This window comes from Mustela erminea, chromosome 5 (genome assembly GCF_009829155.1).
Source record: "Mustela erminea isolate mMusErm1 chromosome 5, mMusErm1.Pri, whole genome shotgun sequence".
Lineage (NCBI taxonomy): Eukaryota > Metazoa > Chordata > Mammalia > Carnivora > Mustelidae > Mustela > Mustela erminea.
Window position 1 is genome coordinate 41,153,912 of NC_045618.1, and position 53,444 is coordinate 41,207,355.

Genomic DNA, 53,444 nt, shown 5'->3' on the forward strand with positions numbered 1-53,444 from the left:
CTTTGTCTTTTCTTATTCTATGTCTATAGTTCCCAAAACCACAGTGAGAAACCTGGTTCCCAAGAATATCAACATATTTTTCACATTGCTCATTTCCTCAGACCTATAATTTGCATAAAATAATTTTACATTTCCATACTTAACCACTGTGAAAAACAAAATTACTAAAAACAATTAAAAATTTGTTTGCAGCTCTTTTGTCTTCAGCCTACAGATACCTAGTCCAAGTGCTACATTCAGTCACTTGGGTTAGTTCTTCCCACCACCACTTTCGTGTGGCATTGTTAGTCTGTTGAAATATGTGGTGGGTGCACCTAGGTGGCTCAGTGGGTTAAGCCTCTGCCTTCGGCTCAGGTCATGATCTCAGGGTCCTGGGATCGAGTCCCGCATCGGGCTCTCTGCTCAGCAGGGAGCCTGCTTCCCTTCCTCTCTCTCTGCCTGCCTCTCTGCCTGCTTGTGATCTCTCTGTCAAATAAATAAATAAAATCTTAAAAAAAAAAAAAAGAAATATGTGGTGGTTTATTTGTTTTTATTTGTGTTTAGTTTTATTCCCCCACTATATAATTTTATTTTTTGGCATATGGAACATCATCATATTTCTAATAATCAAAACTGTCCAAAAAGATATACTCAGAGATATGTCCCTTCCGTATCATTACCATCTTTTTCCTTCTTCCATTCCTTTCTAACTTAACTACTTTATTTTTTGGTTTGTCTTTTCCGCATTTCTAGGCAAAAAAGAAAAGGTAGATACATGTATATTTTCTTATCTTCCTTAGCTTTTTTTAACTGAACTCTACCTGATCTATATTAGTTTTAAGTGTAAAATACTGTGATTAAACCATTATGAACATTATAAAATGTTCACCCTAAGTATAGTTACTGCTTGTCACAGTACACAGTTACCACAATATTACTGATTATATTCCCTGCACTGTAATTGTCATTCCCATGACTTATTTATATTGTAACTGGAAGTTTGCACCTTGTAATCCCTTTTACTTATTTCATCCATCTCCTGATGCTTATCCTCTGACAGCTACCAACTTTATTCTCCGTAATTATGAGTCTGTTTCTATTTTATTTTATTTTTGTTTGTTTAGATTCCACATACAAATGAAATGATACGGTATTTGTTTCTCTTTGTGTGACTTACTTCCCTTAGCATAATACCCTCTAGGTCCATCCATGTTGTTATAAATGGCAGGATTTCATTGTTTTCTATGGCTAATATTCCATTCATCTACTTCTCGGCCCTGTAAATAATGCTGCAGTAAACATAGGGGTGCATATATCTTTTTGAATTAGTGTTTTCCAATTTTAAGTATATGTGCTTCCAAAGCGAGCACATGAATTAGTATTTTCATTTTCTTTGTAAATTACTCAAAGTGGAATTACTAAATCCTGTGGTACTTCTGTTTTTAGTTTTTTTGAGGAAACTACTGTTTTTCAGAGTGGCTGCACCAATTTACATTCCCACCAATAAAGCCCAAGGGTTCATTTTTCTCCACATTCTCAAACACTTATTATTTCTTTTTTTTTTTTTTTAAAGATTTTATTTATTTATCAGAGAGAGAGCACGAGCACAGGCAGACAGAGGCAGAGGGAGAAGCAGGCTCCCTGCCCGGCAAGGAGCCGATGCGGGACTCGATCCCTGGATGCTGGGATCATGACCTGAGCCGAAGGCAGCTGCTTAACCAACTGAGCCACCCAGGTGTCCCAAACACTTATTATTTCTTATCCTTTTGATTTTAACCATTCTGAAATGTGTAAGATCATACCTCATTGTGTTTTTGATTTGCATTTCCCTGGGGATTAGTGATGTTGAACATGTTTTCATGTGTCTGTTGGCCATCTGTATGTTGTTTTGGCAAAGTGTCTATTTAATTCCTCTGCCCATATTTTACTTGGCTTGTTTGCTTGGCATTGAGTTGTATAAGTTCATATACATACATACATATATATATGTATATGTATACATATACATATATATATGCTATTAACCCCTTATCAGATTAATCATTTTCAAATCTCTTCTCCCATTCAATAGGTTACCTTTTCCTTTTGTATGTTTTGTATGTTTTCCTTTGCTGTGCAAAAGCTTTTTAGTTTGGTGTAGTCCTAATTGTTTCTCTTGCTTGAGGAGACCTATCCAGAAAAATGTTGCTAAGGCCAATGTCAATGAGTTCACTACCAAGTTTTTTTTTTTTTTTAAGGAGTTTTGTGGTTTGAAGTCTTATACTTGGTCTTTAATCCATTTTGAGTTTATAGTGTAAGAAAATGGTCCAGTTTCATTCTTTTTCATATAGCTGTCCAGTTTCCCAGGACCGTATATTGAAGAGACAAGTCTTTTTCCTTATTATATATCCTTGCCTCCTTTGTTATAGATTAATTGGCCATGTAAGTGTGGGTTAATTTCTAGGCTCTCACTTCTGTTCCATTAATCTATGTGCCTATTTTAGTGCTCATTCCATAATGTTTTGATTGATAAAACTCTGTAATATAGTTAGAAATCTGGGATTGTGGATACATCTAGCTTTCATGATTGCTTTGGCTATTCAGGGTCTTTTATGGTTACTTGTAAATTTCAGGATTATTTGTTCTAGATCTGTGAAAAAAGGTATTTTAATAGGGATTATATTAAATCTGTAGATTGCTTTGGGTAGTATGGATACTTTAACAATATTCTTCCAATCCATGAGCACAGAATATCTTTTCATTTGTGTTGTCTTCAGTTTCTTTCATCAATGTCTTACAGTTTTGAGAGTATGGGTTTTCACCTCCTTAATTGAATTTATCTGTATTTTGTTCTTTTTCATGCAATTGTAAATAGAATCACTTTCTACGTTTCTCTTTCTGCTATTTTGTTATTACTGTACAAAAGTGCAACAGATTCCAATAAATTTTGTATTCTGTGACTTTAATGAATTCACTTATTCTTTTTTTAAAGATTTTATTTATTTATTTGAGAGAGAGAGAGAACATGAGTGGGGAGAAGGTCAGAGGGTGAAGAAGACCCCCCCGCCCCGTGGAGCTGGGAGCCCAATGTGGGACTTGATCCCAGGACTCCGGGATCATGACCTGAGCCGAAGGCAGTTGCTTAACCAACTGAGCCACCCAGGTGTGCGTATTCACTTATTCTGATAGTTTTTTTGGTAGAGTCTTTAGGGTTTTCCCTAGATAGTATCATGTCATTTGCAAACAGTGACAGTTTTACTTCTTACCATTTCAGATGCCTTTGTTTATTTTTCTTGTCTGATTGCTGTGGCTAGAACTTCTAGTACTATGTTGCATAATATTGGTGAGGGTGATATTCTTGTCCTTTTCCTGATCTTAGAGGAAAAAACATTCAAGTTTTCACCATTGAGTCTGATATTAGCTGTGTGTTGTTATATATGGCCTCTATTCTATACCCACATTTAATCATGAATGAATGTTGAGTATCATCATGCTTTTTCTGCATCTATTGAGATAATCAGATGATTTATATCCTTCATTTTACTAATGCAGTGTATCATGTCAATTGATTTGAATGCACTGAAACAAACTTGCATCCCTGAAATAAACCCCATTTGATCATGGTGAATGATCCTTTTTAATGTATTGTTGAATTTAGTTTGCTAATATTTTGTTAAGGAGTTTTGCATGTATGTTCATCTGGGATATTGGTCTATGGTTTTTTTGTTGTTGTTTGTTTGTTTTTGTTTTTTGTTTTTTTTGGTAGTATCTTTGTCTGGTTTTGGTATCAGGGTAATCCTGTGCTCAAATTAATTTAGAAACCTCTTTCTTTCTGTAATAATTTGAGGAGAATAGGTATTGACTCTTCTCTAAATGTTTGGTAGACTCTGTAATAATTTGAGGAGAATAGGTATTGACTCTTCTCTAAATGTTTGGTACCTGTGAAGCCACCTGTTCCTAGACATTGTTGTTGCTGTTCTTGGGAGTTTTTTGATTACCAATTGAAATTTGTTACTAGTAATGAATTAGTTGGTTCAGATTTTCTGTCTTCCTGATTCAGTGTAGAAGATTGTGTTTCTAGAATTTGCCTGGTTCTTCTAGCTTATCCAATTTTGTTGGCATATAGTTTTTCATTATGGTCTCTTATAGTCCTTTGTGTTTCTTTGATGTTGGTTATAGCCTCTTCTCCTTCATTCCTGATTTTATTTATTTGAATCCTCTCTTTTTTTCTTCATTAGTCTGACTAAAGGTTTATCAGTTTTGTGTAACACTCAAAGAACCAGCTCTTGGCTTCATTAAGCTCTTCATTAAGCTTTTCTTAAGTCTCTATTGCATGTAATCTTTATTATTTCCTTCCTTCTATGAATTTTGGGCTTTATTTGTTTTTTTTCTAGTTTCTTCAAGTAAGAGTTTTACTATTTCTTGAGGTAGGCCTGGTTCTATAAAATTTCCCCTTAGAACTGCTTTTGCTGCATCCCAAAGATTTTGAAATGTAGTGTTTCCATTTTCGTTTGTCTCCAGGTATTTTTTTATTTCATCTTTTATTTCTTCATTGACCCATCCACTGTTTAGTAGCATGTTGTTTAGCCTTCATGTGTTCATTTTTCTTCCAGTTCTTGTCTTCTAATCCATTTCTAATTTCAGACCATTCTCAGAAATGATGCTTGATATGATGTCCATTTTCTTAAACTTATTTAAACTTGTTTTGTGGCCTAATGTGATCTATCTTGGAAAATTTTCCATGTGTACTTGAAAAGATTTTGTTTTCTGCTGTTTTGGGATGGAACATTCTGTATATACCTGCTAAGTCCATTTGGTCTAATATGCCTCTCAAAGTCTCTGTTCATGGATTTGTCTGCCTGGATGGTCTATCCATTGAGGTAAATGGTATGTTAAAGTACCCTACTAATACTATGTTACTGTCAACTTCTCCATTTATGTCTTCATATTTATATATTTAGGTTTTCTTATGGGGGATACATAAATATTTACAATTGTTATGTACTCTTGTTGAATTGATCCCTTTATCATTATGTAATGCCCTTCTTTGTCACTTATACAGTCTTTGTTTTAAAGTCCATTATATCTGATAGAAGTATTTTTTCCTCAGCTTTTTTTTTCCTTCCATTTGTGTGGAGTATCTTTTCTTGTCCCTTCAGTTTCTATCTGTATGTGTCTTTAGGTCTGATATGAATCTCTTATATGCAGCATTTAGATAGGTTTTCAAAAAATTCATTCTGTCCCTCTGCATTTTTTTATTTGAGCAATTAGGCTATTTATATTTAAAGTAATTATTGATAGGTATGTACTTATTGCCATTTCATTAATTGTTTCCTGGCTGTTCTTGTAGTTCTCCTCTGTTTCTTCTTGATCTCTTCCCTTGTGGTGGACTTCCTTTAGTGTTTTGCTTGGCTTTCTTTCTCTACTTTTTGTGCATCTATTATAAGTCTTTGGTTTATGGTTGCCATGAGGTTCATATATTACATCTTCTATATGTGGCAGTCGATACTAAGTTGATGATCACTTCAGTTCAGACACATTCTAAAAGAACTACTTTTTAAACTCTCCACTCCACATTTGATGTATATGTCTTATTTTGTATCTTTTTATTTTTTACATCCTTTGACTAAGGATTACTAGATGTAATTGATTAAACTACTTTTATGTTTATCCTTCATACTAGCTCTCTGAGTAATCTACTACTTTTACTGAGTGTCTGCTTTTACTGATGTATTTTTTCATTTCATGATTTTCTTCTAGTTATGGCCTTTTCTTTCCACTTGAAGTTCCTTTAACATTTCTTATAAGGCTGTTTTAGTGGTGGTAAACTCCTCTAATTTTGGTTTGTCTGGGAAACCCTTGATCTCTTATCCAATTCTGAATGATAATCTTGATGAATAGAGTATTCTTGCTTTGGTTTTTTTCTTTCAACACTTTGAATGTGCCACCTTATTCTGGCCTGTGAGGTTTCTGCTGAAAAATCATGCTATAGCCTTATGAGATTTTCCTTGTATATAACTGTTTGCTTTTCTCTTGATGATTTTTAAGATTTAATCTTTATTTTATTTTATTTTACTTTTTTTTTTGCCATTATATCTTATTGTGGACTTTTTTGGAATTCATCTTGTTTGGCACTATCTATACTTCCTGGACTTTGAGGTCTCTTTCCTTTCCCCAACTAGGAAAGTTTTAAGCTATTATTTCTTCAAATAAGTTTTTGCCCCTTTCTCTCTCTTCTTCTTCTTCTGGGCTCATATTATGCAAATGTTAGCATGTTTGATGTCTCAAAGGTCACTTACCTATCCTCATTTTTTAATTTAATTTTTTAAAAAAGATTTATTTATTTGAGAGAGAGCAAGAGAATGAGAGTGAAAGCATGAGCAGAGAGCCTAACATGGGGCTCAATCCAGGATGATGGGATCATGACCTGAGCCAAATACAGATGCCCAACTGACTGAGCCACCCAGGCACCCCATACCCTATCCTCATTTTTTAAAACTCTTTTTCCTTTTTGCTGTTCAGCTTGGTTGTTTTCCATTACCGTGTCTTCCAGCTCATTGATTCATTCTTCTGCATCCTCTATGGATTCTTCTAGTGTATTTTTTCTGTCATTATATTCTTCAGTTCAGACTGGTAACTTTTTACATTTTCTATCTTCGTTGAAATTCTGAGTTTATTCAGGTGTTCTCTCAAGTCCACTGAGTATCTTTATTTCCATTACTTTGGACTCTTTATCAGATTGATTTCTTATCTCCATTTGGGTTAGCTATTTTTCTCTAGTTTTATTTTATTTCACCTAGAAAATACCTCTCTGTCTCCCCATTTTGTCTAATTTATCTCTGTGTATTAGGTCATCTACATCTCTGGGTCTTGAAAGTGGTAGCCTTGTGTAGAAGGCACCCTGTGGTGTCTGTAGTGAAATCTTCCCTGGTCACTAGAACCAAGCATTCTAGGCATGTCCCCTCTGTGGGCTGGATTTTTGTTGTGCCTTCCTCTTATGTGTGAGCCACAACTGCTGCTGACACTCCTGTGGACAGGACTCATCTCCTGTGTGGCTGGCTGGGAAGCCATACTGCAGCCACTGCAGCTGTGCTGGCGGATGGGGTTAGCCCTCAGCATGGCCGTGTGCAATGATTGGTCACAACTATTGCAGATGTACTGGTGGGAAGGGCCTGTCTCAGGCCTGGCTAGGTGAGAGGCCTGGCTGTAGCTACTGTGGGAATACCGGTGTGGGAGGGTAGCTTCCCACCTCCCTAGGGTAGGAGTTGCTTTTGGTGGGGGGATACCTGTCCTGGCCAGGGCTGCCCACGGGGTCTTGCGGGGCAGTAATCACTTTGCAGAGATGCTGGTCCCAAATGAGGTTACCCACTGGATGTGGCAGGATGGGAACCTACTGAGGTGGGGAGATCATTTAGGGTGGGTTTGTAGGGAATGCTGGGATACGGAAAGCAGTGCTAGAAGGGTAGATGGATGGAGAGTGTCAGAAGTAGCTTCTACAACCTTCTGGCAATCTAGGCTGAAGGAGGCCAAGAAAAACCTCACCTGTCAGTACTTCTATTCCTGTAGAAGTCTCCAGATCCTTGCCCTTCTGGTATACACACTGAAATTATCAATAAATCTCCTTCACATATATCCTTGGTGTTTTTCAAGATGCTACTTCTGTGCTGGGTCTCCTGCCATGTGATACAGGTGCTGGCTCTTCAAGAGCAGGGACTTGGGGACGCCTGGGTGGCTCAGTTGGTTAAGCAGCTGCCTTCGGCTCAGGTCATGATCCCAGTGTCCTGGGATCGAGTCCCACATCAGGCTCCGTGCTCTGCAGGGAGCCTGCTTCTTCCTCTGACTCTGCCTTCCACTCTCTCTGCCTGTGCTCGCTCTCGCTTGCTCTCTCTCTGAAAAATAAATAAATAAAATCTTTAAAAAAAAAAAAAAAAAAAGAGCAGGGACTTGGTTTCCCACAGCCCTCTGCCGCGAGGCGAGAGATGAGGGTGAAGGCAGTGTAGAGTGGATTGTAGATGGGACAAGGTGAGTACCAGGTCTATAGTGCAACCAAACAGTAATTCATCCCACCACCCTTCCTCTTCCGTTTTCCTTCAGGAAGAGAGGCCCCTGGGAAACTTGCGAGGCTGCTCCCTGAACAAGTTTGAGAAATGGTTACATACTGGCTGTGGAGCGCCCCACTCATGTCACCTGTTAAGAGGAGCTGCAGGAAGCATCTTTGACTGACAACCTTGTGAATGGTGAGGCTACCCTAGTCCGTGGCTGCTCCCAGCCAGCACGAGCAGAGAACGAGGCCTGCCCATTCCTGCCTAGGGCAGGACTCTTCCAATAGGCAACTTAGACTTGGGGACTTGCTACCATCCTAGCCTGAAGGTCTTGGGAACTGCACGGTAGACCAGTGCTCTTCCTATGTATACCTTCCCATTGACAAATAATGGACCTAATTTGTCATCTGAAAGCACCTGGTTACTTCCAGTCACATGGCCTCCATCTTTCACAGGCACTTTCCCCAGCCATGGCTTGGGTGCTCACTCCTATTTAGTGTCTGCAGCTCAGAGGCCCTGAACTGGCACTTGGAAGTTGCTGAAATTGAGCACCTGATTCTCTTCTGTATTTAAAATTGTCCCTTCTCAAGGGCCTGGAGGCTGTGTCCTTTTTTGCTCTGACTTTCTTTCCTAAGAATAATGTCCTTCTCTCCAACTTCCAGGAGGATAATTATCCTCCTTCCCCAGGCTCTTCAATGATTCATACAGACGCCTGACCTATCCTTAACACAGGTCTTCCAGACAAGCCCAGATGGGTCAGCCTCCCAGACCAAACACAGTACAAGCTCACACTGAGACCCCCAAATAAAGAAGCCATGTGCACCATTCATGGAAGTCTTTGCTCAGAGGTCTAAGTTACTCTGTGGAAGGCTCCCACTCTCTTATAGAATTTGCAGGAAAGCTTGAAGAACCTGCTATTTCCTAGAAATTAGGGTTCCTATGTTAGCTCACTTAAGGATCTGCCTCAGGCTAATATACTTGGAATTCAAAGGGCTTATATTCTTGAACAGCTATACAGTGCCATACACATGTATACTTGGACACAGCCACATACTTATATATACATGCAAATATGTATGTAATTGTTATGCACATAATTCATGTATGTATAATTTATATAATTATATAGAAGATACCCCATATACAATATAGAATGACATCTTTATAGAAATTTTACAAACATCCCTTTTCTTTTCTCTTCATATCCTGACAGAAGAGTATCAGAAACTTTTAAAAGGGCAATAATATGGTCTAACTATCCAATCTGTACCTAGAATGATAAAATTATTTCAACACTCCTCCCAAACACACCCTCAGAAAGTATAAAGACGATGTTGGACTAAAAAATGTCACATTTTTGTGTCACAAATTTGAAAACTTTCACTTCCAAATTTGCAAGACTTAGGGCATTATCCTAATCAGCTTATGCCCCTTTTGGAAAGCAGGGAACAAAGAGAAAGAACTATAGTTGCTTTGTGCACTATAGCTATTGGCTATATTGTGAGAGGGAGGTGCCTTGGAAAGCTTGAGACAACTGGGAGACATGTTTTCTCCCTCCTTTGAGATTTATACTGTATTGTCCCAGAACTGGCATTTCTCTGCTGTGTGTTGGACTATTCAGAGAAGAAAGTGGAGTGTCTGAAAATTACACCTTCAGGGTCTATTCTGAAGGGTTGAGGGTGAAAGACAGGTATCATCAAATATCCTGCTGAGCCACAAACCCCAGCATTTCGACCTCATACACTCCAAGGTATGAGTCCAGATGCAGGAATCATCTGTGGAAAATCTACAGCAAGCAGAAGGCAGGGGGATACTGGAGTAAAATCAATCCCTACAAGTACAAGGCCTTGGTATTTTGGATGGAAGGCAGAGGGGATATGAGGTAAGCAGGAAATCTAAATTAGGAGTTGCGGGGCGGGGGGCTTGTGAAGAATTTAATTTTCTGGACATAGTTTTAATTATACCCCTTCTACATGAAATTTCCCTGAGTTTCTTCCAAATATTTCGATGGAGTCTGACCTACCTGGACAATGTTGTGGGGTGGTTTCTTGGTGGACAACAAAGTCAAACTTCCCTTGGTACCTGAGGAGGAGGCATGCCATCTTCTCACAGAAGTGGAGCTGCAAGCGCTGGCTAGTAGATCAGGAGGGACTGCCCCCCAGAACCCCACCCCAGCACAGTTGTGAGCAGGGCTGAGGAACTATTCACCGGGAGGTGGGGGTGTGTGTGGGAGAAGGGGCCCAGTCATGAGAGAGACAAGATAGAAGCTCTGACTTCCTGATAATTACCAGGAAACAAGAGAACCCAGTCTGGAGGCCTTCAGTAATGGTCCCCACAGGGTGCGAAACACCCACACGAGCCTGTGTGAGAAGAATGGAGATACTGACTAGAATCCTCTACACAATTATTATATGACGAAAGGTAATTCTACCTGTGCTGTGTTTGCTGTGGGACAAAAAGACCACAGACTCAAAATGTTACAATACTCTGAGATGACTTATGAGAACGGCCTCGAGGAAGTTTGGAGAGGAGTAACTGGGTAGTTGAACAGCCCCCACAGACCAGTCTATTACCACATCAGAATGATAGAACTTACTTCCTCGATGATTATGACCTCAGATTCCTTCGGAGTGTCGGCTTGTATCTGTAGAGGAGAAATAGTGTTAAGGTAAGGCAAACAGACTTTGTGCTATGCCATAAGGAAAAGGTGGCCCCTATAATTCTAAGTTAGCAAACTTGAAGGGGCTCTTTGAAAAAGCAGTTAACATGCTATTGAAAAAGATTCCACTGTTAGTAAGTCACAAAGGGTCCATTATGTTTCTAGAAGTTTATCTCACTTTCTTGAACCACTCAACTCTTATCTGCTCAGACTTATGTGTTATTTTAGAAGGGCTGATTTCTTCCTCTCAGGGACCAACCATTTTCTATAGTTTCTACATAGACAAGCATGAGTGGCAGGGACACGATGACAAATTGTTTCTATTAATTTGAGGATATTTATGAAAAATAATAGAATGTACATTATCTATTATTAAGCAGCAGGTTAAAGGTAGAAACATGTTGCCTTTTAAAAAAAAATTAATAGGGGCGCCTGGGTGGCTCAGTGGGTTAAGCCGCTGCCTTCGGCTCGGGTCATGATCTCAGGGTCCTGGGATCGAGTCCCGCATCGGGCTCTCTGCTCAGCAGGGAACCTGCTTCCTTCTCTCTCTCTCTCTGCCTGCCTCTCAGTGCACTTGTAATTTCTCTCTGTCCAATAAATAAATAAAATCTTAAAAAAAATTAATATATAATGTATTTGTTTCAGGGTACAGGTTACACAATTCACAGTGCTCACTGGAGCACATACCCTCCCTAGTGTCTAACACCTCACCATGCCACCCCTCCCACCCACCTCCACTCTAGCAACTGTCAGTTTGTTTCCTGAGACCAAGAGTCTCTTAAGGTTTGTCTCCCTCTCTGATTTCTTCTTGTTTCATTTTCCCCTCCCTTTCCCTATAATCCTCTGTCTTGTTTCTCAAATTCCTCATATCAGTGAGATCATATGATAATTGTTTTTCTCTGATTGACTTATTTCACTTCACATAATACCCTCTAGTTCTATCCATGTCATTGCAAATGGCAAGATTTCATTTTTGATGGCTGCATAGTATTCCTCTCTCTCTCTCTCTCTCTCTCTCTCTCTGTGTGTGTGTGTGTGTATACACACACCCCACATCTTCTTTATCCATTCATCTGTTGATGGACATCTAGGTTATTTTCATAGTTTGGCTATTGTGGACATTGCTGCTATAAACATTCAGGTGCATGTGCCCCTTCGGATCACTACATTTGTATCTTTAGGGTCATACGGTAGCTCTATTTTCAACTTTTTGAGGAACCTCCAGACTATTTTCCAGAGTGGCTGTACCAGCTTGCATTCCCACCAACAGTGTAGGAGGGTTCCCCTTTCTCTGCATCCTCGCCAGCACCTGTCATTTCCTGACTGGTTAATTTTAACCATTCTGACTAGAGTGAGATGGTATCTCACTGTGGTTTTGATTTGTATTTCCCAGATGCTGAGTGATGTTGGACACTTTTTCATGTGTCTGTTGGCCATTTGGATGTCTTCCTTGCAGAAATGTCTGTTCATGTCTTCTGCCCATTTCTTGATTGGATTATTTGTTCCTTGGGTGTAGAGTTTGATAAGTTCTTTATAGATTTTGGATACTAGCCCTTTATCTGATATGTCATTTGTAAATATCTTGTCCCATTCTCTGGGTTGTCTTTTGATTTTGTCGACTGTTTCCTTTGCTGCAGAAGCTTTTGATCTTGATGAAGTCCCAATAGTTCATTTTTGCTCTTGCTTCCCTTGCCTTTGGTGATAGTTTCTAGGAAAAAGTTGCTGTGACTGAGGTGGAAGAGGTTGCTGCCTGTGTTCTCAAGGATTTTTGATGGATACCTGTTTCACATTAGGTCTTTCATTTGTTTTGAGTCTATTTTTGTGTGTGGTGTAAGGAAACATGTTGCCTTCTTTGCATGTCCAGAAGCTGTCAAGAACTATCTGTGGTACTGAATTGGGAAACTGATCAAAATTTTAAGTATTGTGTGTATATACCATGTTTTGTTTACCCATTCATCTGTCAGTGATTTACAATGTCTTTAAAAAAAACAGCTTGACTGAGATCTAATAGACATACAGTAAAGGAAACATATTCCAAGTATACATTTTCTACTCTTCTACACACACACACACACACACACACACATCCATAAATCCATCACCACTATATGGCATCACAAAAAGGTACAAGGGCATAGATTACATATCAGAGAAGCAAATGTTCATTGTTGGAGGAATGACCAAAGGCTTATATTTTCTTGCAAGACACCAACAAAGTATTTTATGAGAGATTAGAAAGAGGGTTAGCTATGAGACCATAAAAACTTTACTCGTACTTTCCCAGGCCAAGCACTGCACCTGGAAGCAGGAAGAATGGCCAGATTCTTCAGATTTCAAAGCGCTGACTTAGGTGACTTGAACTATCATTAAGGAGTTGGTCAATCATCTGTTAGAAACTTTCTATTGAGTTCGAACAGAAGTTGCTCAATTTCCAGACAAAAGTGATTCAGTTGAGCCTGAAATAAAACTACAAATGTAGCCCACTATGAAAAACCCACTAAACCCACTTGTTCTTCAACAGCCTCAAACTTACTGTCAGTGGTAACCGTCCCAGAGAGAAAGATTCTGAGCACAGGTTGTAGGCTATTTGGGCCTAAATAAGTCTGGAGGAGCTCTTTAAGCATAAAGTAAACATTCTAAATGAGCAGAAGGCTCTGTGTTTGGCTTTAGTGGCAGGCTTTGTTCTTTCTTGGTGGCTTGTCAAATAATGATATTATCCAATGATCAACAGCATCTTTGAAGAAATGTAGTATTAGGAAAAGACATGAAAAGTAGTCTCAAGCTTCTAAGTGAGACATTTCTGGTTGTCATCTCCTTCTTGAGATGCATTTGTCTCCTTCGCTCTGGGTCTCAGGAGACCATGGCCAGAGCCAGCACAGGATGAAGGGATCACAGCTGGCCGGAAGGTCCATCTGGTCAACCACACCTAGACAGTCCTATTTACATATTACTACTATTCTAAGCAGATCCATTTAAATGATCACTTCAGACTTTACTTAAATTTCCCTTTGTTTTAATCGCTTCCCTTTCATGGGACTTACTTGACTGCCTTATCTAGGCAGTGATTCACCAGAAATGACCCAGGGTGCTTGTGGTGGGGACTTCTATGTTTACTTGGCACCACTGCATTTCAGCATTGTCTGAGAAATGGCTTTCCCTTGAAGTTTTGTGGGTTTTCCCTTGAAGTGAGAAGAGCAAGATTAAACACCCACCCTTTCATGTCTTTCAACTACTGTGTTAGCTCAGTCTTTCTCCCAGCCCAATAAACGTTTACTGCTTCCCTGCTCATTGCTGGGTTTTATACACACAGCTTGAGAAAAAAGGTAGGTGTGTAGCTTCACTTAACTCCCCTCCATTTTCTGCGGCAGCTGTGCTGTACAGAGTGTTAAGTAGCAAATCGCCTATAGGAAGGTTGTCTTGGTAAGATCGATTCAGTGAAGGAAAAGGTTAATGTTTAATTGAACTGATCAGATTATAAATTTTGAAAATAGTCAACATTGCACTTTACGGATGGAGACTCTATGACTGGGAGGGCATTGGGTCTTATTAAATTCAAAACTCTGAAGTGCTTCTGTTTTACCCCTGCCCACCATCTCCTCCCCAACAAACACCACTCTGGAGACAGGAAACTGGGCCTTGGAGGAATAAGCAACTTTCTCATGATCTCATGGCTGTAAAGTTGGGGCTGGGTGGTGATAGTGGTTTTATTGTGATACAAACTGACACATAACATTATTAATTTCAGGTGTATAACATGATGATTGGGATTTGTATATATTGTGAAATTATCACAATGATAAGCCTAGTACACTTCTGTCCCCTCACAGAATTACAAATCTTTTCCACTCTGTGGTAAGAACTTTTAAGAACTCCTCTGTTGGCAGCTTTCAAATACACAATACAGTGTTATGAACGACAGTTTCCCATGCTCTCCATTATATCCCCAGGACTTGCAGCTGGAAGTTTGTACCTGTTGACCACCTTCACCTGTTTCTCCCACCCCATACATCTTGCCACTGGCAACCTCCAGTCTATTCTTGGAATCCCTGAGGTCGGTTGTTTTGTTTTGTTTGAATTCCACTAATAAGGGAGATCATACGGTATTTGTCTTTCTCTGGTTTATTTCACTTGACATAATGGCCTCAGGTTCCATTCATGTTTTTACAATTGGCAATATTTCCTTCTTTTTTATGGCCGAATGGTCTTATAGATATATAACATGTTTTTTCTTCTTTTTAAAATTGAAGTGTACGTGACACCCAATGTTAATTAATTTCAGGTGTATGACAGTGATTTGGTGATTCTGCACATTACATGGTGTTCACCATGAGAAGTGTAATTACTACCTGTCCATATACAAAGTTATTACAGTATTAATTGTATTCCCCATGCTGTACTTTACATCCCCGTGACTGACATTTTATAACTAGAACTTTGTACCTCTTAATCCCGTTTACTTATTTTGTCCATCCCCATATCTTCCTCCTTTCTGGAAACCACCACTTTGTTCTCTGTGACTGTTTTGTGTGTGTGTGTGTGTGTCTGTGTGTCTGTGTCTGTGTCTATGCGTTTGTTTTTTAGGCTCCACATATAAGTGAAATTATATGGTATTTGCCTTCTTCTGTCTGACTAATTTCACTCAGTATAATATCCTCTAGTCCATCCACGTTGCCCCAAATGACAAGAGCTCATTCTTTTTATGTCTGAGAAACATTCCATTGTGTGTATTGATACCACATCTTCCTCATTTATCTACTGATGGACATTTAGGTGGCTTCCGTATCTTGGCTATTGTAATTAATGCTACAATAAAATAGGGTTACATATATCTTTTTGAATTAATGTTTGTGTTTTCTTGGGTAAATATCCAGCAGTGGAATTATTGGATCATGTGACATTTCTATTTTGTTTTTTTTTGACAAATCTCCATACTGTTTTCCAGATTGGCTCTACCAGTCCCATCAAGAGTGCATGAAAATTTCCTCTTCACCACATCCTTGTTGGCACTCGTTATTTCTTAACTCTTTGATACTAGTCATTCTAACCAGGTATGTGTGAAGTGACACCTCATTGTGGTTTTGATTAACATTTCCGTGATGATTAGTGATGTTGAGCATCTTTTCTTGTGTCTGTTGGCCATCTATAAGTCTTCTATAGGAAAAAAAAAAATGTCTATTCAGGAGGCACCTGGATGGCTTAGTCTGTTAAGTATCTGACTCTTGGTTTTGGCTCTCAGATCACGATCTCACAGATCATGAGATCGAGCCCTGTGTTGGACTCTGTGCTTAAAGGGAGTCTGCTTGAAGACTCTCTTCCTCTGCCCACTTTCTCTCTCTCTCATGCTCTAAGAGAAATCTTAAAAAAAAAAAAAAAAAAAAGGAAAATGTCTATTCAGGTCCTCTGTCCATTTTTTATAAAAGATTTTATTTATTTTTATGCAAGTAGGGGGAGGGAGAGAGAGAATCTCAAGCAGACTCTGTGCTGAGTCTGGAGTCCATTGAGGGGCTTGATCCCACAACCCTGAGATCATCACCTGAGTCAAAATCAAGAATTGGACACCCAACGCACTGAACCACCCAGGTGCCCCTGTACATTTTTAAAATCAGGCTGTTTTTTGGTGTGGACTTGTATGACTTCCTTATATATTTTGGATATGAACCCCTTATCAGATATATCATTGGCAAAAATCTTCTCCTATTCAGTAGGTTGCCTTTTCATTTTGTTGCTGGTTTCTTTCACTGTGCAAAAGCTTTTTAGTTTGGTGTAGTCCCAATTCCTTTCTTTTGCTTTTGTTTTCCTTGCCTGACAAGAAAGACATAGCTAGAAAAATGTTGTGAGGCTGATGTCCAAGGGATTACTGCCTATGGTTTCTTTCTAAGAGTTACATGATTTCAGGTCTCACATTTAAGTCTTTAATCCATCTTCTGTTTATTTTTGTGTATAGCATGAGAAATTGGTCCAGTTCATTCTTTTGCATATAGCTCTCCAGTTTTCCCAGTGTCATTTTTTTTTTTTTTAAGAGGCTGTATATTCTTGCCTCCTTTGTCATAGATTAATTGACCGTATACGTGTGAGTTTATTTCTGGGCTCTCTCTTCTGTTCCATTGAACTCTGTGTCTATTTTTGTACTGATATTATACTGTTTTGATTAGTTAAGCTTTGTAGCATTGCTTGTAATCTGGGATTATAATCCTTCCAGCTTTGTTCTTTCTCAAGATTACTTTGGCTATATGGGTTCCATCAAACTATCATGGTTACATACAGATTTCAGGATTATTTTTTCTGTTAAAAATGTTACTGGTATTTTGATAGGGATTACATTAAATATGTAGGTTGCTTTGGATAGTATGTACATTTTAACAATCTCAATTTTTTTTTAAGATCTTATTTATTTATTTGACACAAAGAGAGAGATCACAAGTAGGCAGAAAGGCAGACAGAGAAAGAGGAAGAAACAGGCTCCCTGCCATGCAGAGAACCCGACATGGGGCTCGATCCCAGGACCCTGAGACCATGACCTGAGCTGAAGGCAGAGGCTTAATCCTCTGAGCCACCCAGAGGCTCCCCACTCTCAATTATTTCAATCTGTGAGCTTATATAATATAACTTTCCATTTATTTGTGTTGTTTTCAGTTTCTGTCATCAGAGTCTTGTAATTTTTAGAGTACAATTCTTTAACCTTCATTAAATTTATTCCTTTTTGATGGAAGTATAAATGGGATTTTTAAAAAAAATTTATCTTTCTGCTACTTTGTTATTAATATGTGGAAATGCAACATATTTCTATATATAAGTCTTGAAATTTACTGAATTCATTTATTAGTTTTAATGCTTTTTTGGTGGAAACTTTAGGATTTTCTGTATATAGTATCATGTCTTCTACAGAGTTTGGCTCCCTACCAATTTGGATGCCTTTTTTGTTTTCTTGCCTAATTTCTGTGGCCAAGGCCTTCTATACTATGTTGAATAAAAGTGGCAAGAGTGTGAATCCTTGTCTTATTCCTGATCTCAGAGAGGAAAAGTTTCAGCTTTTCACTGTGGAGTAAAATGTTAACTATGGGTTTGTCATATATGGCCTTTATTATGTTCAAGTATGTTCCCTTTAAATCTACTTTGTTGAGAGTTTTTATCAGAAAACATTGTTGAATATTATCAGGAATTTTTTTCTGTATCAAGATGATCATATATTTATCTTCCAGTTTTTAAATTTGGTGTGTCACAGTGATTGATTTGTGGATGTTGAACCATTTTTGAATCTGTGAAGTAAATCCCGCTTGATCATGATATATGACCCTCTTAAAGTATTGAATTTGGTTTGCTGATATTTTGTTGAGGGTTTTTGCATTTATGTTCATCAGGGATATTGGCCTGTAATTTTCTTTTCTTGTAGTGTCCTTGCCTGGTTTTGATGTCAGGGTAATGCTGGGCTCATAAATGAGTTTGGAAGTGTTCCCTCCTCTTCTAACTTTGGAATAGTGTGAGGAGAGTAAGTATTCTTCTTTAAATGTTTGGTAGAACTTATCAGGGAAGCCATTTGGTCCTGGACCTTTGTTTGTTGGGAAGCTTTTGAGTACTGATTCAATTTCCTTACTAGTAATTGGTCTGTTCAGATTTTCTATTTCTTCATAATTCAGTCTTAGTAGGTTTTATGTTTCTTGGAATTTATTCATTCCTTCTAGGTTGCCTAAATTATATATAATTATTCATAGGAGTTACCAGATACTAATTGAATTTGCTTACCAATGTAACCAAATGATTTGCCTCACAACTGCATGAAAATATGTAGTAATTTAAAGTATATATTGTTTTCCATTTTGTTCCATTTTATCCATTCTGTTCCAGGCACATTGTCAGGTTAAAATACAAGTCACAGCCATAGACAATAGATTGTGTAATCCCCCCCCCCCAAGAACTTATTACTTTAAATTTACGTTTTTTAAAACTATACCTTTAAATGTTTAGAAGTAGCAAAGTTTATTTTTAAAATGAAAAACCTACTAAAACTGTCTCATGAAGACATGCTGTAGATGATCATAATTTGTTTTCACACTAGGAATGTTTATTTTGGAGCCAGTAAACATTTATCTAGCATGACAGAGATATTGGTTGGTGCCTTATGATACCTACAGATGAAGGAGTTGTCAAAAATAAGCTGCCATCTGTCCTGGGAGCCATGAATGGTGCTTTACGAGGCAGTATATCAGAGCGAGGAAGCCTGGGAGTTAAGTGTGAAGAAGCCTGATTGCGGAGTGTAGGTGATTGCATTTTATACTCAGAGCGCACGCAGAGGGAAGTTCCTGCAGATTTGGTTTTAGCAGGCATCTGCGTGGGCAGAACTATGCTTCAGGGTGATGATCTGAAGGCAGGAGAAACTACTGGGGGCAGAAGAATAGAAGCCTGTGGCTTCAGAGCCTGAAGCAAGGAGAAAACAAGAAGAGGAGTGAGAGGTAAGGATGGAGAGCTAATCAAGGAGGAATCCAAGGGTCTTGGCAACCTGCTGATAGAGGAATTTGCCTACTCCTCTTTCTGTGCTCAGTGCCTACCAATAATTGCTCCATACATGCTTTATTGAGTGAGTGAATTCCTGCAGATGGGAAGGAAAGAGGAAGACCCCGAGATGTAATTGAAAGGTCTGGTCTTGGTGCTTGAGGGGACAGTGGTGTTGGCAGAGGTTTGGAACTCTCATGCTGGAGCAGGAATGGGAGGAAAGGTGATGTGTTTGTATTGGGTCTGCTGGCGTGCCATTGGCACAACTGTCTTCTTCCTGTTCTGTCCATCCTGTGACCTATATCTTTGTCACAGCTTCATCCACTTACATCAGAGCATGTTTTCGGTTTCTTGCTTTCTTTTCAGTTAAATATTCTTGTTTTAAAGAAATCTACAGGTACTTTCATGCTCCCTAAAAAAATCCCGTCTTTGAACAGCACCTGCTATACAAGCTTAATAAGACCAAATACCCAGTGAATAGGGAGGGGCATTCTGTTTAAGTGACTTTTTCTTTTGTCCTTCTGGTTAAGGGAAAACCTTTAAAAAAACTTGGGTGAAACATTTGTAAAAAGAAGTCTACTTTCAGGATGCCTGGGTGGCTCAGTTGGTTTTGACAGGGGTCATGATCTCGGGGTTGGGGATGGAGCCCCACCAGGGCCCCTGTGCTCAGTGGGGAGTCTGCTTGGGGATTCTCTCCCTTTGCCCCTCCTCGCCCCTGCTTGCTCGCTCATGCTATCTCTCTTTCTGTAAAAAAGAATAATATCTAAAACAAAACCAAACCCCAAAACCCTACTTTCCTTTGAAGGCAGATGGCTGATTGTTACTGTTAATAAAAAGTATTTAAAACTTATCAGGGCACCTGTATGGCACAGGGGGTTAAGCCTCTGCCTTTGGCTCAGGTCATGATCTCAGGGTCCTGGGATCGAGCCCCGCATCCAGCTCTAAGCTCGGCAGGGAGCCTGCTTCCCCCACTCTCTCTGTCTGCCTTTCTGCCTACTCGTGATCTGTCTGTCAGATAAATAAATAAATAAAATCTTTAAAAATATAAAATAAATCTTATAAATAAGAAGAAAAGTTGGGCAGCATATTCTCACAATGATGATGCATTCTTTTTTTTTTTTTTTTTTTTTTAAAGATTTTTATTTATTTATTTGAAAGAGAGACAGTGAGAGAGAGCATGAGAGGCGGGAAGGTCAGAGGGAGAAGCAGACTCCCCATGGAGCTGGGAGCCTGATGCGGGACTCGATCCTGGGACTCCAGGACCGTGACCTGAGCCGAAGGCGGTTGCTTAACCCACTGAGCCACCCAGGCGCCCCTGATGCATTCTTTAACTAGCCCTTCAGGGGTAAACATCTAGGGCAAGGCCTCTCACGCTTGACACTGTTGATCCTTGGGGCAGGATAATTTGTTGTTGTGGGGCCTGTCCTGTGCACTGTAGGGTGTTTACCAGCACCCCTGACCTTCACTCATGAGGTGCCAATCACCCTCGCCCCCACCCCGCCTGGGGCCTCCCCACCCCTGGCTACCAGCGTGCTGAGTTATGACCAAACATGCCTCCATATAATACCAAGTGTCCCCTGGAAGACAAACTCTATCCTGGTTGAAAACCACTAATTTAGAAGAATGAGTATGTATTTGGTTTTCCTATTTCCTATTAGTTAAGGCCTCAGACTCTGTGAACTTACCTGGTAATTTCCAGGTCTTGTTGTGTAGAGAGGCCATTCATTTTTGCTCAGTAGAAGGCAGATCCCCACTATTAGGATCTTCTATCCTCTCAGGGGCATTGACCGGTTCTGTATCTAAACTAGAAATTTTGTTCTAACATTTCCTTATAAATGTCTACACATAGTCAGCTTCTCGGGTTGTTCTTTGAGCCACATGGACCTTTTTCCTTCCCCTCTCTCGTTAGTGAGTGAGTCGAATAAGATTTTGGTGCATGTTCGGTGTATATGTGTGAAGAGTCAGTTTTGACATTTTGTGAAAATTATACTTCAGCATGACTGACTTTTCCCTTCTGGGCTGGTGTGACCTGGGGTCACCACAGTGAACTTTGGGTCAGAAGTCTCCAAGCTTCCAGGTTTGGTTTTTAAGTCTCCTCAGATCTATCCCTGCAGTGCTTTTTAATTCTTCCTCTATTCACTCTTCTTATCCCCATTGTCACTGACCTGGCTGGGGCCTCCTCATTTCCACATGGGCTTCCATTTCCAGAATCTTCCCAGCTGGCCCCTCACTTGTAGTTGTTTCCTCTTTCCTTCCTTCCTTGGTGAGCTCTGCTGCCAGTTAAGGATTCTTAAACCATGGCTGAGACATGCTGCTCCCAGGACAGAGAAGCCAGGCATCAGGATCAGAGAATTTCTGAATTGAAAGAGCTGGTCTTTCAGATTCAGGGTTTGTGGGTTTAGGGCTAAGGCTTAGGGTCAGAGTTTCAACACAGGGAGGAAACTGAGGCCTGGAGAAGCCAGGTAGCTAATTAAAATCACATGGTGAGGGAGAGGAATATTTTTGTAGGAGTCGGTGATCAGTTTGAATGTGCCCTGGACAGTCCCTGGAAATTGACTTTGTGCATAAATCCCGGATATCATCCTGTTCCCCATTTGCTTCCATTGCAGAGAACAGAAGAAAATGTTTTTGTGCATGGGTGTGGAGAATGGGATGCCAATTAATCTGAGCTTTTCGGGCCTCACTCAACACCTTCCAGAGGAGTGTTATGTTTGTATGTATGTCTTTCCTTTGGCATTAGGATCCCACCTGCTTTAACCCCACAAAGGCCAGGCTTTCTTATTCTGCCACTCATTTGATTGTGTAGCAGGTTTTTCCTGATTGTCCTACAATTAATGCTATTTGCTTGTCACTGTGTGTTTCTGCTTTCTACCTGCCCTCAGTCCTCCCAGTGGCACTTCTATCTCCCTTTGCAAGTACCACCTTCTAACCTCTCCTGGTTTTGGCTCTTTCACAGAACCAACAAGTGAATAAGTGCCTTAATTTAAAAAAATTTTCCCATAAGTATAATTAAATCAGCTTGGTGTTGGATGCCCTTTATCTTTTCAAGATTGCACTAATGACAATAAGTATGGCCGCATGAATGGGAAGTTGACTAGAACCCACGAGAGTACATGTTTCCTCCGACTGTGTGAAAGTAGAGTGTCCCCAGGAAAAACTCTCATAAGCCACATGGTGTAAAGGGAAGAGTATCCCCTGCTTTCTGAAAGTTTCTGTTAAGCCATTTTGCTTTTTTGAGAGATCTACAATAGTATAGTAGCAGTCTTTTTTGTAAAAGTAAAAATCTTCTTTGGATTTAACACACACATAGGTATGTCATAAAGTAAAGTAGGAATATAGTATGAGGAAAACAGGGGATACCCATCTCTTAATTTTTTTAAGATGTTATTTATTTGAGAGGAGGGGTCAAGATGGAGGAGAAGTAGCAGGCTGAGACTACTTCAGGTAGCAGGAGATCAGCTAGATAGCTTATCTAAAGATTGCAAACATCTACTAATCCAATGGGAGATCGAAGAGAAGAAGAACAGCAATTCTGGAAACAGAAAATCAACCACTTTCTGAAAGGTAGGACTGGTGGAGAGGTGAATCCAAAGCGACGGGAAGATAGACCATGGAGGGGAGGGACCAGGCCCCGGCAAGGGGCAGAGCAACGGAGCACAAAATTGGGACTTTTAAAAGTCTGTTCTGCTGAGGGACATCGCTCCAGAGGCTAAACCTGGGTGAAGCCCACGTGGGGTCAGCGTGGCCTCAGGTCCCACGGGGTCACAGAAGGATCGGGGGTGTCTGAGTGTTGCAGAGCTCGCAGGTATTAGAATGGGGAAGCCGGCTACAGAGACAGAGCCAACAGTAAGCTCACAGCTCGGGGCTACCTTGAACTGGTGGCAGGCTCGGTGAGCTCAGAATGCGGCCGGAGGCCAGGGAGACGGGAGTAATTGGGCGCTATTCTCTGAGGGCTCACTGAGGAGTGGGGCCCTGGGCTCTCAGCTCTGGGCCGGAGACTAGGAGGCCGCCATTTTCATTCCCGTCCTCCGGAACTCCTCAGAAAGCGCTCAGGGAACAAAAGCTCCTGAAAGCAAACCCACGCTGATTACTCAGCCTGGCCCCTGGTAAGGGCAGTACAATTCCGCGTGGGGCAAAGACACTTGAGAATCACTACACCAGGCCCCTCCCCCAGAAGATCAACAAGAAATCCAGCCAAGACCAAGTTCACCTACCAAGAAGTGCGGTTTCAATACCAAGGAGAGCAGCAGAATTCCAGAGGAGGAGAAAGCAAAGCATGGAACTCATGGCTTTCTCCCAATGATTCTTTAGTCTTGCAGTTAATTTAATTTTTTTTCTTTTTCAATTTTTTTTTCTCTTCTTCTGCTAATTTTTTTTAACTTTTACCCTTTTCTATTTTAACATTTTTTTAAAAGATTTTATTTTATTTATTTGTCATAGAGAGAGAAGCGAGAGCAAGCACAGGCAGACAGAGTGGCAGGCAGAGGCAGAGGGAGAAGCAGGCTCCCCACCAAGCAAGGAGCCCGATGTGGGACTCGATCCCAGGACGCTGGGATCATGACCTGAGCCGAAGGCAGCCGCTTAACCAACTGAGCCACCCAGGCGTCCCTATTTTAACATTTTTAAACTAGTTTATCTAATATATATATATATATTTTTATTTTTTATATTTTTTCTTTATTCGTTTTCTTTCTTTCTTTCTTTCTTTTTCCTGAACCTCTTTTTATCCCCTTTCTCCCCCCCACAATTTGGGATCTCTTCTGATTTGGTTAAAGCGTATTTTCCTGGGTCTTTGCCACCCTTTTAGTATTTTACTTGCTCCTTCATATACTCTTATCTGGACAAAATGACAAGGCGGAAAAATTCATCACAAAAAAAAAGAACAAGAGGCAGTACCATAGGCTAGGGACCTAATCAATACAGACATTGGTAATATGTCAGATCTAGAGTTCAGAATGACTATTCTTAAGGTTCTAGCTGGGCTCAAAAAAGGCATGGAAGATATTAGAGAACCATCTTGGGAGATATAAAAGCCCTTTCTGGAGAAATAAAAGAACTAAAATCTAACCAAGTTGAAATCAAAAAAGCTATTAATGGAGGCTCTCACTGCTAGGATAAATGAGGCAGAAGGAAGAATTGGTGATATAGAAGACCAAATGACAGAGAATAAAGAAGCTGAGCAAAAGAGGGACAAATAGCTACTGGACCATGAGGGGAGAATTCAAGAAATAAGTGACGCCATAAGATGAAACAACATTAGAATAATTGGGATTCCAGACAAAGAATAAAGAGAGAGGGGAGTAGAAGGTATATTGAAGAGAATTATTGTAAAGAATTTCCCTAATATGGCAAAGGGAATACGCATCAAAATCCAGGAGGTGCAGAGAACCCCCCTCAAAATCAACAAGAATAGGTTCACACCCCATCACCTAATAGTAAAATTTACAAGTCTTAGTGACAAGAGAAAATCCTGAAAGCAGTCCGGGAAGAAAAGTCTGTAACATACAATGGTAAAAATATTAGATTGGCAGTAGACTTATCCACAGAGACCTGGCAGGCCAGAAAGAGCTGGCATGATATATTCAGAGCACTAAACGAGAAAAACATGCAGCCAAGAATACTATATCCAGCTAGGCTACCATTGAAAATAGAAGGAGAGATAAAAAGCTTCCAGGACAAGCAAACACTGAAAGAATTTGCAAATACCAAACCAGCTCTACAGGAAATATTGAAAGGGGTCCTCCAAGCAAAGAGAGAGCCTAAAAGTGGTAGATCATAAAGGAACAGAGACAATATACAGTAACAGTCACCTTACAGGCAATACAATGGCACTAAATTCATATCTCTCAATAGTTACTCTGAATGTTAATGGGCTAAATGCCCCAATCAAAAGACACAGGGTATCAGAATGGATAAAAAAACAAAACCCATCTATATGTTGCCTACAAGAAACTCATTTTAGACCCGAAGACACCTCCAGATTTAAAGTGAGGGGGTGGAAAACAATTTACCATGCTAATGGACATCAGAAGAAAGCTGGGGTGGCAATCCTTATATCAGATCAATTAGATTTTAAGCCAAAGACTATAATAAGAGATGAGGAAGGACACTATATCATACTCAAAGGATCTGTCCAACAAGAAGATCTAAGAATTTTAAATGTCTATGCCCCTAACATGGGAGCAGCCAACTATATAAACCAATTAATAACGAAATCAAAAAAACACATCAACAATAATACAATAATAGTAGGGACTTTAACACTCCCCTCACAGATATGGACAGATCATCCAAGCAAAAGATCAACAAGGAAATAAAGGCCTTAAATGACACACTGGACCAGATGGACATCACAAATATATTCAGAACATTTCATCCCAAAGCAACAGAATACACATTCTTCTCCAGTGCACATGGAACATTCTCCAGAATAGATCACATCCTCGGTCCTAAATGAGGTCTCAACCGGTATCAAAAGATTGGGATCATTCCCTGCATATTTTCAGACCACAATGCTCTGAAACTAGAACTCAATCACAAGAGGAAATTTGGAAAGAATCCAAATACATGGAGACTAAACATCATCCTTCTAAAAAATGAATGGGTAAACCAGGAAATTAAAGAAGAATTGAAAAAATTAATGGAAACAAATGATAATGAAAACACAAAGGTTCAAAATCTGTGGGACACAACAAAGGCGGTCCTGAGAGGAAAATATATATAGGTACAAGTCTTTCTCAAGAAACAAGAAAGGTCTCAGGTACACAACCTAACCCTACACCTAAAGGAGCTGGAGAAAGAACAAGAAAGAAAGCCTAAACCCAGCAGGAGAAGAGAGATTAATAAATAAAGATCAGAGCAGAAATCAATGAAATAGAAACCAGAAAAACAACAGAACAAATTAACGAAACTAGGAGCTGGTTCTTTGAAAGAATTAATAAGATTGATAAACCCCTGGCCAGACTTATCAAAAAGAAAAGACAAAGGACCCAAATAAATAAAATCATGAATGAAAGAGGAGAGATCACAACTAACACCAAAGAAATACAGACAATTATAAGAACATACTATGAGCAACTCTACACCAACAAATTTGACAATCTGGAAGAAATGGATGCATTCCTAGAGACCTATAAACTACCACAACTGAACCAGGAAGAAATAGAAAACCTGAACAGACCCATATCCAGTAAGGAGACTGAAACAGTCATCAAAAATCTTCAAACAAACAAAAGCCCAGGGCAAGATGGCTTCCCGGGGGAATTCTACCAAACATTTAAAGAAGAATTAATTCCTGTTCTCCTGGAACTGTTCCAAAAAATAGAAATGGAAGGAAAACTTCCAAACTCACTTTATGAGGCCAGCATCACCTTGATCCCAAAACCAGACAAGGATCCCATCAAAAAAGAGAACTACAGACCAGTATCCTTGATGAACACAGATGCGAGAATTCTCACCAAAATACTAGCCAGTAGGATTCAACAGTGCATTAGAAGGATGATTCACCACGACCAAGTGGGATTTATTCCAGGGCTGCAAGGATGGTTCAACATCTGCAAATCAGTCAGTGTGATACAACACATTAATAAAAGAAAGAACAAGAACCATAGGATACTCTCAATAGATGCTGAAAAAGCATTTGACAAAGTACAGCATCCCTTCCTGATTAAAACTCTTCGAAGTGTAGGGATAGAGGGCACATACTTCAATATTATCAAAGCCATCTATGAAACACCCACCGCAAATATCATTCTCAATGGGGAAAAACTGGAAGCTTTTCCGCTAAGGTCAGGAACACGGCAGGGATGTCCATTATCACCACTGCTATTCAACATAGTACTAGAAGTCCTAGCCTCAGCAATCAGACAACAAAAGGAAATTAAAGGCATCCAAATCAGCAAAGAAGAAGTCAAACTATCACTCTTTGCAGATGATATGATAGTAAATGTGGAAAACCCAAAAGACTTCACTCTAAATCTGCTAGAACTTGTACAGGAATTCAGTAAAGTGTCAGGATATAAAATCAATGCACAGAAATCAGTTGCATTTCTCTACACCAACAAGGCAGAAGAAAGAGAAATTAAGGAGTCCATCCCATTTACAATTGCACCCAAAACTATAAGATACCTAGGAATAAACCTAACCAAAGAGGCAAAGAATCTATACTCAGAAAACTATAAAGTACTCATGAAAGAAATTGAGGAAGACACAAAGAAATGGAAAAATGTCCATGCTCCTGGATTGGAAGAATAAATATTGTGAAAATGTCTATGCTACCTAAAGCAATCTACACATTTAATGCAATTCCTATCAAAATACCATCCATTTTTTTCAAAGAAATGGAACAAATAATCCTAAAATTTATATAGAACCAGAAAAGGCCTCGAATAGCCAAAAGAATATTGAAGAAGAAAGCCAAAGTTGGTGGCATCACAATTCCGGACTTCAAGCTCTATTCCAAAGCTGTCATCATCAAGACAGCATGGTACTGGCACAAAAACAGACACATAGATCAATGGACCAGAATAGAGAGCCCAGAAATAGACCCTCAACTCTATGGTCAACTAATCTTTGACAAAGCAGGAAAGAATATCCAATGGAAAAAAGACAGCCTCGTCAATAAATGGTGTTGGGATAATTGGACAGCCACATGCAGAAAAATGAAATTGGACCATTTCCTTACACCACACATGAAAATAGACTCAAAATGGTTGAAGGACCTCAATGTGAGTAAGGAATACATCAAAATCCTTGAGGAGAACACAGGCAGCAACCTCTTCGATCTCAGCCTCAGCAACATCTTCCTAGTAACATCGCCAAAGGCAAGGGAAGCAAGAGCAAAAATGAGCTATTGGGATTTTATCAAGATCAAAAGCTTTTGCACAGCAAAGGAAACAGTTAACAAAACCAAAAGACAACTGACAGAATGGGAGAAGATATTTGCAAACGACTTATCAGATAAAGGGCTAGTGTCCAAAATCTATAAAGAACTTAGCAAACTCAACACCCAAAGAAGAAATAATCTGATCAAGAAATGGACAGAAGACACGAACAGACATTTCTGCAAAGAAGACATCCAGATGGCCAACAGACACATGAAAAAGTGCTCCATACCACTCGGCATCAGGGAAATACAAATCAAAACCACAATGAGATATCACCTCACACCAGTCAGAATTGCTAAAATTAACAAGTCAGGAAATGACAGATGCTGGCGAGGATGCAGAGAAAGGGGAATCCTCCTACACTGTTGGTGGGAATGCAAGCTGGTGCAACCACTCTGGAGAACTACCTTATGACCCAGCAATTGCCCTACTGGGTATTTACCTTAAAGATACAAACGTAGTGATCTGAAGGGGCACGTGCACCTGAGCGTTTATAGCAGCAATGTCCACAATAGCCAAACTATGGGAAAAACCTAGATGTCCATCAACAAATGAATGGATAAAGAAGATGTGGTATATATACACAATGGGCTACTGAAGCCATCAAAAGAAATGAAATCTTGCCATTTGCGATGACGTGGATGGAATTAGAGGGTATCATGCTTAGCGAAATAAGCGGAGAAAGACAACTATCATATGATCTCCCTGATATGAGGAAGTGGAGATGCAACATGGGGGGTTAAGGGGGTAGGAGGAGAATAAATGAAACAAGATGGGATTGGGAGGGAGACAAACTATAAGAGACTCTTAATCTCACAAAACAAACTGAGGGTTGCTGGGAGAAGGGGGGTTGGGAGAAGGGGGTGGGGTTATGGACATTGGGGAGGGTATGTGCTATGGTGAGTGCTGTGAAGTGTGTAAACCTGGCAATTCACAGACCTGTACCCCTGGGGATAAAAATATATGTTTATAAAAAATAAAAATTTGAAAAAAAAAGATGTTATTTATTTGAGAGAGAGTATGTGTGTGGGCATTCGAGTCAGGGCAGAGGCAGAGGGAGAAGCAGACTCCAACTGAGCAGGGAGCCCAACACAGGGCTTGATCCCATGACCCATGAGATCATGACCTGAGCCGAAATAAAGAGTCGGACACTTACCTGACTGAGCCAGCCAGGTGCCCCCTGAACTGTGTTGTTCCTAAGGAACAAGAGATGATGATGGTGGTGTGGAGATGAAGGAGGTGGCGGTAGAGAGAATGGGAATTAGAGCTCCTGTTCTGTACTCTGCAGGCTTCAGACCACCTTCTCCTTACTCCCCTGAAATATGTCCCTTTTTCATACCTATGGTTCTAAATGTCCCTGAATTAAGAAACAGCTTCTGTGGGTGCCTGGGTGGCTCAGTGGGTTAAGAAACAGCTTCTGTATGAGTTAGGAATTTGTGAATGACGGCTCATATCAGAGACATGAAAAAGTAGTGGCTACATGAGTTATCTCTCTCTCTTCTATAAATGAAACCTAGAAGTAGGTGGTTCAAAACTGGTGAAATGGTGCCATGCATTACTTTCAACTCATGGCTTCCATTTTCAGTGTTGCCTTTAAGTCTTCGATGGCTGCTGAAGCTCCAGCCATTGACGTCTGCATTCATGACTTCCCAAAGAAGGAAAAGAAGAAGGGCTCAGTCTCTCCTTTTTCTTTTTAAATTTATTTAAATTCAATTAGCCAACATATAGTACATCGTTAGTTTTTGATGTAGTGTTCAGTGATTCATCAGTTGCATAGAACTCCCAGTGCTCATCACATCATGTGCCCTCCTTAATACCTGTCACCTGGTTATTCCATTCCCTTGTCCATCTCCCTTTCTACAACCCTCAGTTTGTTTCTGAGTCAAGGGTCTGTCATTGTTTGTCTCTGTGATTTCTTCCCATTTAGTTTTCTTTCCCTTCCCCTATGATCCTCTGTGCTATTTATTATGTTCCACATATGAGAGAAACCGTATGATAATTGTCTTTCTCTGATTGACTTATTTTACTTAGCATAATCCCCCTCCAGTTCCATCCTAGTGGTTGCAAATGGTGGGTATTTATCCTTTCTGATATTAGCCTCTCCTTTAAAAAAAAAAATATTTATTTATTTATTTGACAGGGATCACAAGGAGGCAGAGGCTGGCAGAGAGAGAGGAAGAGAAGCAGGCTCCCCGCTGAGCAGAGAGCCCGATGTGAAGCTCCATCCCAGGACCCTGGGATCATGACCTGAGCCAAAGGCAGAGGCTTAACCCACTGAGCCACCCAGGTGCCCCTAGCCTCTCCTTTTTGAAGAACTTCCCCAGGAGTCCCATTTCTCACTTCCAGTGATATTTTTGTTTATGGTTTCCATATAGTCAGATCTGTCTTGGTTTTGTTTTTAATCTTATGGTCTTGGTATAATACTAAAAAGAACTTCCTCAACTAAAAAGAACTTCCTCACTTAGGTATCATAAAAATGTTAAAATCCCTTCTAAGCATTACAGGTGCTTATACTTTCCACTATGTTGATAGAAATGAGAAGAGGAAGGATTCTAAGCCAGAATATTCTTTCAGTGTTACTATGTATGTAGTGGGCAAATTTTAAATAAATCCTTACTTGAAACATCTAGTCTTCTGGATGTTTGAAAGTGAACCACATGTTAGGAGTAGAGTAGCAACACCCTTTCTTGTTAATTTACAGGAATGTTTGTATTTTGGGAATGGAGTTGTTAAACTTGATGTCTTGGAGCGTATGCTGACTGTTCACTGGGGTCACTAGGGGCTGGGGATGGGGGCAGGGAAGGAAGTGAGGAGAAAAGGGTTCTGTGCCCATGAGTCTTAAAGATCTGTATGTGCGTTTTAGTTAATGTTGCTGTGTGTCAAAGGATAAACAAGTCCTAATATTCAAAGTATATTAAAAGTAGAGGTAGTAAAATACTCCCTTTATGAATGCCTTTTTGTTAGTTTTTAGGAAGGACTGTTCTGGGACTGTCTGTCAATCACCTCTTAGAGCTAGATGTAGTCCTATGCTTGGTCATTAAAATGGTGGAGGGAGCAGAGGAGAGGTGAAAGGAAGGGCTTTTTGCTAGTTCTCTCCACAGATGGAAGACCATTTTAGGTTATAACCATAGGTCTGGATGTGCATTTTGATGAAGTCCCTGTGTTTGTTGTGGACAAGTGTCATCATTTTGTAACATCTAAGCTTTTTGGATGTCCTGAGGTGACAATGTATGATATAATGTACAGCTAGTGAGTCAACCAATTTATAAGTTTCTTTTTGTTATCATTGATAGGAAAGAAGCATCTTGGACATGGAACTGTTACGCTGTCTCAGAAATGTGAGGACTTACAAGGTTGGCAGCAGAGGGGCAGGAGGAAGTATAGAGGGAGAGCTGTATGCGGATGCGTTCATACTTACATTGTAATAACTGTTAATGTGTGTGTGTCTCTTTGGCTGTACTATAGGAATACATTAAGTGATTCAATGGAAACATACCCCGTTGCTAATATTTGAATAGTATAGATTGGATAATGAATTCTTTTAGAAGCATTATACATTGTGTACTCTTACTTATGTCTGTTTTAATTGAACATTAAGGGAATGCAGTATTTTAATGGTAACCCTGCCAGTATCTTTATCTAGAGGCCTATTGCCATTTTTGTCTTTTCTGAAATCTTTGTCATCAAGAAAGGCAGGATTACACTTTTTTCTTTCAGATGGAGTTGGGTGTAGTGTATTCTTGGTTATCGAATACTCATAGTTTGAGGACTTTGAAGTGATAAATATTCATGGTGTGTAAAAAAGCATGATACATAACTACAATCTTAATTACATTAAAATGCTTACTTTTGTAGATACACACATGGGACCTAGAAGTCAAACTGTAAACTGCTTGTGATTACGGATGACTTTGTTCTTTGTTTCTTATGTTTTTCAATTTCCTTTTATGCACATGTTAACTTTTAAAAAATAAATTTTTTAAAACCTTAAATTCTATATACTATCTGGAAATTTTGGAACTGTTTTTTTTTTCTTTTTTGAATTTTTAATTTTTTTTAAAAAGATTTTACTTATTTATCAGAGAGAGCACAAGCCAGGGCAGAGGTAGGGAGAGGCAGAGGGAGAAGCAGACTTCTTGCTGATCAGGGAGCCCAACGCGGGGCTTAATCCCAGGACCTTGGGGTCATGACCTGAGCCAAAGGCAGAGCACAAGAGCTGGGGGGAAAGGGGCATCTTTCTGGACCTTTTAACTTCTGGGAATCTGGTATACCCATTGCATACCTCCATTTGCACTCACACATGGCATTATTATCTATTTTCACATATTTCTTTCACATAAGACTATGAGCAGCTTGAAAATAGAGTCTTTTTTTTTTAAGATTTTATTTATTTATTTGAGAGAGAGAGAGTAAAAGCAGGGAGGGCGGCGGGAGAAGGAGAAGCAAGGTCCCTGCTGAGCAGGGATCCTGACTTGGGGCTCGATCCCAGGACCTCGGGATCATACCTTAGCCCTAAGGCAGATGCTTAGTCCACTGAGCCATCCAATGTGCCCCAAAAGTAGAGACTGTCTTAATCAACTCTGTATCTCTGGCATTTAATCTTAGCAACCTCCTCAGTCAACAGCTGTTAAGTGGGGTGAATGCGGGAAGCACTGCCATGTCATGTACCATTTATTGTTGGTTCCATTTAGGTTCCTTCTTAAGGACACAGTGGGAGGCACCTTGATCCCATCATTAACATGCTCCCGAATCTCTTTTGGCAGGTTATTTTTTTTTAAAGATTTTATTTATTTAATTGACAGAGATCACAAGTAGGCAGAGAGGCAGGCAGAGAGAGAGGGGGAAGCAGGCTCCCTGCTGAGCAGAGAGCCCGATGTGGGGCTCGATCCCAGCACCCTGAGATCATGACCTGAGCTGAAGGCAGAGGCTTAACCCACTGAGCCACCCAGGCACCCTTGGCAGGCTATTTTGGAGGACGTTTCCTAAGCAAAATTAATCCATTGACTCCTATTTGGATTTTGGTTCTCTTCAGCTTGCTGGATCCCATTTTCGTGCACAGCTTACATCCAAGAGTCTCGACCCAGTAGTTCCAGTAACTACAGGTGACCCTCACCAGCACTGGGGCTTAGAGTTGCTGCCCCTCCTCCCACCACACAGTCAAAACTCCACGTCTAACTTCCGACACCCCCAAAACTTAACTAAGAGCCTAGTGTGGACCAGAGCCTTACAGATAACATCAGCTGTAGCTGAACATGTATTCTGTATGTTGTGAGTATTGTATGCTGTATGCTTACTCTGGAGTAAGCTAGAGAAGAGAAAATGTTATGTGGAACCTCGTAAGGAAGAGAGAACAGGCATCCTGTTTTACTGAACTGTAAGAAATCCGCAGGTCCGTGGACCGCAGGACCTCCAAACTGTCCTGGTCAAGGGACAGCCTCGGAGCCGTAAGCCGTAGTTCCAAGGCTCTAGTACTTAGAGCACCCTCTCAGGGACACAGAGGCCGCTGTCCATTCAGGAAACATTTGGGGGAATCTACCATCTGCGGGGCGCCCCCCTAGGCTGGGTGGGAAGGCAGAGCTGAGTCAGGAGCTCAGGATGCCGCAGAGGTCAAGTGCCTTTTGACAGGTTTAGGACTGAGCCCATAGAACACGTGGCTGTGGCTCCCCGCTGGGTCTGTGTGCTGAGGGGTGGGCAGCCCCACCCAAAGTTGGGGGCCTGGGGACAGAGGGAGCACATACATCCTTCACAGTTCAGCAGACGGTCTGCCTTGGGACTGTGAGCAGGAAGGAGCCTGTGGGATTGTGTCCCCCTGAGGACATGGCTTTCTTTCCTACTCTGGAAAGTCTCTGCGTTTAATAAATAGGTACAGACTGAATTCTGTGGGGTGAGGGGGTGTCTTTTTTCTTTCTTGAATTGCTGTTCCCTTCTGCTCTGGGCTGTGGGGCGTGTGCAGGGGGAGGGCCTGGCGAGCAGGCTGCCAGCCCTGATGGAGACAGAGTTGGTCCTGTTGGGTCTTTTAACCACTTCTGTTTGGCCGGATAGCACAGCCCCATTTCCCCCAGGAACCCCCAGACCTAGAACCTGTGATAGAAGCTCAAAGCACCGCAACCTCGTCTTCCTCAGAACCTTTGGCTCCCTTCAAACCCCTGCTCCGGCCGATCGGTAACACATTAACTTGGCTTACTGCCTGCTTATCTGCTCTTCCGTCTGCCTCCCTGAGTCACATTCTCCTCTCCATCAGTCAGGGACGTGGCCCTTGCTGTCCGCGGGCCCCGGGTGGTGGTTCTCTCCTGGGAAGCCTTAGAGTTCTCATGTCGACCGTGCTGGGCGCGGAGCGAGAAAGGACGTGATTTCCGGGAGCTGCAGCCTAATGAGAAGACGAAGCCGATACCTCCCAGAGGTAAACACCATCCCGTAGAATAAGTGGAAGGGGAAATCTGCCAATTTGTGAATCCAGTGTAAAGTGGTTGGATTCTGGGACCCCTGGGTGGCTCTGTGGGTGAAGCAGCTGCCTTCGGCTCAGGTCACGGTCCCAGCGTCCTGGGCTGGGTCCCATCGGGCTCCTTGCTCCGAGGGGAGCCTGCTTCTCCCTCTGCCTCTGGCTGCCTCTCTGCCTGCCTGTACTCTCTGTGTCGCTCTGACAAATAAATAAAATCTTAAAAAAAAAAAAATACAGGGGTTGGATTCTGGCTACCCTGACCCTCCTCTGACCCTATTGTTAAGACAGTAGGGGCCCCCGACCCTCCATCTGCATTAATGCTAAACTCCTCTGGAGTCTTCCAGATTCACCCTGATGAGCCCGACTTAGTTTCTCCATTCCATTTCTCCATTCCATTCTTGGTAGAAGTCCCGGCCCTTCCCGCAGACATGTAAGGATTTATGATTCAGAGCTCAGGGGATGCGAACAAAGCTTTTTGCCCAGTGGGGAGTCTCAACTCCTGAGTCTTACTGTTTTCTGAAGTAGCAAAGATAGCTACGGTCGTCGTGGGAATTCAGACCTGTGTTGGACAATCTTATGATCTGGATTCATGTTGCTTTTATTTTTGATAGTCTAGAAAGGTGAGTGCTGTTATCATTTTCAGTGCTTGGGACTTCTAGCTATCTTCCTGTCATCCTGAACTCTCAGACACTTTTGCCTCCAGGATCCTCTCGCTCTGCTTTCTTATGTCAGCAGGGGTAAAAGAAGTCCTAATGACGGGGCTTCGGGTCCCGGGTCCGGGTTCCTGCCTTGAAAACAGCCTGGCTCCCAGGCATTCCGGAACTGAGCCCTCCCTCTTGCCTATGCTCTACCTTCTCCTCAAGGCCAGCATGGACTTAAAGTGTGGAAGCTGTGACCATGCCGAATATCTGTCCAAGGGATCTCTACAGGTAGCCTGGCTCATGACTCTCCTGTACCTCCAGCCATCCTGTCCCCTTTGCCTGCCCTTCCTGGTCTCAGCTGCAGCTCACCCCTCCTCTCTGCAGTGCTCCTGCCCACCACTTACAACACAGTTGTAACAGGGAGGGCATGGAGAAGGGGACGAGCTCAAGTCTTTTTGCTGGTCTACCCTTCTGGCCACATTACCAGCATCAATACTGTTGCTTGGTCCACAGTTCAAGAATGCTAATAGTACCCTTCTTGAGCTATTCTGTGAATATAAGAGGCCTTTGAGGGCTGGCTTGGGAGCCTCTGTGACCTTCCTCAATGGCCTGCTTGGTGCCAGATATTAAGCCATGTGTTATCATGTTTAATCCTCACAACCGTCCTATAAAATAGGTATTGGTATCTGTCCCAGTTACACAAAGGAAGTCAGTGAAGCATAGATGGATTACATCATTTGCCTGTGATCCTGCAGCTAGAAAGAGACAGAGCCAGGATTCAGACTTTGCTCTCTTGCCAAAACCCAGGTGTGCCTGTAACTACTACCCACTTGGTATTACTAATATGTAGAATATCTCAACAAGCTCTATCTACAGTTTAATTTTTTAATTTAAATTCATTTAACATGCAATGTATTATTAGTTTCAGGGGTAGAATTTAGCGATTCACCTGTTGCTTGGAACACCCAGTGCTCATTACATCACATGAGCTCCTTAATGTCCATCACCCAGTTACCCCCTCCCCCAACCCCGCTCCCTTCAGGAAGCCCTCAGTTTGTTTCCTAGAGTTAAGAGTCTCTCGTGGTTTGCCTCCCTCCGATTTTGTCTTATTTTACTATGTGTTAATATTATATTAGCATATATTTAACAAGAGTGGATACTTACTTTGGTTACCTTAATCAAATATTCAGAATGTTTTCTTTTTACTGAGAGATTCTGTGATATGATTTTTATGGGAAAGAAGGTGGGACTTTGAGGGGGCCCATTGAAGAAAAGTCACATAGAAAGAAATTGGAGAGATTTTTGTAGATTCTCTGATACCTGAACCAGCATTTGCCCTTTAACCATGTTTGCCTCAGAAATGTTACAGCTCAAAACCGAGAGCCACACAGACTCTGAATGATGGAAGCTGAGAGAAGACAGAGCCCAAGGAGCGGGGCCAGTAAAAGAGGGAGCACAGATGACCCTATATAGCTCCCCTGCCATTGGTCTGTCTCCATCTATAGTCAGAAGCAGGAAGAAGAGGCCTAAAAAAAGAAAAGACCTAAGTTCCCTAGGCTGTACTGGAAGCCGCATAAACAATTCCTGTAGGAATACGGTAACTGTGACTGATCTCCGTTCTTATGCTGTTGCCCTCATACGAAGCCCACATTTTGGAATCAGCTAGGATTTCTGTATTGCCGGCTCTGCCCCCTATTAGGCTCGGCCAACAGGGGGCGCTGGAGGGAGCCAGTAGGACTGAAGGCGCGATTTCCTGCTGGCTTCCTGTCCACTTCCTGCTTCTGTGAGCATCACCATGTCAACGCCTGTTTACCTCCCAGAGGCAGTTTCTTTATGTAACTGCACTGAATCCAGTTACAGTAACGGTGGGCAAAGACGTCAGCCGCCTCAGGAGAGGTTGGGATCTCAGCCTGGGAGCGGCCCTCTGAGGACAGAGACCCCAGTCCCCATTGAGTAGTTGGTGGCGTACTCATCTCAGAGGTCTTGCGTTTCAGCTTGTTGGCACCCATCTAACCAAATTTTAAATTAAAAAATTCCCAAATCTTGTCTTCATTCCTCCAGCCTGGGAGTGGTAACTACCTCCAGCAATTGCTACTTCCCTAATTTAGGGTGTCCTAACACGCCCTCCCTCTGCCCTGCAGTTCCCTACTTAACTTTATAGCTACTTAAGTTCTTTATATTAAATTTGCTCTCTCAAATATTTGGCGAGGAATGCTGCTTTGTTAGAGTGGGGGCTGGGTTCAGGAGAGAAACTGGCAAATCCCAGTGACAGCGGCTTTGAAGAAGGCGTTTCCCACCCCGTGGGGCTCTCACTGAAGGTCCATTTCTTCCACTGCCAAGACCCTAGACTCACAGGCATTAGTGAGTGAGAACTGGAAGCCTGTGGGTATTTCTACAGCTCACATTGAACAGTAATGAAGGGCAGGCAAATGGATTTTTTTTTTTTTTAAAAAAAGCAGTTGGCATTGGAGAAAAAACTGGTTTTTAAGGATTTTTTTAAGGTTTTAAAAAAAACTTTTTCATTTTTTTGGGTTTTGGGTTTTTTTTTTTTTTTTTTTTGTCTTGTTTTTTTATTGCTTCACTCTTGTAATGTACAGGGGGAAAAAGAGGAGTAACTTAATTTCCAGGCCAAAAGAAGGCAAGGGCATACCTGTGTTTCTATGGTTCCTGCTAAGCGGAAAAGGGGCAGGAAAGCTTTCAAGTTCTTGGGTGAGCACTGACAGGTGTTTATGAATAGTTTTGTGGCAGGAGAGCAGGTTACAAACTGGGCTGTTCTGGTTGAAATACCTGTTTGCGGGGCACCTGGGTGACTCTTGGTTTCAGCTCAGATCATGATCTCAGGGTCCTGGGGTTGAGCCCTGTGCGGGGCTCCCTGCTCAGCAGGGAGTCTGCTGCTCCTTCTCCTCCTGCTGCTCCCCCTGCTTGTGCTCGCTCTCTCTCTGTCAAATAATAAGTGAAATCTTAAAGAAAAAAAAAAACCTGCTTGTATATATACAGCCAGCATTTTCTTCCTGCCTTATTCGCCTCCCTGAATGACTAGTGCCTGAGAATGTGCTCCTGACTCTCCGTCAGCTTGTGCTCAAGTCTGAGAGCAGGAAGCTAGAAGGTGAGTGATAGAGCCACCTGCTGCTCTCTCCTTTGCAGAGACTGAGAAGGAGCCTGAGACGGGTCGTGGACATCCTGTGAATATCAGATACCATATTTTGGAGGGGTTAGAAGAAGGGGATATGGTGTTCACATTTGCTTCCACGGATTCCAATCAATCTTCCCTTGGAAACACACACACCCTGGCAAGTGATCTTTCCTAAGCAAGAGCAAAGCTATTTTAAAAAGGTGAGAATTTTCTTAATCTTTCATTTTTCCTTCTTCTTAGTTTCCTGTAAAAAGTTAGGAACAAGAAGGACACAACCTTATGCTTAGAAAGAGGACATGACAAGGGAAAACAGTCTTTGTCAGGAGGATTTGTCACATTTTGTTTCTTTCTAGTAAGGATTTTTTTTTTCTCTATAGCATCTGGTTTTCTTTGATGGGATCCAGAACCCTGTATTGTATTATTTAAAAGGTGACTGTGGTTTGGAGGAAGAAGTATTGGGCTTGCAGACAAAAAAAAATTGGGGAGAAGGGGTGTGGGGCTAAGTCCCCTAGTTGCGTCTTAAAATATACATGACCTTTGGTAAGTTAGTTAGCATTTGTTTTCCTATCTGTGAAAGAGGCCTAGGAATACTACACTTCAGGTACGTTGCAAAGATTAAATTGGACAATGTCAAGAAATATTTTTGGCCCGTACAAAGCAAACATTAACTACTATATATGCATAGCTCTGTGTGTCTCTGACTGTAGATATATTTTGAATTTGGATAGACTGGGTTATCTATATGAATGATTACAATGCATTTGTTGGATCATATCCAGTTTTTTTGTACTTTTTCAAGAAAAATTTTTTTGTTGTTGTTAAAGAAGGGTGGGCTAGATACCACATCTACCCAGTGAATTCTGTGGGGTGCAAACAGCCCAATGCACGAATTGCCAAACAAGAGCAAGAAATGTACTTTTATCTTATTTATTTATTTTTTAAGAGTTTATTTATTTTTAAATAATCTCCACGTGGGACTCAAACTTATGACCCTGAGATCAAGAGTTTCATGCTCTCTCAACTGAGTCAGCCAGGTGCCCCAGTACATTTTCTTCTAAGAGGCTTTGGATCTTTGGATTTCTAGAACAGATGCTTGAGAGTCTGAATTTCATGGAGTGTCTCCCTAGACTGATTAGAAATTCTCAGCCCCAGATAAGAGCTATACTAGAAACAGGGTTTTGGCGGGGGTTGGGGTGGGGGGAGGTGGAGGAAAGAGAGGCAGGCAGGGATTTCCTCTTACTCATTACACCCCAGTGGCAGCAGGTGCTCTGTTCTGTGCCCTTTCCTTGTCTCTTGGGGTGGAGGTGTATCCAGACCTCGATCCCAGCATGAACGGCTTGTTTGTAGGGTCAGATTATAGAACTCTGTCAACAAGCCAGGGGTAAGAGGTTCCTAGGCAGGTCTTGACTGAGGATATTTGTATAGAGAAGAAATACCTTTTTGCCATCCCTCTGGAGTTGAGCTTGGTGTTCCTGTGAATACATTCAGGGTTCATTTGTAATCGAAGGCATTTTGTTCTGTCCAAGGATCCCATCCTCTTCCTCCTTCCCTGTGCCCCAGCTCCACTGGTTTCTCATTCCTTGAAGATGGTTTGGTGGAAGAAGCGGCTCTGCCGCCAGCATCACCTGTGGGCCCTGGGCTGCTATATGCTGCTGGCTGTGGTTGCTCTGAGGTTTTCTCTCCGACTGAAATGTGACTTTGATTCCGTGGATCTGGAGTCCCGGGTCTTTCAGAGCCAGCACTGTAGGGACATCCTGTACAAGTCCCTGAAGCTGCCAGCGAAGAGAACCATCAACTGTTCTGGAATCATCCGAGGGGACCAGCAAGCGGTGACGGAGGCTCTCCTGGACAACCTGGAGGTCAAGAAGAAGCGGGAGCCTTTCACAGACACTGACTACCTGAACATGACCAGGGACTGTGAGCACTTTAAGACTGAGCGGAAGTTCCTGCGGTTCCCTCTGAGCAAAGAAGAGTTAGACTTCCCTATCGCGTACTCTATGGTGGTCCATGAGAAGATAGAGAACTTCGAAAGACTGCTGCGAGCTTTGTATGCTCCTCAGAACGTATACTGTGTCCACGTGGATGAGAAATCCCCAGAAACTTTCAAAGAGGCAGTCAAGGCAATTGTGTCATGCTTCCCAAATGTCTTCATAGCCAGTAAGTTGGTTCGGGTGGTTTATGCCTCTTGGTCCAGGGTGCAGGCCGACCTCAACTGTATGGAGGACTTGCTCCAGAGCTCAGTGCCGTGGAAATACTTGCTGAATACGTGTGGGACGGACTTTCCTATAAAGACCAATGCCGAGATGGTCCTGGCCCTCAAGTTGTTGAACGGGAAGAACAGTATGGAGTCAGAAAAGCCTACGGAGTACAAAAGGTCTCGCTGGACCTATCACTATGAGGTGACAGACACACTGTCCATAACCAGCAAGATGAAGGATCCCCCGCCAGATAATATACCTATGTTCACGGGGAATGCCTATATTGTGGCTTCTCGAGACTTTGTCCAGCATGTCCTGGAGAACCCCAAGTCCCGAAGACTGATCGAGTGGGTGAAAGACACCTATAGCCCCGATGAGCATCTGTGGGCCACCCTTCAGCGCGCACCGTGGATGCCGGGTTCTATTCCCTACCACCCCAAGTTTCACATCTCCGACATGACAGCCATTGCCAGGCTGGTCAAGTGGCAGGGCCATGAGGGAGATGTCAGTAGGGGGGCACCGTATGCACCTTGCTCGGGAACCCACCAGCGGTCTGTCTGTGTTTATGGGACTGGGGACCTGCACTGGATTCTTCAAAACCATCACCTTTTGGCTAACAAGTTTGACCCGAAGGTGGATGACAACGTTCTTCAGTGCTTAGAAGAGTACTTACGTTATAAAGCCATCTATGGGACTGATCTCTGAGATGCCCTGTCAGAGCAGTGCTACCTGTGGGACAAGAAAACATGCAAACATTCCTAGGGGGTGCTGGGACAGCGGGGAGGGGGACCAGGGCTCTGGAATCCTTGGCATCCCCAAGTCAAGGGGTTGCAGTCCCAGGTGAATGCTGGGTGTGCGCTCACCCCATTCCTAATAGCTCCCCCACTGACGTTCTCACAGAGTCAGAGTAAGATCCACCTGTTTGGGAGAGGAAGGGAGGGCAGTGTGGCAGGGGGCCCTGGATTTCCATTGAATGCTTGGTGTCTGCTTTTCTACTCTGTGGAGACGCTGGTTCTAATGATTCGAGACTCGGTAGTAGGGATGGGGTGGGACTTCAATGGAAAGAGAGGGCCTTTTGTATTATTCACTTAAAAATAAACAGCTCTTGATTCAAAGCCCTTACCTCTGCTTTTTGTCTTCTAAGCCAGAAATAAGGTAAGAGTGGAAAACTTTTTCTCGTACCTACTTGTGACATTTACAAACCCTGGTGGCTGGCAAGAGGATCTCCATTATTCCAGAATGACATGGCGAGGTGTCTAGACAACAGATTCAGACGAGTACAGAGGGACAGAACTGATTCTCTCATTATTAAAAGCCTCCCTCATTTCGCTTACATGGACAGATTCATGACTTGTCTGTAAGGGAAAAAGCCGGGCAATTCAACCAATCTGACCACCTGTATAAACTTCGGAGGCAGTTACAGCACTAATTTTGCCCGTTTCACAGCCAAAGCTTAATGTTCTGTAACAAAGATAATAGCGATTTAGATACGGTCGCCATATGTCGTTCAAACAGCAAGAATGGACTAGGACTGTCTAGCTAAAGCAGGAAGTCTGGGCATCCCAAGTTAGGCCTCGTTGGTCCAAACTCTTACTTGTGTACATGAATGGAAGCGTCACTATGTGTAGTTCTGGGATTTGTACATTTCCTCATGGGCAGACAGTTGTGTGTGTATTTCTCCGCTCCCTTCGCCCCGTAAATGTTACTCAATGAAAGATTTCTTTCTGAAGCTCCAGACACAAGTGTCAGACAATTGGAAGTCAGACTCTTCTGTGAGGGGCGAGGGATGTTCTATAAAGAGACAGGTGTATCTTAGTATAGCTGATCTTCTGCACACCCTGTGCTCTGGAAAAGGGATATATACACAGGTTAATGCAAGTTGAATGATCCAATGAGGTCATGATGTCACTATGTTCATCTCCGATTGTGAGTCACTTAATTAACTTTTTCCTCAATCGACTTTCCCTGCAACCCACGTACTCTGACGCGTGATCACTGGGTCTAACACAGTGCGTCTTCTACTTATAAATTGTTACTTTCTATAAGGTTGCAGTCCTTTGGTAACAGGCATTGCCACACCTTACTTACCTACCTTGCAGCATTGCGTCCTCCTTACCTCCTCCCAGCCCCACCAGAAGTGACCAGTGAAGAAATGTGTGTTCAGCAGATGAGCCCTGTGAGGTCTGTCCCCAGCCGTGGGGATCATGGACCTCTCCACCTACTAGCCTTTGCGACTGTCCTTGTTCCTCCTCTGATTGAGGGGGTGGGGTTTGGAAGGTGGTGCCCTGCTGCTGTGGGAAGTGCACAGAAATGTTCCCCTGAGTTCATGTGTTCTGAGAAGAGAACGCAGGTCTTTGGTCTCATGATCAACTTCTTCTCTAAGTGTTCATGGGAAGTAAATCGTAATTTAAAAATACAAACTAAAAAGATAAAAATGTGAACTTTTCATTATGGGGGGAATAATTTGTTGGAATTTTTCAAGCATAGAGATTGTCTCTAGAAATATATTTGGGTGAATAGGAGGTGCTTTTCATTTAATAACTTGAGGTCTTCCTATCAGAAGGGTCAAATTTCTCCATCATTTGTTTAGTGTATTTTAGAAATCATACGATTAAACCATCGTATCTGTTGATTTTTCCTTCCCTCTGAGTCATATCTGTTGCTTTAACCTTTGTCTGATCAAGAAAAATCATAAATGAGTTGAGCAATGATGTTTGTATTACCTCTCAAGGTCTGAATATTTCCTCTCTTTGAATTGGTAAGCATTGCTTTAATAACTGTATTTTTGTTGCACACTCTGCCTACTCTAATCTTTGCTCTTGACTGAGTGAGAATTTAAGTAAGGAAGAAAAGGTGGTTGATAACAGTCCCAACATTGTTTGGGAACAGATGGCCTGATTAATTTGGGGAGATCAAGTATTTGCATTAGAAATGGAAAGAACAGGGGTGCCTGGGTGTCTTAGTGGGTTAAAGCCTCTGCCTTCGGCTCAGGTCATGATCCCAGGGTCCAGGGATTGAGCACCACATGGGGCTCTCTGCTCAGCGGGGAGCCTGCTTCCTCCTCTCTCTCTCTCTCTGCCTGCCTCTCTGCCTACTTGTGATCTCTGTCTGTCAAATAAATAAATAAAATCTTAAAAAAAAAAAAAAAGAAATGGAAAGAACAGGGGCACGTGGATGGTTCAGTCGATCAAGCATCTGCCTTCGCTCAGGTCATGATCCAAGGGTCGGGCTCGCTGCTCGGCGGGGAGCCCACTACTCCCTCTGCCTGCTGCTTCCCCTGCTTGTGCGCAAGCTCACTCACTCTCTCTCTCTCTCTCTCTCCCTCTGTTAAATAAATAAAATCTTTAAAGAAAATTAAAAAAAAAATGGGAAGAGCAATTAAAGTACACTGCGTGCTTTAAGTACCTTAATTGGGCTGAAGGCCTGTTCTTTGCTCTTCCATTCAGTCATTTATGACAAAGCTGCTTTGTATATATAGTTCCCATTTCTATGAAGCTTGAGTGTACGACAAGGATTGATATGACTCCTGTGTTCATTCCACAAATATTAACTAAGCTCTTACTACTTACTAGGCATTGTTCTTGATGCTGGGGGATACAGCAATCAGCAAAACAAATTCTCATGCCCCTGTTGTTCACATACTAGCAGGAAACTGACTGCAAACAGATAAGTACTATATACGGACATACGTTTATTGGAAGGAGACGGCACAGGGAGAAGTTGAAGGAAGTGATAGAGACCTTAGGAGAGTGGGGTTGCAGAGGCAGCGTGCTTAACATAGTGAATGTTGGGGGCAGGGAGACCCTCCATGAGAAAGTGGCATTCGAGTCAAGATCTGAAGAGGATGAAGGAATGATCCTTGAGAATAAATGAGGGAAGAGCATTCTAGTCTCCAAAAGGAGACTTGCAAGGCCCTGAAGCAGGAGCTCGTCAGCCTCCATTGAGGAATGGCAAAGAGGCTAGTGTACATGGAGAAGAGGTAAAAGTGCAGGGAGACGGGTTCACCGTGAGGGCCCTGGTAACCTACTACATGGAATTTGTCTTTGGGCAAAACAGGTCACCGGAAGGTTTTAAGCAGAAGACTGACTGGATCTGGTTGACATTTTGATGCTGCACCGAGAACAGGCTGGTGGGGAGTTTAGTGCAGGGGTCGCAGGGAGGCCAGCTAGGAGGTTATAGCAATAATCCTGGCACCTAGTGATAGTGGCTTAGACTAGGGTTGAAGAAGTGGAAATAGTGGGAGTGGTCAGATTCTGGGAATGCTCTGAAGGTTGTTTGAGGATCTGCTGACAGGTTGACTTTGTTTCTGAGAGATGGCGGAGTTAAAAATGTCTCCAAGGGTTTTGTCCTGATCATCGTTCGGAAGGATAGAGTTTCCATTAACCAAGATGGGAAATCTTTGAGTGGGTTCTTGGGGAAGACAGGAGTTTGATGTTGCACATACAAAATTGGAGATGCCTGCACAGTGTGTACGTGACACTGGATGAAAGTCCCGAAGGAGAAAACATATAGAAGAGGCCCCCAGATGAGTTCTGGGGCTCTCCAAAATGAGAGGTCAGGGAGATAAGGCGGAACTAATAAAAGAAAGTTGGAAAGGAGCAGCTAGTGTGGTAGAATGTTCTGGAAGCATAGAGGAGAAAGTGATTTGAGAAAGAGGGAATTGATGGTCATGCCTAAAGCGGCTGAAAGTCACAGAAGATGAGGGTGAAGAAGTGACTGTTGGACTTAGCAATGCAGAAGTGACTTGGATGAGATCCACGTTTGTGGAGCGTGCAGGTGAGAATATCATTGGAGTGGTTCAAAGAGAGTATTAGAACAAATCTGGAATCAGCAAGTATAGATCATTGTTTGAGTTTTGCTTTAGCCTAGAGAAGGGGAAAAAACTACAGTAACCGAGGGATGAGAAGGTGGTCTCAAAAATGAGGAAAGTGATAGCATGTTTGTAGGTTGATGGGAAAGATCCAGTCCAGAGAAAAGGTATAGGAATGAGACGGGGGACCAGACTGTCATCCTTGTGAAGAGAGGGGGTAGTTCTGTGGGGGCGCAGGAGGCAAGGCCTGTCTTTGATGGAAGCGTGAGCAACAGTTCACCCACAGGAACAGGAGTGACCATAGGGAGGCTGGGCGTGGTTGCCCACAGATGGGTCCGTGTGGTAGCGTCAGTTTGTGGGGTGTCTTTCACTCCTTTAACATTTTCTCGGAGGTGTAAATACACCTACAGGAAAGTACAAAAGTCCCGAATCTATAGCTCAATAATTTTTACGAAGCGAACCTACCTGTGCAACTGGGGCTCAGGTCGGGAAACAGAACATTATCAGCAATCCAGAGTGCCCCTGTATCCCTTTCCAGGTCCTCCCCAGGCTGCTGCCAAGGCAACTGCAGTCCTGACACCACAGATGACCTTGTCTGCCTTTGCATATCTTGTAAGTACTATATCCTCTTTTGCTTATGGCTCTTTCGCCTCCGTGTGAGTCTTACCTATATTGCTGGGTATAGCGGTAGTTCACTTGCTCTCCCTGCCGTGTAACACTGCATCCCACGACTGTACCATACTTCTTCCCTTCTAGTGTTGAGGAACATTTGGGCTGTTTCCAGCTTTTGTCTGAGTCAGGCTTCTGCGAACCTTCTGGAACCCGTTTTATAGACAACACACATATGTCTCAGTTGGGTATGTAGCTAGGGGAGAAGCTCCCGGGCCCTACGTATCCACGTGCTGGACGTTAGTGAAGTGTCATGTCGTTTTACAACACGACCTACCCACTCAGCTCCCTCCAGCAAGGCGTGAAAGTTCCATTTGCTTCCTCGTTACCACAGGCATCCCTTGCTTTCATGTGTTTCCCTGAACTGTGCTGTTTTTATTTGTTTGTTTTTTGTTTTTGTTTTTTGCACGAATTGAGGGTCTGTGGCGATTCTGCGTCGAGGGAGTCTTGCGATGCCACTTTTCCAACAGCATTTGCTCACGTTATGTCTGCATCCCATGCTGGTAACTCTTGCAGTCCTTCGAACTTTTTTATTATTATCGCATTTGTTATGGGGATCAGCGGCTTCTTGAGATGGAAGCTACTGGTGAAGATGCCGTGAAGATTGGTGAAATGACACCAAAAGCTTTAGAATATGCCACACATTCAGTTGATAAAGCAGCAGCCAGAGGCCAGACTCCGATGTCGAAAGAAGTACCGTGCGTGAGACGCCGTCAAGCGGCATTGCAAGCAGCAGAGAAATTGTGAAAGGAAGAGTCAGCTGAGGGGGAAAACTTCATCGTTGTCTTATTTTAAGAAGCTGCCACAGACACCCCCAACTTCAGCAGCCCCCACTCTGCTCAGTCAGCAGCCATTATCAAGGCAGAGACTTTCTACCAGCAAAAATTGGCTGAAACCTCAGAGGTTGGTTAGCATTTTATTTTTTAGCAACGAAGTATTTTCAAATTAAGGTATGTTTTTCCTTCCTTCCTTCCTTCCTTCCTTCCTTCCTTCCTTCCTTCCTTCCTTCCTTCCTCCTTCCTTGATGTAATGTTGCTCACCCAACAGACCACAGTGTTGTATAATTGTTACTTTTAGATGCACTGGGAAACCAAAAATTTGACTCGCTTTATTGCAATATTTGCTATATAGCAATGGTCTGGGGCCCAACTCGCACTGTCTCTGAGGAATGCCTATATTACCCTCTGGCTTTGTCGCAGCTGCTCTGGTGAGTGGTGGTGGTATCAGATTGTGGTTTTACCTCGCATTTGATGACTAGTGATGTTAAGTAGCTTGTCCGATGTTTATTAGCCATTTGGATGTCTTGGAAGTTCTCTTTTGATGATTACCTTTATTTTGTTCAGTGAAATAAAGAGCAAGATGATTTTAGCAGATGAGGATGGAGGAGATACTGGAAGTGTTTGGGAAGAGGAGAAGGTATGATTGGATCAAATTGGAAACCAGACGAGAAGCCAGACCGAGGGGTGAAAGAGGATGGCAGGCCGCGTTACGAATCCAATGGCATTAGGGAGAGTGAGTCTAACAAGAAATTGGCCATTCATCCGCAAGAGTACAAGCATACAGAGCAGGGTTTACCCAGGTTTGTGATTTACCCCAGCATGTATGGGAGAGGGGCGAAAGAGTTGTTATGTGCAAGGGCGTGATCCTAATGATGGGCCGTGAAATTTCAGGGGTAAGGTCGGGGGATGGGATGACACTGGAATGATGCCAAGGGGAGTGCCTGGCGAGTCATGTTCTTCATGTGCTGGGACAGCTTCGAAGTGAGGGGTCAGTTCTATTTCAAGGAGTCTTGGTTTAAGGAAATGGTGACATTTGAACTCTCTTAGATCTTTTTTTTTTTAAAGATTTTATTTATTTATTTGACAGAGAGAGATCACAAGTAGGCAGAGAGGCAGGCAGAGAGAGAGGAGGAAGCAGGCTCCCTGCTGAGCAGAGAGCCCAATGTGGGACTCGATCCCAGCATCCTGAGATCACCACCCGAGCTGAAGGCAGCGGCTTAACCCACTGAGCCACCCAGCCGCCCGAACTCTCTTAGATCTTTAATTATAGATTTCTCCTTCCACTTTTTTTTTTTTTTTTGTATTTTTGGCAATTTGTTGAACAAGCTCTAGGTCTTTTCCCTCTGTAGTTCCCTACATTTGGGATTCTGCTGATAGGATGCCATCAGTTTTGATCACTGAACATATTCCTGTCCCAAATGTTTCTTGCAAACTGGTACTTAGATCTAGGCTGTAGCAGGCTCAGTTCTGAAATTTTGTCAAGAAAATGTCATAGATGGTATTTTGTATTTCTTGTTGTATCCCATCAGGAGGCACATATGTCTTTTCTCTTTTTTCTTTTTTTAAGTGATGGGATTGATTGAACTGTGGGGTTTGGACGTTGCCAGCCTGATTGTGAATTCCCCATAACCTTCTCTTACCTAAGGTAGCCATTGATGGTCATTGCTTCTATTTCATAATGGATTGCAAAATGGAGACATCTTAATTCTTTCTGTAAATTTTTCTGTAAAGCAAAACTTCTCTAACTGTATCCTTCTGCTAAAGTACAGTTATTTCCCATTGTCAGCTCTTAGAACACTGAATAGTTTACCTACTGACAAATTTGTGTACATAGAGAGGGCATCATTTTTTAGAAAGATTTATTTACTTATTTTAGAGAGAGAAAGTGTAGTGGGGGAAAGGGGCAGAGGGAGAGGGAGAATCCCAAGCAGACTCCCTGCTGAGCATGGACCCTGAGATCATGACCTGAGCTGAATGAAATCAAGAGTCAGACATTTAGCCCACTGAGCCACCCAGGCACCCCAGTGCATACTGGTATCATTTTGAATGCTTGGTTTAAAAATAATTATTTTGGTGCTCACAATGCTCCATCTTTGGCTAGTGCATTATTTTCTTTTAAAAAAATATTTATTTAAAAAATATTTATTTGACAGAGAGAAAGAGAGAGAAATCACAAGTAGGCAGAGAGAGAGAGAGAGAGAGAGAGAGAGAGAAGGGAAGCAGGTTCCCTGCCAAGCAGAGAGCCCGATGCGGGGCTCGATCCCAGGACCCTGAGATCATGACCTGAGCTGAACGCAGAGGCTTAACCTACTTAGCCACCCAAGCACCGTTGTGTTATTTTCCTGTGGCTACTGTACCGAATTACCACAAATTGGGTGGCTTAAAACAACAGAAATTGTGTTGTTTCATAGTCCTGGAGGCCAGAAACCCCAAATCAGTTCCACTGGCCTAAAATCAAGGCATCAGCAAGGCTACATGCCCTTTGAAGGCTGTAGGGGAAAACCTGTTCCTTGCCTCTTCTAGCTTCTGGCAGTTGCTGGCAGTCCTTGGCTTGCAGCCACATCACCCCAATCTCTCAGCCTCCATGGTCATGTGGCTCTCTCTTCTGTGTGGCAAATCTTCTTCTGTACCCCTCTTACAAAGGCCTATTGGATTGCATTTAGGACATATCCCGATGATCCCATATTCTCCCCATCTCAAATTACTTAATCACATTTGAGAAATCTTTGCTGTATAAGGAACATATTCCAAGGATTAGGACCCAATATCATTGGGGGCCATTATACAGCCTACTAAAGCTGGTGAGAGTCCTTTAAAGTTGGGCTTTTAAATCCCCGAAGCTCTGTGTCTTTTTGATAGGACTCCAGTGGTTTTTTTATGACTGCCTTACTTCCTGATATGAGAAGGCTTTCCAGGTTCTTTATGTATTTCTCATCCCTTACTCTTAATCAGCCATTCTGCAAGGAGGTGGGTTTGTTTGTTTGTTTGAAGTATGAATGGTATGAATGGTATTTATGAACCACAATTTGGGCATTAGGAATGCTCTTTGCTAGTCAGTGGACACAAGGAATCACAGGATGCAGGAATCGGTTGCGGGACAGTGAGAATGACTCTTCTCAAAATTAAATCTAATAACCCGCTCCCAGAAGTTTGGTTTCTGTACCTACAATTTCAGGATCTGCTGGCTGGGTTCCCAAGGGAGGAAATCTGTCCGCTAGGAAATGAACAGTGCTCTCAAGGAACTGGAAATGAGATTCCCATTTGGGCATTTTGGGTTCTTGTACCACTGAACCAATGGGAAAAGGCGCTTATTGTATTGACTGGGGTGCTTGATCTCGATTATCGAGGGAAATGTGACTGTTGCTAAACAATGGAGACAGCTCTCTGGCGTGCCTCCATAGTGCTTCCATGTTCAGTTGTTAAAAGTTAATGGAAGGCCACAGCGACTCTCCAAAGCCAGAATCAATAAGGACTTCAATCCCTCAGGAATTAAGTGTAGGGTCTCCCCAGCAGGTAAAGAACCCCAGCCAGCTAAGATTCTGACTGAGGACGACAGGAAAATGATATGGGCTGTGGGGAGGAAAAAAAAAAAAAGGATCAGAGATAACTATTTGATTTATAAAAATGAGGACTATGCCAGTTGTTTCTTTCTTACGTATTTGTACATGTTAATTACCTTCCCCCCTCTCTTCTATTAAATGTAAAATTTTGGTGGTAACTGATCTACCATTGAGTCTTAAGATTTCAGCATATCTGGGGGTGGGGCGCTGGTTTGACTTAACTAGAATTATCATCACCCAGATATTCAGAGTGACTGGTAGGGTCCTCATCTTTCTGTTGGGGGACAGATTAAGTGTATTTTGTACAGAAGGTTTTTGTGTGTGTAAATCTCTAAAGAGGCAAAAGAATGAGTATTTATGCTGAGTAGGTACAGGAGGGTGCTGAGGGCTGGGTGCTCCGTCACAAGCAACGGAAGGACAGCTGTGGGAGCCGGAGGGCTGGACCAGCACGGTGGCAGCGGCGGCTCACAGGGGTAGGCCTCCTGGCTGCTGGTCAGGCAGCGTGGCTCCCCAGTCGGGGCCTCGGTGGTGGTGACCGTGGGTCTGTTTGCTTTTTTATTCCTTCCAGTAGAAGTGATGGTATGCTGCCTCCTTAGTAGTCAGATGCACTTACCTCTTCTCTTTTGTTCCTCCAGCCCTTGGAAGCCCTTTGTAACAAACTCCCTGTATTATGTTCCTTCCATTTGAAATAATGTGGTTTCTCTTTCACAGATTGGACACTGACTGATACACTTCCTCTAACACGGGTACAGTTGGGGCCCCCCCAAACAAGCTGACGGCAGTCTTTTCTTCAGGGGTCCTACAGATTGTCAAGACGAGTAGATAATTCAATACTTAATAGGGTGGTTCAGGAATTCAGGGAAGTTTGAGAAACATGGGAAACAGAAAGATGACAGAAAGCTCCTTAGAAGCGGTGGGGCTCAAGTAGAACAGACTGCCAGGAGAGGCAGAGAGAAGACACAGGTTTTTCCCTAAGCATTGTTATTAATATTTTTAAAAAGATTTTATTTATTGATTTGACAGAGACAGCGAGAGAGAGAACACAAGCAGGGGGAGTGGGAGAGGAGAAGCAGCCTTCCTGCCAAGCAGGGAGCCTGATGCGGGGCTTGACCCCAGGACCCTGGGATCATGACCTGAGCTGAAGGCAGATGCTGAATGACTGAGCCACCCGGGTGCCCCTCTAAGCATTGCTTTTTTAAAGGTTAAAAAAATTGTGGCAAAATATACATAACAAATTTTTAAAAGAATTATTTATTTGAGATAGAGAGCATGTGCAAGTATAGGCAGGGAGCAGGGCAGAGGGAGAGGGGTAAGTGGACTCCCCACTGAGCCTGATGTGGGACTTGATCCCAGAACCCTGGGATCGTGACCTGAGCGGAAGGTACAGTTCTAACCAAATGAGCCACCCAGGCTCCCTGACTTATTTTGGAGATAGAGCGAGCATACGCACCCGCTGTGGGGAGAAGGAGTGACCGTCTTAAGCAGACTCCATTCTGAGTGCAGAGTCTGATGATGCAGGGCTCGGTCTCACAACCCTGAGATCATGACCTGAGCCAAAACCAAGAGTCAGACACTTAACTGACTGCACCCCCCAGGCACCCCTACGTCACATTAAACTTACCATCTTAACCATTTTCTTTTTTATTATTATTATTTTTATTTATTTGACACACACAGATCACAAGTAGGCAGAGAGAGAGGAGGAAGCAGGCTCCCTGTTGAGCAGAGAGCCCGATGTGGGGCTCAATCCCAGGACCCTGGGATCATGACCTGAGCCGAAGGCAGAGGCTTTAACCCACTGAGCCACCCAGGTGCCCCCATCTTAACCATTTTCAAGTGTACAGTTCACTGTGGATCACACTGTTTTGCAACCAATAGCCTAGAACCTTTTTCCTCTTGCAAAACAAATCTCTGTACCCATCAAATAACAACTAATCCTGCCAGCCCCCCAGCCCTGGTAACCACCATTCTGTCTAAATTTGATTGTTCCCGGTACCTCACAGAAGTGGGATCACACAATATCTATGCTTATATTTCACTTAGCACAAGGTCCTGAAGGCTCATCTGTGCTGGGGCATGTGTGAGAATTTCATTCAAGGGCTGAATGATCCTGCATTATGTGTGTATGTAACGGTTGTTTATCCATTCATTCACTGATAGGCACTGGGGTTGCCATCACCTTTTCACTCTTCTGAATAATGCTGTGATGAACATTGGGTCTACAAATATTTCTTCAATCTCGGCTTTTAATTCATTTGGGTATATATCCATTAGTAGAAATGCTGGATCATATGGGACTTCTACTTTAAAATTTTTGGGCAACAGCCGTACTATTTTCCATAGTAGCTGTACCGTTGTTAAGAGTCACAGCAAGTGCACAAGAGCTGCAATTTCTCTACATCTTTACCAACACTTGTATTTTGTGCTGTTTTGTTTTGATAATAGCCATCTTATTGGCTGTAAAATGGTCTTCAACACTTTAAAGATTTTGTTTTTAGCTACATAGTTTTTAAGAAGTCTGTGGTATTTGTTATCTCTTTCTGTGGTAATGTAGTGTGTCTTACTCCTATTATTTAAAAAAAATGTCTATCACTGGTTTTCAGCAAGTACATTAATACGTGCATGGTTATCTCATGTGGAGTTTATGAAGCTTCTTCACTGTTAGTTTATGGTTTTCATCAAATTTTTAAAAATTGGCCATTATTTCTTCATTTTGCTCCCTTTATGACAAAAAGAAAATTCAGGATCGATTTTATTGCTAAGTCTTCCATTTCACTAACCTTTTCTCCTGTAGTGTCTAATTTATTAATTTATCCAATGTTTTATTGTATTTATTTTTTATTTCTATTCCATTTGATTAAAACATTTTTTCTCATGTTTTTAATACTTGTACAAAACCAGCTGTTTTAACCTTTTTTTTTTTTTTTTTAAGATTTTACTTATTTACCCGACAGAGAGAGAGCACACACGCACAAGCAGTGGGGAGCCATAGGCAGAGGCAGGGGAAGAAGCAGGCTTCCTGCCGAGCATGGAGCCCAAAGCAGGGACTCGATCCCAGAACCCTGGGACCATAACCTGAGCCCAAGGCAGATGCCTCACTGACAGAGCCACCCAGGTGCATTGTTTTAATATTCTTATCTGCTGGCTCTATCATCCCTGCCTTTTCTGGGTCTTTTCCTATAGA

At 42.2% G+C, this 53,444-nt stretch overlaps 1 protein-coding gene across 14 annotated transcripts; it reads left to right on the forward strand.

Annotated features, from left to right (window-relative positions):
- The first annotated feature begins 10,649 nt into the window (after nucleotides 1-10,649).
- Nucleotides 10,650-47,743, forward strand: GCNT3 (glucosaminyl (N-acetyl) transferase 3, mucin type). 14 transcript variants are annotated; one of them, XR_004285692.1, is made up of 5 exons: nucleotides 36,901-37,091; nucleotides 38,256-38,444; nucleotides 45,791-45,864; nucleotides 46,339-46,824; nucleotides 47,265-47,743. XR_004285692.1 is itself a non-coding variant. In XM_032342715.1 (3 exons), exon 3 carries the CDS (start codon nucleotides 39,831-39,833, stop codon nucleotides 41,145-41,147), a length of 1,317 nt encoding a protein of 438 aa, XP_032198606.1. In that variant the 5' UTR covers nucleotides 10,650-10,668; nucleotides 38,256-38,444; nucleotides 39,771-39,830; the 3' UTR covers nucleotides 41,148-42,032. The 14 variants fall into 14 exon arrangements, 13 of the variants coding, with proteins under 13 accessions (XP_032198606.1, XP_032198605.1, XP_032198607.1 ...); XM_032342715.1 differs by lacking the exons at nucleotides 36,901-37,091; nucleotides 45,791-45,864; nucleotides 46,339-46,824; nucleotides 47,265-47,743 and adding exons at nucleotides 10,650-10,668; nucleotides 39,771-42,032; XM_032342714.1 differs by lacking the exons at nucleotides 36,901-37,091; nucleotides 45,791-45,864; nucleotides 46,339-46,824; nucleotides 47,265-47,743 and adding exons at nucleotides 15,673-15,707; nucleotides 39,771-42,032.
- The last annotated feature ends 5,701 nt before the right edge of the window (nucleotides 47,744-53,444 follow it).

Coding starts and splice junctions, on each gene's coding strand:
- GCNT3 (XM_032342715.1), top strand. CDS start 39,831: ATGGTTTGGTGGAAGAAGCGGCTCTGCCGCCAGCATCACCTGTGGGCC.